Source organism: Notothenia rossii (genome assembly GCF_949606895.1).
Source record: "Notothenia rossii genome assembly, chromosome: 3".
NCBI lineage: Eukaryota > Metazoa > Chordata > Actinopteri > Perciformes > Nototheniidae > Notothenia > Notothenia rossii.
In genome coordinates, this window is record NC_136901.1 from 31,942,495 (window position 1) to 32,014,583 (window position 72,089).

At 43.5% G+C, this 72,089-nt stretch overlaps 2 protein-coding genes and 1 pseudogene across 3 annotated transcripts; 1 reads left to right on the forward strand and 2 right to left on the reverse strand.

Annotated features, from left to right (window-relative positions):
* Window positions 1-17,038: 17,038 nt before the first annotated feature.
* On the forward strand, window positions 17,039-39,151 carry LOC307032869 (uncharacterized protein; the record flags this gene model as incomplete). Its single annotated transcript, XM_079671148.1, has 8 exons — window positions 17,039-17,550; window positions 33,835-36,596; window positions 36,706-36,770; window positions 36,918-37,096; window positions 37,472-37,716; window positions 37,910-37,974; window positions 38,065-38,213; window positions 38,307-39,151. 2 exons carry the CDS (start codon window positions 17,039-17,041, stop codon window positions 35,321-35,323), a joined length of 2,001 nt encoding a protein of 666 aa, XP_079527274.1. The 3' UTR covers window positions 35,324-36,596; window positions 36,706-36,770; window positions 36,918-37,096; window positions 37,472-37,716; window positions 37,910-37,974; window positions 38,065-38,213; window positions 38,307-39,151.
* LOC307034414 (uncharacterized protein) lies at window positions 35,486-36,514 on the reverse strand (the record flags this gene model as incomplete). The annotated part of the gene is made up of 2 exons (XM_079673262.1): window positions 35,486-35,856; window positions 35,920-36,514. 2 exons carry the CDS (start codon window positions 36,512-36,514, stop codon window positions 35,486-35,488), a joined length of 966 nt encoding a protein of 321 aa, XP_079529388.1.
* A 25,356-nt stretch (window positions 39,152-64,507) lies between the features above and the next one.
* On the reverse strand, window positions 64,508-71,386 carry LOC307032870 (claudin domain-containing protein 1-like; annotated as a pseudogene). The gene is made up of 4 exons (XR_013810621.1): window positions 69,490-71,386; window positions 67,992-68,099; window positions 67,657-67,795; window positions 64,508-64,518 (listed from the first exon to the last, which is right to left on the reverse strand). The product of XR_013810621.1 is annotated as a claudin domain-containing protein 1-like (transcript).
* Between the last annotated feature and the right edge of the window lie 703 nt (window positions 71,387-72,089).

Consider the following 72,089-nt stretch of genomic DNA (forward strand, 5'->3'; position numbering starts at 1 on the left):
CCGAGGACGATTGGCACGTCCAGGAGGAGTACTCCGGGGACAAAGCCCTTGATTTCCTGGATCCGAGTGGAGGGCACGAGTCGGACGACTACGTCCCCTCCATTCAGGGATCACCGGGTGATTCCCCCATCATCTCTCCCCTCCGGACGGAGGAGACAGGTATGGGGCCCGGTGCAGGGCCGGTGTACGTCCCAGTGATCCCTATCTCCGGCGCCACGGCGTTGCCATCGATCGGTGGGATCCTCCTAGAACTTCCGGAGATTATATCTAGGGCGGCCGCCTGGAGAAATCTCCCTGTTCCCCTAGCTCAGGAGAGCTCACCGCCGGATGATATGTCCGGGGTGTTCTCCCGGGTGCACAGGGTTAGGACTGACCCGATCTGGCCACGCTTCCCGGCCATAAGGAAGTACCAGGAGGGGGCAGCGAGGGACCCTGGAGCAATGAAAGCTCCGATAGGGACATACGTGCCCCTCACGAGAGTGGAGGGATTCACGGACGTGAATTTCCCGACCGTGCCTCCTCTGGAGCCGAACCTCACGGCATTCTTTGGGGCTAGGCAGGCCAACACGGTTTCCGGACGGCAACCCATGTTGGCTGCCGCCAAAGATCGGTTTGTCGCCCGACAGACTGACCGCATGCATCAGTGTGCGTTCCAGGCGTCGGCGGCGGCAAACAATATAGCGTTGCTGTCAAATTCCATGGTGGAAATGTCAGAGCAGTCTAAAACCATGTCCTCAGTGGAGGCTGAGGAGATAGGTAAGGCGGCTAGTACTGCACTTACCCTGTGCGCAGCAGTCGCAGTCTCGCAGGCGCGGATTGCGACATGGGCGACACAGGTTCAACGGTACCTCTGGCTACAGCAGGGGAATATACCGGAGGGTGCAGGAAAGGAGCTGCTGGAGGCGCCAGTCAGTCCGGACGGACTGTTTGGGCCACAGTTCCACACCATGGTGGAGTCTATGAAATCTGCCGCGGAGCAGGCAGAAGAAATAAGGCGTCACGCTAGCTGGCTTCAGGACAAACGTCCTCAGCAACAGCAGCGACAGCAACGACAGCACCCGCAGCCCCCGCAACAGTCTCAGCGAGGGCAGCGCGGGCAACGGCGAGAACAGCAACGGCGTCAGAATCGCCCTTCGGCAGCTGCAGGGGCTCCGTCCCAGGTCTCCGCTCCTCCGCCACAGAGACAGGATCTGCAGGCGTCAAGTCGGAGGGGAAAAAGGAACCCCCGCTCCTGGTCTGCTCCTCCGAGGGAACCTCCGAGGAAACAGAACCGAAGATGACTCTTTGGGGGGGTTATGTGGGAAGAGAGAATTTTGAATAAAAACGATTCAAATCTCAACAGTGTGTCTGTAGCAACTGTGTCTCACATGTCCCCCACACTAGTCAGGCCGGCTGCCATTAATCTATTGGTTAAAAGGCAGCGGGACTTGTTGCATATTCCATCTGTTTTTTCCTTTTCGGGTAAAAGACAGAAGGACTCGCCGTTTGAGCCAGCTGTTTCTAATCTGTCGGTTAGAAAACAGCAAGGCTCGCTGTATAAGCCTGCGGTATTTAACCAGTCGGTTAAAAGACAACAGGGCTTGACATTTAAACCGGCTACTTCTATCCTTTCGGGTAACAAGCAGCGCAGTTTTTTCTCTGTTCCAGTTTTGCCTACACACAGTCGTATTAAGCCTAGCGCGGCTATTACGCACGAGGTGAATAGCACTGCACACACCTCCACGAGTTGGAGCATAAACCCGCCTCAGGGTCCTGTTGATGAGTCTTCTCCTAAACAGAGACAGGTTGAGAGCCGGTATGTGATGCAGCGTGTGGAGACCCCTTCAAAGCCCTTTAGGGCGGGGCCCCCCTTGGGTTGCTTCACGGGCAACGGCGGCAAGGGCTCTGGCATGGCTTGTCACCATGACTACCACAACACAACAAAAACAGGTACGCCCGCTCTCAGAGCGGTGCTCAGAGTGGAGGCGGCTATGTTTAATGGACGGATGGATGAGCAGGCTGATCAGCAGAGGGTACTCCTCTGCAATTTGCATTACCCCCCCCCGCAGTTCGAGGGGATTCAGGAAACGCTCCTCTCATCCCAAGAACAGTGTCTTGCGCTCCAGTCAGAGCTGCGGAAACTCCTGTAAAAGAAAGCAATTTCCAGGGTTCCTCAGGGGAAAGAAAATCGGGGGTTTTTCTCCCGTTATTTTCTTATCCCGAAAAAGACCGGGGGGATGAGACCCATCCTAGATCTGTCAGCATTCAACAGGGTGATAATGAAAAGACCGTTTCATATGCTGACAATCAAACAGGTAATGGAGTGTGTTCACCAGGGAGATTGGTGCACCTCCATAGACCTGAAGGATGCTTACTTCCACATAACCATCATCCCAAAACACAGGAAATTCCTGCGTTTTTCATTCCAGGGAATAGCGTACCAGAACAAATCGACTGCCGTTCGGATATTCTGTGGCTCCACGCACTTTTTCAAAGTGTGTAGAGACGGCGCTGGAGCCGCTACGCAGAAGAGGGATGAGAGTGTTATTTTATCTGGACGACCTGCTATTGCTGGCCCGCTCCAGAGAGGAAGCTGCTTTACAGACGGTACAACTTGTATCTCACCTGTCAAGCCTGGGTTTCATAATCAATTGGGAGAAGAGCTGTCCTCTTCCCTCCCAGGTTATCATATATCTGGGGGTGGAATTTAACTCAGCCCGCATGAGAGCACGACTCTCACAGCGGAGAGTGGAGGATCTGACAGCTCTCCTCGGGCGCGTCACACCCCGCAGCGTGGTGACAGCCCTCTCCGTGATGCAGCTGTTGGGCATGATGTCAGCTGGTCACGTGGTGATCCCCCTGGGTCTCCTTTACATGAGGAGACTTCAGAGATGGTTTATTCGCCTGCGCATCGACCCCGTGCGTCAGAAGAGACGCATGGTGTACATTCCTCTGTCCGTAGGTTTAGATCTGACCTACTGGAAAAATCCCCACGTCCTGTCAGTGGGGGTTCCCCTCGGCAGAGTGACGTCACACACCTCGGTGTTCACAGACGCATCGCTCTCAGGGTGGGGAGGAACATGCATGTCGCAGGCAGTGGGGGGACAGTGGCCGCCTCACATGTCCCTTCATATAAACGCGCTGGAATTACTCGCCATATGGAAAGTAATCCGGCACTTCGCCCCGTTGCTGTGGAATCATCATGTGTTGATTCGAACGGACAACAAGGCAGCAGCAGCATACATAAACCGTCAGGGAGGTGTACGATCAGCGCAGCTGCTGGACACAGCCAGGAGGCTGTTGTGCTGGGCGCGCACACACGTACTCTCTGTCAGAGCAGTATATATTCCCGGTGAGCTGAACAGAGGGGCAGACCTCATGTCCAGAGGAGGTCCTCGACAAGGGGACTGGAGCCTCCACCCCGAGCTGGTCTCCCAGGTATGGAGCAGGTTCGGAAGAGCGGAGGTAGATCTGTTCGCTGCACGCGGGAACGCGCAATGTGCTCTCTGGTTCTCCCTGAGAAGGCAGGATCACCCCCCTTTGGGGGTAGACGCGTTCGCACACAGACCTTGGCCCAAGGTGTTACTGTACGCTTTCCCACCAGTCCCTCTGATCCCTCGGTTCCTGGACCGAGTGCAGGAGGAGCGGCTGATAGCGGTCTTAATAGCCCCGGAGCGCACGGGAGCGTCCTGGTTCCCCTGCATACAGCGGATGCTGTCAGGGAGACCGTGGGAAATTCCGTGGTGGGGGGATGCTCTCTCCCAGGTGGAGGGAGCGATCCACAGTCACCCAATGTTAGGCCAACGTTTGTGGGCATGGCCCCTGAGCGGGAACATTTAGAGAGGCTTGGCCTCTCTCAAGATGTTGTGAGTACTATTCAGGGGTCTAGGGCCGCGTCCACCAGGGCGTCTTACACAGCCAAATGGACAGCGTTCCAGCGTTGGTGTGTAGGGAAAGGCTTGGACCCCGTTACGTGTCCCCTGCCTCACGTGCTGTCATTCCTCCAGCTGTTGCTGGACAGGAATTTGGCTTATAGCACGATAAAAACATATGCCGCTGCCATTTCTTCATGCCACGTAGGTTTTGAGATCAGCACGGTGTTCAGTCACCCTCTGACAAAACGTTTTCTACGAGGAGTACAGAGACTCAGACCGGTGTCACGCGCTTTAGCACCTCAATGGGATTTGGCTTTAGTGCTGCGCGCACTGGGTAAAGCTCCTTTTGAACCATTAGATCAGGTTCCCCTGAAGTTTTTGTCAGTCAAAGTAGCTCTGCTCTTAGCTCTGACATCAGCTAAAAGGGTGAGTGACTTGTCTGCTCTCTCGGTGGCTCCGTCGTGTCTCCAGATCCAAGGAGATGGCAGCTCAGCTGTATTACGCCCGAACCCGGCGTTTATGCCAAAGGTGATAACAAGCTCTTTTAGATCAAGAGTGATAACCTTGAAGGGCTTCTTTCCCCCTCCTCACATATCGGAGGAAGAAGCCACTTTTCATCTCCTCTGTCCCGTGCGCGCGCTGGCAGGCTATATTGCACGCACGGCTGCTTTACGCAAATCCCAGCGTCTGTTTGTACATTATAGAGAGCGCTCATTAGGGCAGCCTCTATCTACACAGCGCCTGTCACACTGGCTATGTGAGGCGGTGTCACAGGCGTATGTCTCCTCTGGGTTGGATCCCCCGGAGAACATTAAAGCGCACAGCACCAGGGGAGTTTCAACCTCTACGGCGTTGCACGGAGGAATGACAGTGGAAGACATTTGCACGGCTGCATCTTGGTCTTCACCCTGTTCTTTTATTCGTTTTTATTTGAGGGATGTCTCCCATTCCTCTCTGACACATTCAGTGCTGAATAGCCTGTCAGAATGAGTAATGTCGGGGTTGTTTAATTGCGTGCCCTCTCTCCGGCCGGTAGGCACTTAGAGAGCTGCCCTTTTTCCCCCTCTCTTGATCGTTTTATTTAAAGGAGACTCGGTCTCTATCTCTTATAAACGATAGGTAGCATAAGTAAGCCTACCCTCGTTCCCTTATGGAGAATATTCATTTTTTAAATGATATATTCCCTGGGAATGTGATGCTCCATTTTACGCAGGATGAAATGGACATGGGTTATTAACTGAGTAGGTGTGTTTTGTGCTTCTGGTAACGGACGGAACCAGTGGGGCGTAGACTACATCCTGCTTCGCCCTTAACCCAATAGCGATAGCCTTAGAGGGCGAAGCCTTATACGATATAGAACTGGGGTTACGTAATGTAACCCAGCTTCTATGAGTATAGGCGCAGCCCTCTAAGGGTCGGGCCCCACTGGCTCCGCGAATAGCTGAAGAAAAGCTGTTTGTGTGGGAGTAGATAGTAGGGCCTACTTCCTATTTATACGGAAGTGAGCCCGGAGGTGGGGCCCACGTCATAGGTGGGCGTGGATTAAATCTGTCAGTGCTGCACACGTGCAGGAGGGATTACCCAATAGCGATAGCCTTAGAGGGCTGCGCCTATACTCATAGAAGCTGGGTTACATTACGTAACCCCAGTTTCGTTCTTTATTTAGTATATTAGTATCTATTTTCCCTGTATGTCTTTAGACTCCTTTCTTAGAGTCCTCCTTTTGTTTGGTTATTTGTCAACCTGTGCCCTTTTGGCCCTTTTGTTTGTTCCAGGCTGCATGCCTGCCATTTTGTTTACCCAGGTATTTTAAATAAACCCTTTATAATATTACCAATTACATACTGGTGTGTGTTGCATTCCTCTTCCCCTAGTTGGGACGTAACACCGAGGGAGAGGCCTGCCGATGCGGAGCCTGAAGAGGCTTCAACAACGGCCTCAGCCGCCGGAGCCACCTGCACTAGCGAACCTAACGATGCCCATGACCTGCCTTTTAACTGGACACAGAACATGGAGTGAGTGGAATGAAAGGTATCCACGGCTTTTCAAACAAAATAAAAAATATGGATGTGAGATTTGCAAAGAATCAAAAAGTATATTGATCTCCCTGCTGCTCGCAAAAAAATACACCTTTGTGCACCTTTCACAAGAATGGATTCAGGGGAAAGTCAGCTGTGATCAACAGAATAACCTGCGGAAAAAGATTTATGAGCCCCATAGGAGCCAGGCACACGAAAAAGCGATCGAGATTTCGGAGATGAGAAAAAAAGATGTCCTAAGGTAGGCCTACTGGGAATCAATATTGATCTAATGCAGGAAACATAATATTGTTCCTGCATTAGATCAATATTGATTGCCAATAGGCCTTTCAGGTCTGCCTATATGATTGCCAAATAAATAAATAAATAGGGCTCCCCGAAAGCAAATGGGTAATTCGAACACTGGCTATAACTTTAAGGGAAACTTCTGTAGCAATGCAGTGGGAGCCACCGACTCAGGAAGGAGACACGGGTTGAGCAGGAGCTTTGATGTCAAACACTGATGTTTTATTTAGGAGAGTAGTAATATTCATCCCGCTTTCGTCAAATTAGTATGCATAAAAAAGTGACATGTCACACCTCCCCCCATTATGCAAATGAGCTAAGTCCCACCTCCCCTTTGATCGAGGTGTGAGATCTCAAGTAGGTGTGAGATCCGTCGATAGGAGGGGGGTGATGTGTATTCACAGGTGTGAAAAGCCCCCACTGTTGCGCCTTATGGTGTATAATTTACAAAATAAAATAAAAAATTAAATTTAAAATTAAAATTTAAAATTAAAATAAATGCTATTTCAATCACATTAGTATGCATAAAAACTGACAGGTGGGCCCGCCCCCAAGTGTGTGTGTGTGTGTGTGTGTGTGTGTGTGTGTGTGTGTGTGTGTGTGTGTGTGTGTGTGTGTGTGTGTGTGTGTGTGTGTGTGTGTGTGTGTGTGTGAGCCTGGCCCTGCCCCCTCCTCCCCCCTTCCTGCCATCTTATCACTAGACAGAGGGGGGAGGGATTTTAAAAACACTTACCTTACACTTGTATTTGTTCTCTCTAAAACACAGTGTCTGTAAAGGTGGGGGAGACTGTCTCCCCCCTTCCTGCCATCTCTCTCTGTTTCTGCTGATGTGTAAAATATACAAAATAATGTTTTATATACTTACTCTCTTGTTAAAAGGTGATGAAGTTTGCAGCGCTAGCCAGCCATCAGTGTTCTAGTTTTAAGGTTTTGCATACCTCAAAGTGTGTCTAAAAGTATTTTGGCAAGAGAAAAAAGCCCAAATCCGCCTAGGCCATTAAAAAGAAACCGAATTCCACGTTTTACAAATGAACAGACACAAATGCAGACTTCACTACTTGGCAGTTGATTAAAGCAGATTTGTCCTTTTTCATCTCTCAAAGGTTTGGGTCCTGTTCAACACTGGGTACAGAAATCTATTCAATATACAGTCATTTGTACGTAAAGATTGTTTAAGTTGTAAGCACTTAGAAATATACATTTGATTGCATTTAAAGTGGCTGTAGACAACTTATCATAATGAAGTAGTTGATTGCACAAATTTGTAATGGATGTAGAATAAAGACGACATTAGCATTTAAATTGGCTCCCTATAAGACTCGCTTTCTCTATGAAATTATGTCTGGCTCTGAGTAGTGTTCTCCCTTTCATAATAAAAGCCCAAACACAATACTTTCTGAATCACTGCAGGAAGTAATGTGCTAAAATGCAAATACAAATAGCTTACAGTAGCTCCCAATTAGTTGAACAATTGGAAAACCGCAAGGACTGTGGAAACACCTCCTGGCAAAGGATTGTGGATGCAAATTATGCAAAGAGGAAGAAAAAACATTCTATCTAAAGCTATATAACACAATCTGCATATTGACAGTATGAGTACAACAAAAACAGTATGCATGTGGATGCAAACGACGATGTTCAGTAAACGATCAATCAAAATCGAAGGTTCCAATGTATTTTTAAATGGAGCAGAAATAGAACTAGTCTCCCAGTTCAAGTATCTTGAACAGGGATTGTCATATTGGACTCGCACTTGACTTTTAAGAAACATATCCAGAAAGTATCCAATACCATTAAATTCAACTGGCAACATTTTAAACAAATTAGACCTTTTCTTAACTGTCAATGCTGCAAAGTCATACCTCCACTGTATGATTCTATCCCACATTGAATACTGTTTTACAAACTGATCGTTTGCTTGTGCCACACACCTGAAACCCATAGAACAGCTGTTCAAAAGAGCTATCCAGGTGTTTGACAGAAAGCCACAGTCATACCACCACTGTACCAGCCTTGAAAATCACAATTTCTTGAGTTTTTGACCATTTTAAGTCTTTTAAAAGTATGTGTTTTTTTTAAATAATATTTACATGGGCTGGCCCCCCTCCCGTTGGGGGAATTCATCCACAGAAAACACACTGGACGCAGCACTAGGTCAGAAACCAGAGGAGACTGTGAAGTCCACCACAGACGGACCACCTTTGGACAAAATGTCCTCTCCATTAAAGGCAGCTCATTGTGGAATAGCCCCCCAACTGAGATACGGGATTGTCCCACTCTCAATAGTTTTAAAGGTCAACTTAAAGAATGGTTGAGCAACAAACAGACGTGTAATCACCGCTAAATAAATGCACTTTAACACAGGGGTATCTCCTCTTGAACTTTTATGTAGCGCTTTTTATCTTATCTTGCACTTTATATATCATAGCTGCTACATTGTACTGCCATGTGGTAAATGCTTGTATGCTGCTCATGCTCTTTCTGCATATCATGTATTTATTTTTGCTGTATATATATAAATGTCATGTTCTTATATGCTGTATGTGACGGGACTACAGATGGAAATTAGCTCAAAGCTAAAATCCGGCTCATTTACACTTGTAAGCATTATTTTTGTTTTAAAGTGTTCATCAATGTGTACTATGGTGGCCCTGAAGAAAATTAAACATTTAAATATGTTATTGATGTCCCCATTCCCAGTTTGTTTTGGGAATAATTGCGATGTTTACTATGTTTTGGTAGCTCTTAACAAAACATAATTTTTGTAAAAGACTGCAACTCTAAAAGGCAAGTTTGTGATTTTAACACTGTTTCGATGAAACAATGTAGTCTTGATAACTTGACTTGACTCACATTCCTTTTCTAAATATATGTTTTTAGATGCTTTACTTTGATTTATTTCATGTTATTTTAACACAACATTACTTTTTTCATATTTTTCAACATACTGTGATATTCTGTTTTTGTCTTTCTCTCCTTTTTCCATTATATTTTTGAAAAACTACATAGTGGTTTTTAACAAAATACAACATGCAACTAATACATTATACAATATTACGACTTTTTGCGATATATTCAACACAATATACTTGTACCTTTTTTGTGGTTGTAGGGCTTCAATATATTTTGCATGTCATGCATAAACAAGGTGTCATCTTTTCCTTCAAACTGACGTGCTGTCCGTTTTACAAAACAAGTTATTTTTCTGCTTCTTCATCCTCTGAATCTTCCTCCCCCGTCCCTCTTCCTTCAGCCAGCACAACAAGAATCAAGGTGGATCTGTGAAATGAAACACCTCTTCCCAAAGCGGGACTTCCCTATTGAGAGCATGCGTCTAGGACAGTAGGGTCTAAACCAATTGACCAGATATATTAACATGCAGAACGTACGGTATGTTTGAAGACTAACCATTTATCCAGTTCAAGCTGTCTTTAAGATGTGACATTGCGCTCTGACTATTTCCCGTAAAATGGTGACAAACTATTACTTATTCTTAAATTTGACCTCTTGCTGCTTGGTTGAAAATGATAGATGAAAAATAACTTTAAAAAAAAGACTCAAACAGTGAGGGACATTATACTGGTGAAAAAACTCTCAATTCTACAGATGACTCTCCCCATTCAACGCAATAAGTCCCTCCCTCCACTCAGTAAAGCATCTAAAACTAAGGACCCCCACTAAGACGACAGTTTGAAAACTAGCCATGGATCTGAGAAAAACCAAGTCTCCCCCCGTGAGTTGCAGCCAGGAACAAACTCCTGGACTACCATCATCACCACCATTCTGGACACCCGAATCTTGCAGTACTACTGCTGCTTATTTTGCTCCTTGGGCCAAGATGTCTCTGTTTATGGACACAGTGAAATCAGTTTTGGTTGATATTGTGGAGGGGGTGATACATCGGTACAGAGAAGAAATATGCAACGGATGCTGAGTAATTCACCCCGGCCAGAGGCAACACGATTGTCTGAATGACATGCCCGATTTTTTCTTCAGAAACAATTACAACGCGTTAATGAAAAGACTCTGGCACACCGACTTCATTACTGAGATCGACCAGACTCTTATTGATAAAGACATTTTCACGGATGATTGGAGGATCCAAGGCGCTTCGGAGGCTTTTCTTCACAATCTCAAAAATTGTAGACGCCTCAAGGAGAGACTTGAAAAGATCCATGCCGAGTTGGATGGAGAAGAAGAAGACCAATAACCTGCGGTTGATTGAAGCCAGGGATTTTTTCTTTTTCGATACATTGACTTTTTCTTTAAATAAAAATAAAAATGGGGAACTACTATGCAAAACGCACGGTATATATTGATCAGAATGTAGTCAATACCCTTTTAATAAGTGTGGTGATGAGGACGATTGAAAACAGAGTGAATAGTTATCCCTGTGTAAACAGAATGGCTGAAGTTTGTAAACTAGAAGACATTTTGGATATCGTTCGTTCTGGCACTATTCCTGGTCATTGGGAAACGATTGTAAACGAAACATTTAAAGTGGTCCTGGAATCTTCATTTTCCGAAACATTCTGTAACATTACCGAAGAAATGAAACAAACATCAAAAGTGTATCATGTGCTCTCATTGTATGCTCTGTTTGTAGATGTAATGCATCTTTGTGTCAAAAACAGCATACCCATGAATATTTTGACTGAAGTGAAAAAACTCCATCATGATATTTCCAGTAATCTGGGGAATTCTAAGCTGGACACGGTCCTGGGGATGTTACAATCAGTATAACTATTGATTTTGTGTGTGAAAAAATTAAAATGTAAATAGGACATTTTTTTTTTAAATAAAAAAAAGTGTTTTTTACATTTTAAAAACTGTTCTCTTCATTATAGCAAGGGGAGCGTGTCTGATACATGTGTATTACAGTCCTTCACATGCACTGTTGTCTTCATTATAACAAGGGGAGGGTAACAGGGAAGATGTATGATACATGTGTATTGAAACGTGCGTATTATACCCCCACAGAAACATGGAAACACAGAAACACAGAAAACACTGAAACCACTGAAACACTGAAAAAACACAGAAACACTGAAACACCGACACACAGAAACACCGAAACACAGAGACACAGCACCACAGAGACACAGAAACACAGAAACACAAAAACACAGAAAACACAGAAACACAGAAACACAAAAACACAAAAACACTGAAACACCGACACACCGAGACACAGAACCACAGAAACGCAACTGCTGTGCCTACAACTGCATCGCGTACAACGGCTTCACCTATCGTAATAAAACATTCGATACATTTAAGTTGTGCTTTAATTTAGCACAAAGTAATTTGGGGACCGTCTTCTTATTGGGTTGTATACCAAACATTTATACTATATCTACTACTTTGTCTTTAGTATAATGGATGGTTGCACACCTTTGTACAGTTAATGTTATGTTCCAAATGTGCTGAATCCTTGTTATTAACCATAAGATTACTGACTTAAGTCTAAAATATAAAATCTTATGGTAACACTTTATATTAAGGTACACAAATTAACCATCAACTAGTTGTTAATTAACATGCATATTAACAGTATATTGGCTATTTATTAGTCATTATAAAACACTTATTAATGCCTTGTTCTGCATGACCATATCTTCAAGTAATAAGCCATTAGTTGAATGGTTGCACACCTTTGAACAGTTAATGTTATGTTCCAAAATTTGCTGAATTTTTTTGAATCCTTGATATTAACCATAATATTACTGACTTAAGTCTAAAGTATACAATCTTAAAATGCTGTGACTCACAGTTATTTAAAACAAATGTAATAAAAGGGCTTCATTTATAAATGTGGATGAAAAATTATCTGCATGATCTGTTCTTATGTTTATTATTTTATCGTTATTTCACCAGCAGATTCCCATTTAGACTAATAATATATTTAACAAGGGAGAGCTGGACACGACATGCTATAGCAAATGTGAAAACATTGCCACAGATGAAATCGCACTAAAAGAGACTTGTATTTAAATGAACTATAAATCGTACATAAGGAAAAAAAAAAAATATTTTGGAAAGTGTCAGTCAAGTTCAAATCATTGTGTTTCTCAAGTCTTTATGCAAAATATCCAATGTATAGGGTGACTCGTGCGTTCACAATTCCAGATCCTCCCTTTTAGCCATGCCCAGTGTTGAAAGTGTGCCGGTCCTACCCGGTCCTTAGTACCGTTAAGAGATTTCCAGGCGGTCCGGAGGACCAGGAAGAATTGACAGCTCCACCCGTGGAATTTATACTACGAAGGGCAGATATTTTGGTTTGGATTACTGGTCTGGGGGAAGCTCGCGAGTGTGTGTGTGTGTGTGTGTGTGTGTGTGTGTGTGTGTGTGTGTGTGTGTGTGTGTGTGTGTGTGTGTGTGTGTGTGTGTGTGTGTGTGTGTGTGTGTGTGTGTGTGTGTATACGTGTGTGTGTTTGTGTATTTTTGCGTTTGTGCGTATTGTGTTTGTGTCCCGGGGAAAACACTAACGAGAAACACCGGCTGCTGTTATGCCTGCTGTGACCTCAAGTTACTCCGTTCTCCGCTTGTAATTATGCCGTTACAAGCTTCTAAGTTGTATTTATCATCTGAATTTGCCGAAACAAGTTTCATATTCTGAAAGCCAAGACTTTGTTTATTTAAAATCAAACAAAACACCCGAACCCCGAAAAACTATTTTTTTACGCAAATCCACGTTTATTTTTAAATGAGCCGTCGCGACTTCCGACTGATTTCGATAGAGCGGGTCACATATTAGCTTTTCCACACTTGATCAGAACAGCGGGAGGAGAAAAGAATGGAGTGACTGAATGACAGCTAGAAAATTAGGCTACGTGTTAATTAAAGCAAAAATGCAAACGACGACTCTTCAGATGTTTAAGAGAAAGGAGAGAGATGAGGAAACTCAGAATGTGCTTAAAATTTGAAAAACAACGCCCACAGATGACACAGGTTATGATGCTTATTTAGCCCAGAGAATGGACATGAACATGGCCATGATAAATATAATAAGTTAGCTAACTAGCAAACTGTATATCTCTATATGGGGTGCCCAACCAGTCGATCCCCAGTCGATCTCGAGATGTCTAAAAGTAGAACAACAATATTCTGTTTTATCGTTAATGTCCTACAACAGGGGTGGCCCAACTTTGTGGCTCAGGGGCCACAATGATGTATCAATGTGACAGCCGGGACGGGGGGCATTGTTTGGTTCCGTCTTGATTCATGTCGGGCTGAGGGTTGTTTTAATCTCATTCTCCCGGGCACGGGGCGACGTCCACGCGCAGCTGCGACGACCAGGGAGGAAGGGACTTTTCGCGGCGCGCGCGGCGTGTGGACAGTGGGGGATAACATAAATAGAAATTGTATCGTTGTATTTTAGACTTTAAGGCTTTTTAAGATCAGCGCGGGAACCCTGGCTCATTTATACCAATATTGGACGGGCCACATTAAACACATCAACGGGCCGCATGTGGCCCGCGGGCCGTAGTTTGGCCACCTCCAGGCCCGGTTCTATGGGGGTGCATAAGGGTCCCAGTTGAATGTTATGCACCCTCACTTGAAAAAGAGAAGGGAGTTAAAAATATTACATATACAATAACAATAATAATAATAATAATAATAGTAGTAGTAGTAGTAGTAATATGAAGAAGAAGAAGAAGAATATAGTTGAAAATAAAATAAACTGTAATTTTGTTCAAATATTGTGGTCAAATAACTATAGTTAATAACCCCCCCCCGTCAACGATTGCCGCCGTCTTGGTTCAAAAAAGGTTGGGCACCCCTGCTCTATATATTCAATGGCTATCTTACTCAGAACACAACATGTACACAGCATACTATTTTAACATTAAATATTTTGCTTTGATATCTGATAGCCGAAATCTGCATTGAAAACGGAGACGAAACAGGCAAAAAAGACCGAAACTGCTGTCTCCGACATGGCTAGCATAATTAGCCTGCTTGAGTGCACAGAGCTAGCTCAGTGCTAGCACAGAGGGAGCACAGAGCTAGCATTTCAGCTGACTTCAAAGCTGCCTTTGCGGTACTGGAGGCGAAGCTGAACCAAACGCAGACCACAGTAGCAGAACATGGGGAACAAATAGACTCTCTTGAGACCAATGCCAATCTGCAAGATCAGCGACTCCATATACTCGAGGAGAAGTGTGCGGTATTAGCAGATAACAATGCTAAGCTGGCTGCGAAGACCGCAGATCTGGAAGGTCGGAGCCGCAGAAATAACATTAGAATCATTGGACTTCCTGAGTCTATTGAGGGACCCCGGCCTACAACCTTCTTTTCTGAACTTTTGGTCGAGCTGCTAGGCAATGAAACTCTCCAATCCCCTCCCGAGCTGGACCGTGCACACAGAGCGCCGGCTGCTAGGCCGCAGCCAGGGCCGAGACCGCGACCTGTGATATTCCGGCTGCATCGCTACCAAGTGAAGGACCTGATTGTCCGGGAGGCCCGCAAGAGACGAGGCGATCTCCGCTACCGTGGGACACCAGTGCAGATCTACGAATACTTCACACAGGAGGTTCTCGAACAGCGGGCGAAATACCGAGACATCATGTCAAAGCTGTACAACCTAGGCCTCAGACCGGCTCTTCTGTTCCCTGCTCGCCTGCAGATCACACTTGGAAGCGGGGCTAAGAAAAGGTTCCCCTCGCCCCTGGGGGCTGTAGCCTTTGCAGCTGGCTATGAACGCGAGCCGGCTAACTAACCACTGATGTTGTGCTAGGCTAGTGGTGGCTGAGCTAGGCTAGGCTAAACCATGCTAGCGCTGCATTGATGGTGGACTGGGTACGTTACAACCGTTATGTTTGGACACAATTGATTGTATAATCTAACGTTACCTAGCCATGACAGCGCACAATGCGACATGTGGTCTACATTTATTTTTTGTATGATTACATTTTTGTATTTACATAATATACCCGGGGTGTTTTTTTGCAGTTTTTTGAATGTCCTTGTTAACTCGTGCTGTTCACAATTGTTTCTGGGCACTTTACAGCCGTCGTTCTGTTGGGATGTAATTTCTTTTATAACTAACGTTGCTCGGCCATGACAGCACAAGATGTGACATGTTTACATCTATTTTATTTTATTTTATTGTTTTCATTTTTGTATTTACACTCTATACCCGGGATGTTCTTGCACTTTTGCAATGTTCTTGTTAACATTTGCTGTTCACAATTGTTACACTTACTAAGGAGGTTGTATCTGCATGATGTGGGTACTGAGACACCTTGAAGAAGGAGAGATGATTCAGGTAGGGAAGTTATTGCCAATTTCATTGGCAGATGGAGCTCAGGGGTGGGGAGGGAGGGGGCTAGGGCATGGGAGGAGGTGGGAGGGAGTAGAGGATGGGAGGGAGAGGGTGGGGCATTTATTTTGATGGGGCTATAGGTTTCCATTTGTTTGAGGCAGCTGTTTCATTTACATTCTGTTTTATCATCTTTATGTACACTGTTCTCTCCATTTTTTGTTGTGGATGTTCTTGGGCTGTTCTTACACCTTCGATGCTGTACGTGGTGTCATGGCTAATGTAAATGGTACAGGGACTGGTGGTGGACAGGCGGTCAGGATACTCTCTTTGAACACTGGTGGGTTGAATGCTTCGGTGAAACGCACAAAGATTATGACACATCTTAAAAACCTGAAGGCGGATATAATGTTTATAAAAGAGACACATCTATGTAAATCTGATCAGCGGAAGCTGAATAGGCCGTGGATTGGACAAATGTTTCATTCACAATTTAACCTAAAGACAAGGGGCACAGCCATTTTAGTTCGTAAAAAAGTAGATTTCACCCCTACTAATACAATTTTAGATCCAAATGGACGTTATGTCATCATTTCTGGTACACTCTATCAGAAGCCGGTCATCTTAGTTTCTGTGTATGCTCCCAATTGGGATGATCATCATTTTGTGAAGTCGCTATCCTCCACCATCCCCGATTTGAATTTCAACCTATTGATACTGGGAGGAGATATGAATTGTGTTATAGACCCAGCACTAGACAGATCTAGTTCCAGAACTGTGGCGCCCTCTAAAACGGCACAAACTATCTCTGCTTTTATGGACCACTATGGCTACGTTTACACCCCTCGGCTAGGCAATACTCTTTCTTTTCCCATGCACATCGTTCATACTCTCGCATAGATTATTTTATTGTTGATAAAACATTTATTTCGTCGATTGTCTCTGTTCATTACTCACCGATAACTGTATCAGATCATTCAACTGTGATGCTGGACCTTCACTTTGATCACAAGCCTAAGGAATTTAGATTATGGCGTCTTGACCCTCTTTTACTTTCTGATGCAGCCTTTTATGAGTGTAATTCGGAATCAATTGCATTCTTCTGTGAGACCAACCAAAATGAAGAGACCTCTGCGTCCCTACACTGGGAAACCCTTAAAGCTTTTCTTAGGGGTAAGATCATCTCGCATACGTCTCATGTTAATAAACTTCGTAGAGCACGCCAAAGAGAACTGGAAGAATCTATCATTAATCTAGACAACCAACTATTTTCCACTCAATCACCTGATCTATTTAAAGAACGGATGGGGCTCCAAACAGAACTTGACCTTCTCCTAACAAGAGAGGCTGAACGACTACTCCTACTTTCACGAGGGTCTATATATGAACATGGTGATAAAGCTGGCCGTCTCCTGTCCCACCAACTAAAGGCTAGGGTTGCCTCGAACCAAATCACCCAGATTCGGGACGGGTTGGGCTCTCTCACTTCTGACCCGGGAGAGATTAATAAAATCTTTAAAAACTACTCTCGTCTCTACACGTCTGAATCCCCTGATAACGAAGGTCAGCTACATACATTTTTGGATAAATTAGATATGCCCAAGATTTCGACTAATGACCAACAGACACTAGATGCCAAACTGCAGCTCACTGAGATTAAAGAGGCAATACAGTCCATGAACAGTGGCAAATCACCGGGACCTGACGGATACCCGGTAGAATTCTACAAAAAATTCTCAAATCAACTGTCCCCATTATTATTAGATATGTTTAATTCGTCCTACGACCAAGGCTCACTGCCGCCCACCCTTATGCAAGCCTCTATCTCTCTGATCTTTAAGAAGGGCAAGGACCCGTTGAGCTGTGCATCATATCGCCCAATCTCGCTCCTTTCTGTAGATGTGAAAATACTTGGGAAGATTTTTGCTCGCCGGTTGGAATCTATTATACCCTCCATCATTTCGGAAGATCAGACGGGATTCATAAGGGGGAGGCACTCCTTCACAAATGTCCGAAGACTTCTCAGCGTCATCCACAGCCCGCCTTCTCCTGCTGAACCGGAGGTTGTCATATCTCCTGATGCTGAGAAGGCCTTCGACAGGGTTGAGTGGGCCTATCTGTTTTCTGTTCTGTTTTCTGTCCTTCCTGGGCTTTGGTCCAGGCCTCATCTCCTGGGTTAGACTTCTGTACTCTTCTCCTCACTCCTCCGTATGTACGAACACCCAGCGCTCCAAATTCTTCCCTCTTTTCCGTGGGACGCGTCAGGGGTGTCCGCTCTCCCCACTACTATTTGCAATTGCTATCGAGCCATTGTCGATTGCTCTAAAAGCAGAGAGAGGAATTAAGGGGATTCAGAGAAGGGATATCGAACACAGGATCTCATTATATGCTGACGACCTTCTTCTGTATGTGCGCGATCCAATAGCTAGTAATCCACACATACTCTCACTTTTGACCACTTTTGGTTCATTTTCAGGATACAAATTAAACATCCAAAAGAGTGAATATTTCCCTATCAACCAATTGGCTGCAGAATTACCTCCGTTGTCGTTGCCTTTTAGAATATACAACTCAGGGTTTAAGTATCTGGGCATTGCAATCACGCAGTCTTTTAGTGCGCTACGGGAACAAAATCTTACTGTCCTGACGGCAACAGTCAAATCTGACCTACAGAGGTGGGGCCATCTGGCACTCTCTTTAGCAGGAAGAGTTCAGACGATAAAAATGAATGTACTGCCCAGATATCTATACATCTTCCAATGCCTACCTATTTTTTTTTGCCTAAATCTTTTTTCACTGCTATTGATAATATTATTTCCTCATTTATTTGGGCTGGTAAACATGCAAGAGCTAGTAGACCATTACTGCAGAGGGACAGGTTCCTGGGTGGGCTTGGTTTACCTAACCTTATGGGTTACTACTGGGCCACAAACACACACAAGATCATGCTCTGGTTCACTTCACCCCAGAGTGACTGGTGTCTTGTGTAGGCCAACTCATGTCGATCCACGTCACTTCAAGCCCTCGCGTGTAGCACTCTGCCCCTTTTCCCCTCACAATTCACATCTAACCCCGTTGTAATTGGCACTTTAAAGATCTGGGCACAAGTTAGACGTCACTTTGGTTGGCTTACTCTTCCTCAAGCGACTCCTTACTGTGACAACCATCTATTTTTACCAGCCACAATTGACCCCCGATTTTCTCACTTGGAGAGGGAAGGCCTCCGCTGCATAGCGGAGTTACATTGATAGCCTGTTTGCCAGTTTTGACCAACTACGGGTTGCCTTTAATCTAAGAGGATCTGATTTCTTTAGATACTTTCAACTAAGGGATTTTGCTAAGACCCACTCTCCACAATTCCCCCAATCCCTGCCTCCCAGTGGAGTGGATCTTGTACTTAGAGCAAGAACTTTGTCTAGGCGCCATGTCTCTTATTTTTATGAACTTTTTTCTGCGGTTGATGAATCTGCCATTAACAAGATTAGAACTAATTGGGAAAAGGAACTACAGTTCACCTTCTCTGATGACTTTTGGAAGGAGGCCCTGAGAGCCGTTAACTCATCCTCCAGTTGCACTAGACTCAGCCTAATACAGTTTAAAGTTCTCCATAGACTACATTATAGCAAGGCTAAGCTCTCCAAGATTTATCCAGATAGATTAGATGACCGGTGTGATAGATGCTCCCAGGCCCCCTGCGACCTGACTCACATGTTCTGGTCACGCCCTAAATTATCTAGCTTCTGGCTATCTTTCTTCGAGTGTATTTCTGAAATTTTAGGTCTAAAAATCTCTCCATCCCCTCATGTAGCTATTTTCGGTAGGACCCCGGATGAAATCAACATTACAAACACTCAAACCAATGTCATTGCCTTTACCGCCTTGATTGCTCGTAGGAAAATCCTTCTTTTGTGGAAATCTCCTTTACCTCCCTCTTTTAAAATGTGGCTGAATGATACTATGTCTCTTCTAAAGTTGGAAAAAATTAAGTTTACTCTCCGGGGTTCCTCGGATAAGTTTTACGCTCATTGGAGGCCACTGATCAGCTATGTAGACCGTCTTCCCCCTGACATGGTGTCGCTGTAGGGATTCTCCCTTTATTTATCCATCTATAATTCTGATATGATTACTCCCCTGTCCGCCACACATGCAGCTCGTGTAACATCCCTGAATATGTGTTACTATGTGTACATGTATGTATGTATGTATGTATGTATGTATGCAGGTATGTGCATGTATATTATGGTATCTATCATTTTGTATTGTATTGATGTACTGTTGCCTCAGTGCTCCGGGAGAGGGGTGGTTGGGATGGGATGGGATGGGATGGGTTGGGATGGGGCGGGGTTAAGGGAAAGTGAGTAAGGGTTCTTTTGGGCGGGAAAAAATGAAAATGCCTTAATTGCTGTAATGCACTGTTAGACTTTGGTCTTACATGTGAATACAAATATTTTGGGAAAAAAACAAAAAAAGTGATGCCGCATGAAATCATTGCATTTAATAAACTGTGAAAATCAACCAGTATTTTTCTCCAACCTCAATCTCAATGTAAAATACATAATTATTCAAGTTTATACTTGCAGTATATTGTTCTTAGTAAGACAAATACATTGCAAACATATAAAAACCAGGAGAAAAAGACCAAATGTTTTTTTAGTGTATCTTTTTCAGATTATTTCTATCAATATAAATATATAGTCTTTATCGACATACTTATTTAAATGAACCTGACCTGGATAAGCCGGATAAAATGGATGGATTAACAAATTAGAATTATGAATAAGTTCCTTCCGTTTATTTAAGCTTTTGGTTGAATTTACAAGTATCGCCCATTGTGTGTCTACAAGCTTTGTTGCTACTGGGACTAAAAATCATAACAGTGTTTGCTTTAGATCTGATGGTGAGGACAGAAATAGAAGGACTAAGGAATCTGAAGTCTACGAAAAGCTCACAATCCGATACAAAAACATTTGACGTCTATCTTGAGAGTTTTTAAGATGTGCAGTTTTCCACTAACCTTCTGTAACACTAGTGAAACCTCCTTCAACATTCACACGATGGATTGCCAAAGTAACCTGTTCCTCAGACAAAAGAAGAGGAAATACTTTGAATATGATGCAGCAAACTGACAGGTTGACGTCTGAAATTCTCTATCCAGATATTTGGTTGTGTTTGTTGCTGAGGTGTAGCAACATATTTAAAAAATGTATGACCTTTGAGCCACGTCATAAGCCTTTCTTTCATTCCAATATAAAGGCCTTGGTATAGATGAGGACTGTCATTTAAGAGGAGAGGTTTGCAATCTCTCAGACTTGACAAGGACTATATAAAAAAGGCACTGAAATAGTTTGGTACATCGAATTCAGATAGAAAAAGGGATTTTATAACTTTTCATCTTTTATCTCTTAATGATGGGTAAGTACATTTTTTGGTAAATATGCAGGGTTTCATCTGAAATAGTTTTTGTGTGTGAGCGTCTGTGTGTGTTTGTGTGTCTGTGTGTGTGTGGCAGTCCTTCACATATTTAATATCTGTTTTTCATTTCACTAAGTACAATATAACATTTCATTTTGCGGCGTGGAGAAAAATGCACTGTTTCAGATAAAACACATTATTATTTTCTCTTATAAACATGTTTTTTTTAAACATAGGTATACATTATTTCTTTATTTAAAGTGATCAATGTTTGTGTCAAGTAATTTGTCAGTAAGCCACATTAATACAATTGTTGTACAGTATACTGAAACACAGATGACCTTCACAGAAGAAAAAGTTGCATTTTATCAAAGTTGTTTCAATATATGGGATTCAGAACATGAATTATAATGAGGTGGGAACATATTGTTATACATTTGTTGGTATCAAACTGTTTTAAATTGGATGTGTTAGGTACCTATGGCTTTAAAAAATGCAATTACTGCAACACTGAAGACTATCATTTGCAGACTTTGTACTACTAAATTATTATTAGTTTAAAAAAATTGTGTAAAAAAGGCTTTTACCTGCCACTTTTGTGAGAAAATATCTGTTTGATTGATTTTATAGATTCAAAGGAAAAGAGGATGGATGTTGGACGGATCGTATCAATTTCCCTGATTTTAATAGGTAAGCTTTGTGATGATGAACCGATTGCTATGAATGTTTTTTTATATAAAAAGAGTGGAAAAGGTGTAAGAAACGTGACAACATAAAGTTAAGGTGGAGTTCTAGCAACTGATAAGATATGTCAAAATCATTTCTTACTCACCTTGAACCTTTCACCTTCACCTTGTTTCACCATGGGAAATGTTACTGTCTTTAAGAGGCTATAGCGGGCTCTTGGTAGATTATTAGGGCTGTGGTTAAATAACGTTGAATAAAAAGGGTAAACTTTGGCAACGAAGAAAATGGCTTTTGTCATATTCACAGGGGTCTCTTGATCTCTCAGCTCCAAATATCGAAATAAAAATGGATTCTAAGAGACACTATGAGTATTATCTTAACAGGCATGTCAACCTAGTGCTTATCTCATGCAGTTTTGGGGAGTAATTCGCTTTTTTGCATACAATATACATTTTGAAAGATTGCCTATTCAAAAAATGATTTAGTTGAACATGTCTGAAAATTGAGGTCCCTAATCAGTATACATTAAATGGTTTTTACTAAGAAGCATAAAGTGTAGAGCGTTTCAAAATAAGTTTAACCGATGGAACATTTAAAGAAATGTGGCACTCAGTTCTGAGATTTACATTAAAGTAATGATTAGGTTCCTAACTCTCAGATAATGTGTCCCAACTCCATGAGCCATAGAATATTGACCCAAAAGATATTTGTCAAGTTTTTTTTACAGTTTTTGCATCTTCAACAACTACAACTGCTGCACCCACGACTGCAGCACCTACGATTATTGCAACAACAACAACCGCAGCACCTACGATTATTGCAACAACAACAACAACTGCAGCCCCTACTACTGTTGCAACAACAACAGCAGCACCTACAACGACAGCTGCTCCGACAACAGCAGCACCTACTACTGTTGCACCAACAACAGCAGCACCTACAACTACTGGTGCTCAGACGACGGTGCAACCTACAACTACTGCTGCACCTACAACAGCAGCACCTACAACTGTTGCACCTACAACAGCAGCACCTACAACTACTGCTGCACCTACGACAGCAGCACCTACTACTGTTGTAGCAACAACAGCAGCACCTACAACTACTGATGCTCCGACAACGGTGCAACCTACAACTACTGCTTCACCTACTACTGTTGCAACAACAACTGCAGCCCCTACTACTACTGCTGCTCTGACAACAGTGCCACCTACAACTACTGCTGCACCTACGACAGCAGCACCTACTACTGTTGCAACAACAACAGCAGCACCTACAACTACTGCTTCACCTACAACTGCAGCCCCTACTACTGTTGCAACAACAACAGCAGCACCTACTACTGTTGCAACAACAACAGCAGCACCTACAACTACTTTTGCACCTACGACAGCAGCACCTACTACTGTTGTAACAACAACAGCAGCACCTACAACTAATGCTGCACCTACGACAACAGCACCTACTACTGTTGCACCAACAACAGCAGCACCTACAACTTCTGCTGTACCTACGACAACAGCACCTACTACTGTTGCAACAACAACAGCAGCACCTACAACTACTGCTGCACCTACGACAACAGCACCTACTACTGTTGCAACAACAACAGCAGCACCTACAACTACTGCTTCACCTACAACTGCAGCACCTACTACTGTTGCAACAACAACAGCAGCACCTACAACTACTGCTTCACCTACAACTGCAGCCCCTACTACTGTTGCAACAACAACAGCAGCACCTACAACTACTGCTGCACCTACGACAACAGCACCTACTACTGTTGCAACAACAACAGCAGCACCTACAACTACTGCTTCACCTACGACAGCAGCACCTACTACTGTTGCAACAACAACAGCAGCACCTACAACTACTGCTGCACCTACGACAACAGCACCTACTACTGTTGCAACAACAACAGTGCCACCTACAACAACTGCTTCACCTACAACTGCAGCCCCTACTACTGTTGCAACAACAACAGCAGCACCTACAACTACTGCTGCACCTACGACAACAGCACCTACTACTGTTGCAACAACAACAGTGCCACCTACAACTACTGCTGCACCTACGACAGCAGCACCTACTACTGTTGCAACAACAACAGCAGCACCTACAACTACTGCTTCACCTACGACAGCAGCACCTACTACTGTTGTAACAACCACAGCAGCACCTACAACTACTGCTGCACCTACGACAGCAGCACCTACTACTGTTGCAACAACAACAGCAGCACCTTCAACTACTGCTTCACCTACAACTGCAGCCCCTACTACTGTTGCAACAACAACAACAGTGCCACCTACAACTACTGCTGAACCTACGACAGCAGCACCTACTACTGTTGCAACAACAACAGCAGCACCTACTACTGTTGCAACAACAACAGCAGCACCTACAACTACTGCTGCACCTACGACAGCAGCACCTACTACTGTTGTAACAACAACTGCAGCACCTACAACTATTGCTTCACCTACGACAGCAGCACCTACTACTGTTGTAACAACAACAGCAGCACCTACTACTGTTGCAACAACAACTGCAGCCCCTACTACTGTTGCAACAACAACTGCAGCACCTACAACTACTGCTTCACCTACGACAGCAGCACCTACTACTGTTGCAACAACAACAGCAGCACCTACAACTACTGCTGCACCTACGACAACAGCACCTACTACTGTTGCAACAACAACAGTGCCACCTGAAACTACTGCTTCACCTACAACTGCAGCCCCTACTACTGTTGCAACAACAACAGCAGCACCTACAACTACTGCTGCACCTACGACAGCAGCACCTACTACTGTTGTAACAACAACAGCAGCACCTACTACTGTTGCAACAACAACAGCAGCACCTACAACTACTGCTACTCCGACAACGGTGCCACCTACAACCACTGCTGCCTCTACGACAGCAGCACCTACTACTGTTGCAACAACAACAGCAGCACCTACAACTACTGCTGCACCTACGACAACAGCACCTACTACTGTTGCAACAACAACAACAGCACCTACAACTACTGCTGCACCTACGACAACAGCACCTACTACTGTTGCAACAACAACAGCAGCACCTACAACTACTGCTTCACCTACGACAGCAGCACCTACTACTGTTGCAACAACAACAGCAGCACCTACAACTACTGCTGCACCTACGACAACAGCAACTACTACTGTTGCAACAACAACAGTGCCACCTACAACTACTGCTGCACCTACGACAACAGCACCTACTACTGTTGCAACAACAACAGTGCCACCTGAAACTACTGCTTCACCTACAACTGCAGCCCCTACTACTGTTGCAACAACAACAGCAGCACCTACAACTACTGCTGCACCTACGACAGCAGCACCTACTACTGTTGTAACAACAACAGCAGCACCTACTACTGTTGCAACAACAACAGCAGCACCTACAACTACTGCTGCTCCGACAACGGTGCCACCTACAACCACTGCTGCCTCTACGACAGCAGCACCTACTACTGTTGCAACAACAACAGCAGCACCTACAACTACTGCTGCACCTACGACAACAGCACCTACTACTGTTGCAACAACAACAACAGCACCTACAACTACTGCTGCACCTACGACAACAGCACCTACTACTGTTGCAACAACAACAGCAGCACCTACAACTACTGCTTCACCTACGACAGCAGCACCTACTACTGTTGCAACAACAACAGCAGCACCTACAACTACTGCTGCACCTACGACAACAGCAACTACTACTGTTGCAACAACAACAGTGCCACCTACAACTACTGCTTCACCTACAACTGCAGCCCCTATTACTGTTGCAACAACAACAGTGCCACCTACAACTACTGCTGAACCTACAACAGCAGCACCTACTACTGTTGCTACAACAACAGCAGCACCTACTACTGTTGCAACAACGACAGCAGCACCTACAACTACTGCTGCACCTACGACACCAGCACCTACTACTGTTGTAACAACAACTGCAGCACCTACAACTACTGATTCACCTACGACAGCAGCACCTACTACTGTTGTAACAACATCAGCAGCACCTACTACTGTTGCAACAACTGTGCCACCTACAACTACTGCTGCACCTACGACAGCAGCACCTACTACTGTTGCAACAACAACAGCAGCACCTACAACTACTGCTGCACCTACGACAGCAGCACCTACTACTGCTGTAACAACAACTGCAGCACCTACAACTACTGCTTCACCTACGACAGCAGCACCTACTACTGTTGTAACAACAACAGCAGCACCTACTACTGTTGCAACCATAACAGCAACACCTACTACTGTTGCAACAACAACAGCAGCACCTACAACTACTGCTGCACCTACGACAGCAGCACCTACTACTGTTGTAACAACAACAGCAGCACCTACTACTGTTGCAACTACAACAGCAGCACCTACAACTACTGCTGCTCCGACAACGGTGCCACCTACAACCACTGCTGCCTCTACAACAGCAGCACCTACTACTGTTGCAACAACAACAGCAGCACCTACAACTACTGCTGCACCTACGACAGCAGCACCTACTACTGTTGCAACAACAACAGCAGCACCTACAACTACTGCTGCACCTACGACAACAGCACCTACTACTGTTGCAACAACAACAGCAGCACCTACAACTACTGCTGCACCTACGACAGCAGCACCTACTACTGTTGTAACAACAACAGCAGCACCTACTACTGTTGCAACTACAACAGCAGCACCTACAACTACTGCTGCTCCGACAACAGTGCCACCTACAACCACTGCTGCCTCTACAACAGCAGCACCTACTACTGTTGCAACAACAACAGCAGCACCTACAACTACTGCTTCACCTACCACAGCACCTACTACTGTTGCAACAACAACAGCAGCACCAACAACTACTGCTGCACCTACGACAGCAGCACCTACTACTGTTGCAACAACAACAGCAGCACCTACAACTACTGCTTCACCTACAACTGCAGCCCCTACTACTGTTGCAACAACAACAGTGCCACCTACAACTACTGCTGAACCTACGACAGCAGCACCTACTACTGTTGCAACAACAACAGCAGCACCTACTACTGTTGCAACAACAACAGCAGCACCTACAACTACTGCTGCACCTACGACAACAGCACCTACTACTGTTGTAACAACAACTGCAGCACCTACAACTACTGCTTCACCTACGACAGCAGCACCTACTACTGTTGTAACAACAACAGCAGCACCTACTACTGTTGCAACAACAACTGCAGCCCCTACTACTGTTGCAACAACAACAGCAGCACCTACAACTACTGCTTCACCTACGACAGCAGCACCTACTACTGTTGCAACAACAACAGCAGCACCTACAACTACTGCTGCACCTACGACAACAGCACCTACTACTGTTGCAACAACAACAGTGCCACCTACAACTACTGCTTCACCTACAACTGCAGCCCCTACTACTGTTGCAACAACAACAGCAGCACCTACAACTACTGCTGCACCTACGACAGCAGCACCTACTACTGTTGTAACAACAACAGCAGCACCTACTACTGTTGCAACAACAACAGCAGCACCTACAACTACTGCTGCTCCGACAACGGTGCCACCTACAACCACTGCTGCCTCTACGACAGCAGCACCTACTACTGTTGCAACAACAACAGCAGCACCTACAACTACTGCTGCACCTACGACAACAGCACCTACTACTGTTGCAACAACAACAGCAGCACCTACAACTACTGCTGCACCTACGACAACAGCACCTACTACTGTTGCAACAACAACAGCAGCACCTACAACTACTGCTTCACCTACGACAGCAGCACCTACTACTGTTGCAACAACAACAGCAGCACCTACAACTACTGCTGCACCTACGACAACAGCAACTACTACTGTTGCAACAACAACAGTGCCACCTACAACTACTGCTTCACCTACAACTGCAGCCCCTATTACTGTTGCAACAACAACAGTGCCACCTACAACTACTGCTGAACCTACAACAGCAGCACCTACTACTGTTGCAACAACAACAGCAGCACCTACTACTGTTGCAACAACGACAGCAGCACCTACAACTACTGCTGCACCTACGACACCAGCACCTACTACTGTTGTAACAACAACTGCAGCACCTACAACTACTGATTCACCTACGACAGCAGCACCTACTACTGTTGTAACAACAACAGCAGCACCTACTACTGTTGCAACAACAACAGCAGCACCTACTACTGTTGCAACAACTGTGCCACCTACAACTACTGCTGCACCTACGACAGCAGCACCTACTACTGTTGCAACAACAACAGCAGCACCTACTACTGTTGCAACAACAACAGCAGCACCTACAACTACTGCTGCACCTACGACAGCAGCACCTACTACTGCTGTAACAACAACTGCAGCACCTACAACTACTGCTTCACCTACGACAGCAGCACCTACTACTGTTGTAACAACAACAGCAGCACCTACTACTGTTGCAACCATAACAGCAGCACCTACTACTTTTGCAACAACAACAGCAGCACCTACAACTACTGCTGCACCTACGACAGCAGCACCTACTACTGTTGTAACAACAACAGCAGCACCTACTACTGTTGCAACTACAACAGCAGCACCTACAACTACTGCTGCTCCGACAACGGTGCCACCTACAACCACTGCTGCCTCTACAACAGCAGCACCTACTACTGTTGCAACAACAACAGCAGCACCTACAACTACTGCTGCACCTACGACAGCAGCACCTACTACTGTTGCAACAACAACAGCAGCACCTACAACTACTGCTGCACCTACGACAACAGCACCTACTACTGTTGCAACAACAACAGCAGCACCTACAACTACTGCTGCACCTACGACAACAGCACCTACTACTGTTGCAACAACAACAGCAGCACCTACAACTACTGCTTCACCTACGACAGCACCTACTACTGTTGCAACAACAACAGCAGCACCTACAACTACTGCTGCACCTACGACAACAGCACCTACTACTGTTGCAACAACAACAGTGCCACCTACAACTACTGCTTCACCTACAACTGCAGCCCCTACTACTGTTGCAACAACAACAGTGCCACCTACAACTACTGCTGAACCTACGACAGCAGCACCTACTACTGTTGTAACAACAACTGCAGCACCTACAACTACTGCTTCACCTACGACAGCAGCACCTACTACTGTTGTAACAACAACAGCAGCACCTACTACTGTTGCAACAACAACTGCAGCCCCTACTACTGTTGCAACAACAACAGCAGCACCTACAACTACTGCTTCACCTACGACAGCAGCACCTACTACTGTTGCAACAACAACAGCAGCACCTACAACTACTGCTATACCTACGACAACAGCACCTACTACTGTTGCAACAACAACAGCAGCACCTACAACTAATGCTGCACCTACGACAACAGCACCTACTACTGTTGTAACAACAACAGTGCCACCTACAACTACTGCTGCACCTACGACAGCAGCAACTACTACTGTTGCAACAACAACAGCAGCACCTACAACTACTGCTGCACCTACGACAGCAGCACCTACTACTGTTTTAACAACAACTGCAGCACCTACAACTACTGCTTCACCTACGACAGCAGCACCTACTACTGTTGTAACAACAACAGCAGCACCTACTACTGTTGCAACAACAACAGCAGCACCTACTCCTGTTGCAACAACAGCAGCAGCACCTACAACTACTGCTGCACCTACGACAGCAGAACATACTACTGTTGAAACAACAACAGCAGCACCTACAACTACTGCTGCACCTACGACAGCAGCACCTACTTCTGTTGTAACAACAACTGCAGCACCTACAACTACTGCTACACCTACGACAGCAGCACCTACTACTGTTGTAACAACAACAGCAGCACCTACAACTACTGCTACACCTACGACAGCAGCACCTACTACTGTTGTAACAACAACTGCAGCCCCTACTACTGTTGCAACAACAACAGCAGCACCTACTACTGTTGCAACAACAACAGCAGCACCTACAACTACTGCTACACCTACGACAGCAGCACCTACTACTGTTGTAACAACAACAGCAGCACCTACTACTGTTGCAACTACAACAGCAGCACCTACAACTACTGCTGCTCCGACAACGTTGCCACCTACAACCACTGCTGCCTCTAACACAGCAGCACCTACTACTGTTGCAACAACAACAGCAGCACCTACAACTACTGCTGCACCTACGACAGCAGCACCTACTACTGTTGCAACAACAACAGCAGCACCTACAACTACTGCTGCACCTACGACAACAGCACCTACTACTGTTGCAACAACAACAGCAGCACCTACAACTACTGCTGCACCTACGACAACAGCACCTACTACTGTTGCAACAACAACAGCAGCACCTACAACTACTGCTTCACCTACGACAGCAGCACCTACTACTGTTGCAACAACAACTGCAGCCCCTACTACTGTTGCAACAACAACAGCAGCACCTACAACTACTGCTTCACCTACGACAGCAGCACCTACTACTGTTGCAACAACAACAGCAGCACCTACAACTACTGCTGCACCTACGACAACAGCACCTACTACTGTTGCAACAACAACGGCAGCACCTACAACTACTGCTTCACCTACGACAGCAGCACTTACTACTGTTGCAACAACAACAGCAGCACCTACAACTACTGCTGCACCTACGACAACAGCAACTACTACTGTTGCAACAACAACAGTGCCACCTACAACTACTGCTTCACCTACAACTGCAGCTCCTACTACTGTTGCAACAACAACAGCAGCACCTACAACTACTGCTGCACCTACGACAACAGCACCTACTACTGTTGCAACAACAACAGTGCCACCTACAACTACTGCTGCACCTACGACAGCAGCACCTACTACTGTTGCAACAACAACAGCAGCAACTACTACTGTTGCAACAACAACAGCAGCACCTACAACTACTGCTGCACCTACGACAGCAGCACCTACTACTCTTTTAACAACAACTGCAGCACCTACATCTACTGCTTCACCTACGACAGCAGCACCTACTACTGTTGCAACAACAACAGCAGTGCCTACTACTGTTGCAACAACAACAGCAGCACCTACAACTACTGCTGCACCTACGACAGCAGCACCTACTACTGTTGTAACAACAACTGCAGCACCTACAACTACTGCTTCACCTACGACAGCATCACCTACTACTGTTGTAACAACAACAGCAGCACCTACTACTGTTGCAACCATAACAGCAGCACCTACTACTGTTGTAACAACAACAGCAGCACCTACTACTGTTGCAACAACAACAGCAGCACCTACAACTACTGCTGCTCCGACAACGGTGCCACCTACAACCACTGCTGCCTCTACGACAGCAGCACCTACTACTGTTGCAACAACAACAGCAGCACCTACAACTACTGCTGCACCTACGACAGCAGCACCTACTACTGTTGCAACAACAACAGCAGCACCTACAACTACTGCTGCACCTACGACAACAGCACCTACTACTGTTGCAACAACAACAGCAGCACCTACAACTACTGCTGCACCTACGACAGCAGCACCTACTACTGTTGCAACAACAACAGCAGCACCTACAACTACTGCTGCACCTACGACAACAGCACCTACTACTGTTGCAACAACAACAGTGCCACCTACAACTACTGCTTCACCTACAACTGCAGCACTTACTACTGTTGCAACAACAACATCAGCACCTACAACTACTGATTCACCTACGACAGCAGCACCTACTACTGTTGCAACAACAACAGCAGCAGCACCTACAACTACTGCTTCACCTACAACTGCAGCCCCTACTACTGTCGCAACAACAACAGCAGCACCTACAACTACTGCTTCACCTACAACTGCAGCCCCTACTACTGTTGCAACAACAACAGCAGGACCTACTACTGTTGTAACAACAACTGCAGCACCTACAACTACTGCTTCACCTACAACTGCAGCCCCTACTACTGTTGCAACAACAACAGCAGCACCTACAACTACTGCTTCACCTACAACTGCAGCCCCTACTACTGTTGAAACAACAACAGCAGCACCTACTACTGTTGTAACAACAACTGCAGCACCTACAACTACTGCTTCACCTACAACTGCAGCCCCTACTACTGTTGCAACAACAACAGCAGCACCTACAACTACTGCTTCACCTACAACTGCAGCCCGTACTACTGTTGCAACAACAACAGTAGCACCTACTACTGTTGTAACAACAACTGCAGCACCTACAACTACTGCTTCACCTACAACTGCAGCCCCTACTACTGTTGCAACAACAACAGTGCCACCTACAACTACTGCTGCACCTACGACAGCAGCACCTACTACTGTTGCAACAACAACAGCAGGTCCTACAACTACTGCTGCACCTACGACAACAGCACCTACTACTGTTGCAACAACAACTGCAGCAACTACTGTTGCAACAACAACAGCAGCACCTACAACTACTGCTTCACCTACGACAGCAGTACCTACTACTGTTGCAACAACAACTGCAGCCCCTACTACTGTTGCAACAACAACAGCAGCACCTACAACTACTGCTTCACCTACGACAGCAGCACCTACTACTGTTGCAACAACAACAGCAGCACCTACAACTACTGCTGCACCTACGACAACAGCACCTACTACTGTTGCAACAACAACAGTGCCACCTACAACTACTGCTTCACCTACAACTGCAGCTCCTACTACTGTTGCAACAACAACAGCAGCACCTACAACTACTGCTGCACCTACGACAACAGCACCTACTACTGTTGCAACAACAACAGTGCCACCTACAACTACTGCTGCACCTACGACAGCAGCACCTACTACTGTTGCAACAACAACAGCAGCACCTACTACTGTTGCAACAACAACAGCAGCACCTACAACTACTGCTGCACCTACGACAGCATCACCTACTACTGTTTTAACAACAACTGCAGCACCTACAACTACTGCTTCACCTACGACAGCAGCACCTACTACTGTTGCAACAACAACAGCAGCACCTACTACTGTTGCAACAACAACAGCAGCACCTACAACTACTGCTGCACCTACGACAGCAGCACCTACTACTGTTGTAACAACAACTGCAGCACCTACCACTACTGCTTCACCTACGACAGCATCACCTACTACTGTTGTAACAACAACAGCAGCACCTACTACTGTTGCAACCATAACAGCAGCACCTACTACTGTTGCAACAACAACAGCAGCACCTACAACTACTGCTGCACCTACGACAGCAGCACCTACTACTGTTGTAACAACAACAGCAGCACCTACTACTGTTGCAACAACAACAGCAGCACCTACAACTACTGCTGCTCCGACAACGGTGCCACCTACAACCACTGCTGCCTCTACGACAGCAGCACCTACTACTGTTGCAACAACAACAGCAGCACCTACAACTACTGCTGCACCTACGACAGCAGCACCTACTACTGTTGCAACAACAACATCAGCACCTACAACTACTGCTTCACCTACGACAGCAGCACCTACTACTGTTGCAACAACAACAGTAGCAGCACCTACAACTACTGCTTCACCTACAACTGCAGCCCCTACTACTGTCGCAACAACAACAGCAGCACCTACAACTACTGCTTCACCTACAACTGCAGCCCCTACTACTGTTGCAACAACAACAGCAGGACCTACTACTGTTGTAACAACAACTGCAGCACCTACAACTACTGCTTCACCTACAACTGCAGCCCCTACTACTGTTGCAACAACAACAGCAGCACCTACAACTACTGCTTCACCTACAACTGCAGCCCCTACTACTGTTGAAACAACAACAGCAGCACCTACTACTGTTGTAACAACAACTGCAGCACCTACAACTACTGCTTCACCTACAACTGCAGCCCCTACTACTGTTGCAACAACAACAGCAGCACCTACAACTACTGCTTCACCTACAACTGCAGCCCGTACTACTGTTGCAACAACAACAGTAGCACCTACTACTGTTGTAACAACAACTGCAGCACCTACAACTACTGCTTCACCTACAACTGCAGCCCCTACTACTGTTGCAACAACAACAGTGCCACCTACAACTACTGCTGCACCTACGACAGCAGCACCTACTACTGTTGCAACAACAACAGCAGGTCCTACAACTACTGCTGCACCTACGACAACAGCACCTACTACTGTTGCAACAACAACTGCAGCAACTACTGTTGCAACAACAACAGCAGCACCTACAACTACTGCTTCACCTACGACAGCAGCACCTACTACTGTTGCAACAACAACAGCAGCACCTACAACTACTGCTGCACCTACGACAACAGCACCTACTACTGTTGCAACAACAACAGTGCCACCTACAACTACTGCTTCACCTACAACTGCAGCTCCTACTACTGTTGCAACAACAACAGCAGCACCTACAACTACTGCTGCACCTACGACAACAGCACCTACTACTGTTGCAACAACAACAGTGCCACCTACAACTACTGCTGCACCTACGACAGCAGCACCTACTACTGTTGCAACAACAACAGCAGCACCTACTACTGTTGCAACAACAACAGCAGCACCTACAACTACTGCTGCACCTACGACAGCATCACCTACTACTGTTTTAACAACAACTGCAGCACCTACAACTACTGCTTCACCTACGACAGCAGCACCTACTACTGTTGCAACAACAACAGCAGCACCTACTACTGTTGCAACAACAACAGCAGCACCTACAACTACTGCTGCACCTACGACAGCAGCACCTACTACTGTTGTAACAACAACTGCAGCACCTACCACTACTGCTTCACCTACGACAGCATCACCTACTACTGTTGTAACAACAACAGCAGCACCTACTACTGTTGCAACCATAACAGCAGCACCTACTACTGTTGCAACAACAACAGCAGCACCTACAACTACTGCTGCACCTACGACAGCAGCACCTACTACTGTTGTAACAACAACAGCAGCACCTACTACTGTTGCAACAACAACAGCAGCACCTACAACTACTGCTGCTCCGACAACGGTGCCACCTACAACCACTGCTGCCTCTACGACAGCAGCACCTACTACTGTTGCAACAACAACAGCAGCACCTACAACTACTGCTGCACCTACGACAGCAGCACCTACTACTGTTGCAACAACAACAGCAGCACCTACAACTACTGCTGCTCCGACAACAGTGCCACCTACAACTACTGTTGCACCTATGACAACAGCACCTACTACTGTTGCAACAACAACAGCAGCACCTACAACTACTGCTGCACCGACGACATCAGCACCTACTACTGTTGCAACAACAACAGCAGCACCTACAACTACTGCTGCACCTACGACAACAGCACCTACTACTGTTGCAACAACAACAGCAGCACCTACAACTACTGCTGCACCGACGACATCAGCACCTTCTACTGTTGCAACAACAACAGCAGCACCTACAACTACTGCTGCACCTACGACAACAGCACCTACTACTGTTGCAACAACAACAGCAGCAACTACAACTACTGCTGCTCCGACAACGGTGCAACCTACAACTACTGTTGCACCTACGACAACAGCACCTACTACTGTTGCAACAACAACAGCAGCACCTACAACTACTGCTGCACCTACGACATCAGCACCTACTACTGTTGCAACAACAACAGCAACACCTACAACTACTGATGCTCCGACAACAGTGCAAACTACAACTACTGCTGCACCTACGACAGCAGCACCTACTACTGTTGCAACAACAACACTAGCACCTACAACTACTGCTGCACCTACGACATTAGCACCTACTACTGTTGCAACAACAACAGCAACACCTACAACTACTGATGCTCAGACAACGGTGCAAACTACAACTACTGCTGCACCCACGACAAAAGCACCTACAACTACTGCTGCTCCGACAACGGTGCCACCTACAACTACTGCTTCACCTACAACTGCACCCCCTACTACTGTTGCAAAAACAACAGCAGCACCTACAACTACTGCTGCACCTACAACATCAGTACCTACTACTGTTGCAACAACAACAGCAACACCTACAACTACTGATGCTCCGACAACGGTGCAAACTACAACTACTGCTGAACCTACGACATCAACACCTACTACTACTGCTGCTCTGACGACAGTGCAAACTACAACTACTGCTGCACCTACGACAACAGTACCTACTACTGTTGCAACAACAACAGCAGCACCTACAACTACAGCTACACCTACAACTGCAGCCCCTACTACTGTTGCAACAACAACAGCACAACCTACTACTAATGCTGCTCCGACAACGGTGCAACTAACAACTACTGCTACACCTACGACAACAGCAGCACCTACAACTCCTGCTTCACCTACGACAGCAGCACCTACTACTGTTGCAACAACGACAGCAGCGCCTACTACTGCTGAACCTACAACTGCAGCACCTACGACTGCTGCACCCACAACTGCTTCAACTACAACTAGTGCACCCACAACTGCAGCACATACAACTGCTGCAACCACAACTGCAACACCTACGACTGCTGCAGCCACAACTGCTTCACCTACAACTGCTACACCTACAACTGCTTCACCATCAACTGCAGCCCCCAAAACTGCTTCACCTACAACTGCAGCACTTACAACTGCTGTACCTACAACTGCTGCACCCACAAATGTTGCACCGTCAACTGCTTCACCCGCAACTGCAGCAACTACAACTGCTACACCCACAACTGCTTCACCCACAACTGCTGCACCTACAACTGCTGCACTCACAACTGCAACACCTACGACTGCTGCACCCACAACTGCTTCATCTACAACTGCAGCACCTACGGCTGCTGCTGCTCCAACATACGTCATCACAGCAGCCATGGAGGGCGAACCATTTATTGATGCTTATAATGACAACACAAGCCAGGAATACATAGAGTTAGAAAAACGACTTCTATCAACGGTGAATGTTGTTTTGTTATATCACCTCGATTTGAGTATCTCTGAATTTGTATTTTAAGTATATTGTGACAAAAGTGACTAAAAGTCTTTCAATGTTGCTTTTTTTGCAGTGTTCTAAGATATACAAACCCGAATTTGGAAACAGATTTTCCCACTGCAAGCTGAAAAAGCTCAGGTAAAAAAGGTTTCACTTCAATTGGGTCTCAAAAAGACAAATGCTTTAGTGTTGATAGTGACACATGTAAATCAGACGACACAAGGCAACAGACAGAGTCTTTCATATCATAATTGTTCTTTTTTTTCATTTGATGTTATAAAACAGCGCTTTAGCAGCAAGGGTGACCGGAACTGAAGCAGAAATGGGAGTTGTTTTCAACAGCACTACTCCTCTTGCAGATCTCCCACAGAATAGTGAAGTGGTTCAAACCTTAGTAGAAGCTGTGAATAATACCAACAGTACCTTCGATGTGAACATAAGTCCTGATTCAGTCAAAGTTGAATGTAAGTAAACACAACACAATGTTTCTCTCCAATACGTTTCTAAACCATTTTGAATAACATTTACTGTGCATGCTTGGTTTATAAATAATTTACTAACAAAAGTATGTAGGTTAAGAAAAAATTAATGAACACTACTTTAATGATTTTCAGTTTGGAGTTGTGTATTGTTTAATGTCACAACTTGTAAATAAATTGTTATTTGTTGCAAGAATACTTTTTCCTAAGAAACTTCAGAACAAATATAATTTTGTCAGCCCTTCATCATTGATCTTATTTCTGTAAAAATGGCATCAGGGTTTTACCTAAAATACATAAATCCTCTTGGTTTGGGCATTGATAAATATTAACATAATGTTTATATGTCTGTTTTTACAGCAGGTCCAGTCCCAGTTACAACTACAGCACCTACAACTGCTAAACCTAAAACTGCAGCACCTACAACTGCTAAACCTAAAACTGCTGCACCTACAACGGCTAGACCTGCGACTGCAGCACCTACTACTATAGCCCTTATAACAAAAAGGGTGACTTTCAGATCTGTTCAAGACACATTTACGAGTGACTTGCTGAATCCATCTTCTGCTGCTTATAAAGCTCGGGCTACAATGATAAAGAATCAGGTAAGTTTACCCCTATAAATAAAATCTGCTGGTATATCTACAGCAATATTTTAGCGCCCATTCAAAATATGAGAAGCCTACTCCACAGTTACCACAATATAATTATGAATTCTTAATTGATGAAAGACCGATAAAGATCAAGTCAAATAAATTCCAAGGTTTATGTGAAAAATATATGTTTGTGTTTCTACAGCTTACACCTGTTTTCCAAAAGGCATTCCCTTCGTCCTTCAAATCACTAGGTGTTGTTGCATTCAGGTAATTTTTTTAAATCATTAAGGTGTTATAATAAAAAGTAGGATTCTATATCTGATGTTTTAAATAATATCTTGTTTTCTCTTTCTGCAGTAACGGATCAATCATCAACTTCATTGATGTCTCGTTTGGAAGCACATCTGCTCCTAATAGCACTCAGATTGCGAACACTTTGATCAACGCAGCTTCAACAGTCGATGGATTCGACATTGAAGGCAGCTCCATTGGCGTAAATGGCATATGTAAGTAAATACTGATTGCTACTTAATACAACAAAAAGAAAATTCTACTTTTTGTTGATTTAATGTTTTGTTTCTTTTTGTTCTCATTTACAGCTTCCGGTGGAGTAATACACAAGATCAGTCTTGTCACCGCATCCTGCCTCTGTCTGTTGTCATGGATACTATCAAACCAGCAATAGCATTAGGGCTGTTCTTAAAATTTGAATTGTAATCACAACATGACTTCCATCACTGGAATGAAAAATGATTTATTCATGGTGAAATACTCTGTTGGTGAGAAAGGATTCATGATTTCTTCAGTCTTGTTCAGCTTCAGATGAACTTGATATAAAATGTAACTTTGAGTAACGCGTCCATTCAATCATCATTAGACCAATAGGCCAGACATGTAACATTAGCGCAGGAATGTACAAATAATTGCACTAATAATGTACAAATTAATCTTCACTGATCAATTTGCTATAGGAATATTTAATTTTGTGACAGTAACTAATGCTATCTTGTTTAAGTTTAGAAAAAATGTCATAGAATAAAATGAAGAAACACATCATCCAATCGTCTTATCCATTTAAATGTATAAATGATGTATAATAATGTACAAATACAGCCTAATATCACAAATCAGCTTCAGGGGGCTTTACAATCTGTGCAGCCTATATGAAACCCTCTGTTCGTATTACCCTAAAAAAAACTGACCCAAACTCAACAAACGAAGGAAAAGTAGAAGAAACCTCAGGAAAAGGCTATGGAGGGATCCCTCTCCAAGAACAGAAAAAAACAACCCTGAAACCAATGAAGAGCTTTATAATAATTGTACACAAATACATGTCTAAACAATTAAATGTCAATCTTTTTATTTATGAAATTTATTTTTGTAAAATGTCTTGTTTGTATATATTCTGTCCGAAGATTTACAGAATAAAAAATCTCTAAAAGAAGTGTATTTGTCTTTTGTGTGTTATGTATCAATTATCATAGGTTTTGTATCAGTGTATGATATCAGGTTTAATCAACCCTAAATAAAGCACCAGTGATGTTTAGGAACAATCAATGTGATTTTCTATAATTACATTTCACCAAAGCACCTTACAATATGCCTTCTCAGCCTTTGTAGTGCCAGTGAATCAGAACCTGTTAAGCCCGGTGCCCCCGCGGGCCGGCAACACCTTGCAAGAAACAGCGTCTGAGGGCTTCTTAACATTTAACAAACTATGAATGTGTCATACCCACTTAACGGGAAGAGACTCAAGAGAGTACTAGTAGTGCATAGTTCATTTTGAATATTTAATGAGTATTTATTAAAACACTTTCCAGACAGACATTTTTAGAAATACATCATTCCTTGAGCAACCTATTATAGCCCATAGTCAGAGTAACCACCAGCATCAACCATTGTCAGAGTACATTTTCGGTATTGCCTTTTTTTCAAAAAATATATCATTTTATAGGCAGTTATCTTGCCAAAGATTTAAAGCATTTACCCAATTTTTGCAAAGCTCTCCACCTAAAATCATCTCAGAAGCTTGAACTGACTTTAAGGGAGCAAAGAAAAACTAATAAAACCACAACTTCCGACTGACTAGCACATGAAGCTAAATCCAGGCCAGCAGCACACAGTAAGCAACAGCACCACATCATAAACTACAAAGATGGCTAACAGGCAGTACAGTAAACAGTAGCGTCACACAGAGAGAAGGGGGTGTGCATTTCATACTCACCCTGTCTGTAGAGCAAGGCCATTCTCCTGTCTTGCATAGTGGCGAAGTGGTCAATTACCATCTCGTAGGACTTGCCACCAGCTTCAGGTCGTCCATAACATCAGTCAATGGATATGTTGGCTAACAAACTAGCTCCCGAAGCATTGTAAGTCATTGTAATGACTTAGCTATCTCATTATAATGACTTTCTATCTCATTATAATGACTTAGCTATTTCATTATAATGACTTAGTTATCTCATTATATTGACTTAGTTATCTCATTGTATTGACTTAGTTATCTCATTATATTGACTTAGTTATCTCATTGTATTGACTTAGTTATCTCATTATATTGACTTAATATCTCATTATATTGACTTAGCTATCTCATTATATTGACTTAGCTATCTCATTATATTGACTTAAAGAGCCTGTGACACGAACCCAACAACTGTTGTGCAATGAAATAGTGGGCTACTAGTAATCTCGAACCGTCAGTTTAAAAAAGAAAAAGCGATACCGTTCCGATAAATATCAATAATTTCGAACATCGCGGGAAAATTCCTTCGACTCATTTTGAGGTTTTGGGGGAAGCCGGAAGTGACGTCAATGCGGGAACGCTTCACTGTGCGGCGAGAGAGCCAAACACGGACAAAGTGTGTTGTCATGCGTAGAAATGGTGAATGACTGAGTTTAGGCACGTTAATAACGTTGTAATGAAGTTGACTACAGTATATTCATATTTGTCAGTGCTTTCATGTCAATTCGGCGAACATAAACATAAATGATCGTGGTGAAGATGATGATTAAATTAGGATTAAAAATCGGTAGTGAGAGCTGCTGAATTTCCTCCCGTCGGATGTGATATAAAAACAAATCGATTATTTTTGTAAACTCAAGTGGATGAAACTACATTTATTAGTGCTTTCATGTCAATTCGGCGAACATATGATACATTAAATGATTGTGAGGATGATGATTTAAAAATCTTTTGTTTGAGCCGGTCTGCATTTCCTGATGAGAAAACAAACCTTAGCTTTTTATAGTTGCAGTCAGTGGTGTAGTGGGCGTTGGACGCGGGGGTACGCCGTACCCCACTTATTTGAAGCATGATTTCTTTTTTTAATAGTCTAATACATCTAAAATCATTGCCAGTGTTATCAGTTGCAAGTGTGTGTTTGTTGTAATAATGACGAAAACATAATAGGCAGATTTCACAGTAATTATAATAAAAACGTAGCTCAAGCATTTATGCAACTTTATTTGAAGCGTGTGTGTGTGTGAGGGGCAGAACTGTGTGTGTAGGGTGACCAGATGTCCCGCACTATGCTGGACTGCACACGCAGCATTTTTATTATTTGTCCCGCGTCCCACACATTGAGACTATGTCCCGCATTTGAGTGATAGTCGCGCAGAAAGGCCGGATCGGTTCGCTGACAGCCGGCATCGCCCTTTATTATTATATTGTCTAAACGGCATCATGTAAGTTGCGCTGACAGGCGACACAGAGGTCCCCAAACCCCCCCCCCACCCCCCCGTTGACAGTTCACGAGCGCGTCCATAGTGTCTCCCGTCCACCCACCACCCCGTCCACCAAGTTAAACATCCCCACTACACCACTGGTTGTAGTAGTACACCAACATGGATTAAACGTGTGTTTTTTTTTACCACAATGTTGGGGAAATTAATGGATAAAATGCACGGATTATTATTATTATTATTATTATTATTATTATTATTATTATTATTCCCACTCCGATCGGGACACTAGGTCCACCGTTTCCCCGCAGCGAAACTCCCCCCGTTGACAGTTTACGTGGGTGCAGTGGCGGATTGGCCATCGGGACGAATCCCGATGGGCCGGTACCGAAGTGGGCCGGGCGGATAAGTCACTAGCACATCCCCCACTCCCCCCGTTGACAATTTACTACCGAAGTGGGCCGGTCGAGAGTCCCGGGCTGATTTTTAGTCCCAGTCCACCACTGGCTACATGACCGTATGATCGCCCATATTGACGCACCTAATTCCTAAACTTCTAACAGATACAAAATAAACCGATCCTTCAGCCTCATATGAGCTCTCAGACACGTTCAAAATTAAACTGTCATCGCTGTCTGAGCTTGCTGCTGTGTGCGCCATCGTGCGTTTACATGCAGATGCTGGGATCCTGAACGGTGCAGCTGGAGCGCTGTGCCCGCATTGACGTCACCCATAATTTGGCGGGACTTGAAGAATCCCCGAGAAGATCCAGGAAATGGTCAACATTGAAGGGCAGATTAATGTTTATCAAAGTACAAATATCCAAAATCAGTTCAGTAATGGTTTTCAAGGGGACAATATTTACTCAAATTGATGGGTTTGGATGATGGGGGAAAATCGTGTCACAGGCTCTTTAATATCTCATTTTATTACATGGCTTAGTTGAATACTCGATTCTGATTGGTCAATTCAGAACACGTGACACGTTGTTAATACCGAACAGACAGACCGCTGTCAAGCACTTATTGACCGTTGTTAAGGACGCTCACATACACAAACAAGTCCGTTCGATTTAACTTAATACAGTTTGGCCGTTTCTAACTGACAAGACAAGAGCGACATGAAAACAGCGGAGAAGTAACGGGCAGAAATCCTCCTTTTTACGCAACGGTCCAGACATAGACATGAAACGGCGACACATATTCAGTTGCCAGTTACTTTGGCAGGGCAGGGATATCTAGATACTTTCCAAGGTTTGACATAATGAATTGTTCTACTTTTAAAGCAAGCAGCAATGTTTTCAAATCTGTAATCAAAAAGCTCCTCAAAAACGCTATCGAAGCAGTTCCTGCCGTTGCTCCGTTAGTTCAAACAGTAACAACGGACTATTTTTCTTAGCGGATGCATGTCAATTTAAATCAATACATACAACTATTTTTTAAATCAATAAAATCATTTTCTAAATCCACAAAAGCATTTCAATTAATATTGGGAGTCATAACGTTACTTTGTTGAGAATGTGGCCATGTAATAAGCGGGATAATGTGCAGCGACTTGGTCATTATGGGGAAAAGAACACCTTCATGCCGATCTAGATCCCTTCGCTTCGCGTCGGGCTCCTGATCAGCCTGTCTGTGTTCTTTTCCCCATAATGACCGCGCCGCAGCACATTATCCCTTACATATTGACTTAGTTATCTCATTATATTGACTTAATATCTCATTATATTGACTTAATATCTCATTATATTGACTTAGCTATCTCATTATATTGACTTAGCTATCTCATTATATTGACTTAGCTATCTCATTAATGACTTAGTTATCTCATTATATTAACTTAGTTATCTCATTATATTGACTTAGTTATCTCATTATATTGACTTAATATCTCATTATATTGACTTAATATCTCATTATATTGACTTAGCTATCTCATTATATTGACTTAATATCTCATTATATTGACTTACTATCTCATTATATTGACTTAGTTATCTCATTAACATTAACATAACAACTAGCTACATTTAAAAAGATAGTTTTTTGTTGCTAAAGGTACAATTCAAGCCATTTAAGAATGTGTCCTTTATTACATTTAACCTGTTTTGAAAAAAAACATGAAACAGGATAAATATCGCTGTGACATTGTCACACCGGGACATTAACCTTAACATTTCTCAGAAAATCTGGAGTGACATATATGCACAATTAGAAATATTATGATCTGCTCAGTTCATTTAGCTGATTCAATTATATTTAGTTAATATATTCTTTATTCTTCAATTCAAAGAATGTTACAACTAAAATAATCCTCATTAATTAATTTATAAATAAGAGTTACTTTACCATTAACGCCCAATGGGACATATTTGTCACATTTCAGATCTTTGACACTAGGGGGGTTACTTGTCGGAAATGTGTTCTGCATGGTCTTTTTATTTTAAATTATGTTCCCCATACTTTTGCCAAAAGTAATCCGGGTTCTTATGGGTTAATTTTTTGTTAAAATATGCCATCATTATTATTTTATTTTAATGCAATAGTTTGTTCTGACAAATTGTCATGCAAGTTGACCTCATTCACATAGATGAAATGCAATAGATGCTGCAGGCCAAAATAACAGGGTGCGCCCTTAAACTGTGACAATAATTGACGCCTGACAATTTTCTTATAACTTCTTTTTACAAGATGGCCTAAAATAAATAATAGTTGCCGGTTACTATTTAACTGATATCCATTTGTTTCTTTTAAATGATCACTGCACCCACATACAAATCCTTCATATACAACACTAATAATTTAGATTGGGCCAATATGTAGGTAGCTGGGAAATATTTTGTTATCATTTGACACCAATTCAATCTTGGTTACCAGACTCTTCTTGTGTATATTAATAATACAACTATAATAATTATAGTTTCCCAGGATAGAAAGCGGTTTGTCTGTTTTATTTGTCATACAACACACTTATTCAGTGTTCTATAAATCTTTTGACCCTTGCACGTAAACTTTAACGTGCTATATAAACAAAACTATAGTTATAGCTGTGCCGATACACCCTATAATTAACCTTGGTTAGATGTCAATCATCGCATATTAAAGGAAGGCTCCACTCATTAGATATTTAATCAAAACTTCAGTATTTAGTGAAACATTATGTTTAAACCATACCCTGAAGAAATCAGCGATATTCCCCGTTAAATAATGATTTTATAGTTATTTTTTATCAAAACCTGTATATTCCGTCAGGCAGCTGCCATTTTGAACATTTTCAGTAGTCACGTGATCCGAAAAACTAGGTCGTGACGTCATCTATGCGTTCAATTTGTAAACACACCCTTTATATACAGTCTATGAAACACAAGAACAGCTCATTCGACGAAAACATGGCGGAGTATATGAGTTCGGACTCGTAGGCCGAGGAAGAAGTTTTGAGCAATGTGGAGAGATTGGATGGGGGAATTCAGCCATACAGGTTCGAGCCAAGTGGCCAGAACCGTCAGGAATCCAGGGACAGTGACGATGAGGATGAACAGCACAGTGATCTTGCTGGAGGCGATCCCTTTACTCGTGCAATTGATTTCGGGTAGGGAGACCTGTACATGAATGATGTACTTGCGATCAGTGAGTAGCCATGGACAATCCTCTGATGAACATATGTTGTCATGAGCTTGAAGAGCTTGAAAATAAACTGTTCACAGACGACTTGGATTGCACAAAGGGGAATCCCCCTCTCTCTCCCTCTCCTGACAGCCTGTCAGTATCTCACGCAGCTCACTGATCCAGTAATGAGTGACCTGACAGTGAATAATAAATATATTTATAACTAGTTTAGCTTGTTCCAGAGGTAGATAAAATAGCGAAGTGTAGGTCTAACTCTTGTGTGTTTCGCTCCGCTCACCGAAGCACACGTTGCATTACGCTATTTTACTGTCTTTTTCGGACACCTTAAAATAATGCCACTGCATCCCCATTAAGTAATGGTTGATTAATAAATCCCATTTTATGTTTCATCATACTCTCAGAGTAGTCGTCCGGAAACTTGAAATGTTCGCTGCATACATGCGCCTGTGGATCTTTCGGTTCGGGCCGAGCACATTTCGCTAGCCACTGCCTCCGAACGTACTTCCCCGTTGGCAATAGATGGAACCGAGCCTTCCGTGGATTGTTCCTATCCGAATTGTGGCAATGTTTCGCGATACAATGAGGTGTAGTGCCGTGAAAAGGGAGTCGGAGGCGGTGTATTAAGAATGGACTTCCACACTTTATTATCCATTAAACACTCGGAGGTTAATACATGAACTGCTCTCATTGACAAGCTAGCAGGAATGACTAGCTAACGCTACCGGTGTTTCCCATAAAGGGTCCCTGTAGCAACAACACAAACAAGGTGAATTATGGTCCCCAATATGGTGTCACCACAGAGGCATATTTAAATATAATTGTGAGAGTAACTACAGTAAACAACATGAACAAAGCACATACGTCAATTTGTCCTCGACACCAAACGCATAGTTAACGTCACGTCCGGTAAAATAAGTCATATGACTCGTCAAAATGGCGCTGCCCACAGGGTTGATGTTATTTTGGTAATTAATCAGCTTAAAATCACTGAAAACGTCATCGGATTAAAAAAAAAAAAAAAGACCGGCAGAGACTGGTCTGTTTTATCGGATGATATTTTCTTTTTAAATGCGTGTCATGAGGATTCCCTCCCTTTAAGAATATAATGGATTGGCACATGAATGTATTAATAATCTTTTTTCAATGTTGGTTACCAGACTCTTATTGTGTATATTAATAGCGTTGATGCAATTTGATTGGTCGAAAGCGAGAGGCCGGCTGGCTTCCCATGGCATGACCCTGACCTATCACAGGGTTATCACTTATTCTAACAATGTACTTAACCCCAAATAAAAGAAGTTAAATAAAAAGAGTTGTTAAATAAAAAGAGTTGTTAAATAATAGTGAAGTCACATTGTAATAACAATAACTCATCTCTCTCAAGTTTTCTTTTTGAGCTTTGCCAAAAGCCACTGTGTCAAGTGTCCTACTTGGGTTGCCGTCCGGAGTTGTCCAATATGGCGGACCATCTCGCACATGCGCACTGCAGATTAGTGATGGGATTTATGGCTCTTTGAAGGGAGCCGGATCTTATGGCTCCGTTCCTTTCAAAGAGCCGTTCAAAAGAGCCGTTCAAAAGAGCCGTTTTTTTGGCTGGGTTACTTGGTTTGTCTGTGAAATAATCACCAGGATAAGGATTGACTGTATTGCCAGACCTAATGTCAATAATCTGCTTTGTAAACACGACACAAGGTGGCGCCATATCCATGTCATTCATGTCCGTGAATGTACTACTTTGAATTTACCCTCCGTATGTGTTAAGTAAATAAAGTTGCCTTGCCTTGAATGAAATTCACGCAACTCTTAATATAGATACTGTGTTTTTAAGTGGCGATGGAGATAATTTGTTGGCCCTGCTTGAAATGATATTTTGCCTTTACAAATGGTGCGCTTTTTTTCGGTTGAAGTGCATCAAAATGCTGCTGCGTTTTCGCGTTTGGCTCATTTTCCATCCGAAAAACACGTCGTCTACCTGTCCTGTAGCCTACCACTTGTTATGACTTCTCTCTCTCGCGTATTCCGTTAAGACCCACCCCATCTCACTCCTCCTGCTGAAACCTACTAATCAGAGTAGGGGCGGGTCTTCACAGAATACGTTTGGGGAACAAAATCAAGCTTTTTAACAGGCGAGTGGATTTTGGCAGGCAGTGAGTGCGGACTAACAATTGAACGATAACAAGAACGGCTCTCACCAAGTACGACTCGGTTCCCCTCGTTCATACCAAAGAGCCGTTCAAAAGAATCGGCTCGTTCGCGACCGACACATCACTACTGCAGATCGGGCAGGGCTGCAGATCGGGTAGTGACAATGTCCATCGCTTACCCATGCTGTTTCGTCCTGTGTCCGCTCCAGTGTGTTTGGCCAAAAGATCCTCGGGGGAAACAAATACTGACTAAAGAAGGTTCCGGGATTAAACAAGTAACAGATGGGCTTAAGGGTTTGTTTTAGTTGGGAATGTATTTATATGTATATTCTGGTCAGTTATAATGTTGTTCTTGGGTGAAATTAACAGATGGCTAATAAACCACTAATCATGCCTGCACATAATAATATAAAGTAAAGCTCATAGTGATGATGGACAAGAAAGACTGACAATTATGGGAAAGTTAAAGCAGCAATTTTGTCAAAGTATGAAATCACACCGGATACTTACAGAAGACGATTTCGGTCACTGAAGATCGAGTCTGGCGAGACTCCACAAGAGTTGTATGTTCGTCTGAAAGATCTCTTCGTCAAATGGGTCAAGCCAGAAAAATCGACGTTGGAAGAAATGACCGGGGCCATTATCCTAGAGCAGTTCCTGAGGATGCTCCATCCGGAGCGAGACATTTGGAAAGGAGAGCATGACCCCAAGATAGCAGCGGAGGTAGCACGCCTGGCAGAGGTCTACACATCAGCCAGAAAAGGGAGCTGGGATGCCACCTGCAGTTGGGAGAACAACCAGACCCATTTGAGTAGTTCCATTGGGGGTGACCGAGGGTTTGGTCAGTCACCAGGTAGATATTTCTCGAGTGATAGACAGTTCATAACCCAATCCCCAGACCAAGCTCAAAAACCTTTGAATAAGAAATGAGGTGCTATCAATGCAATGCTCTGGGTCACACCAAGCAATATTGCCCAGATTTAGGTCACACCAAGCCATCTCTCCTGTGTGCAGTTTCTAGGCCAGACAGGGTTGAGTGATTAGGTGAGAAAGACAGGAAAGTACAAGTCTTGATCGATGGGCAGCAAGTAGAAGCTTTGCTTGATAGGCTACAGCATATTTTCAGTCAGTTGTTTTGTCAAGTTTGGTCCGTAGGGAAAAGTGGAGTCAGGGTACTTCAACCATGAGCTGCATTCATGGTGATCAACATGTTTACCCCACAGCAGAGGTCTATCTGACTGTAGGAGGCCAAACCTTTCTTTTGGCTGTAGCATTAGCCCCAACATTGCCATACCCAGTTATTCTTGGTAATGATCTTCCCACACTTTATTACTAGTGCACCAGCCAGGTTGCAAGTCTGACAGGAAAATATGTGAGGTTGAGAGACCTGAGGCAAAGGTAAGGGAGCCACTTTTACCTCATTCACACCAACAGTGTTTCAGAGACGGTTCGGAGCTGGAGCTTGAAAAGCACCGGGTTTTCCTGTTCACAACGCAGCAGAGCAGCCTCACAGCAGCACCTACAACTACTGCTGCTCCGACAACGTTGCAACCTACAACAACTGCTGCGCCTACAACTACTGCTGCTCCGACAATGGTGTAACCTAAAACTACTGCTCAACCTACAACCGCAGCAACTACTACCGGTATAACAACAACAGCAGCACCTACAACTACTGCTTCTCAGACAAAAGTGCGACCTACAACTACTGCTTCACCTACAACAGCCGCACCTAATAATGTTGCAACAACAACAGCAGCACCTACAACTACTGCTGCTCCGACAACGGTTCAACCTAAAACTACTGCTAAACATAAAACCGCAGCAACTAGTACTGGTATAACAACAACACCAGCACCTAAAACTAATGCTGCTCCGACAACGGTGCAACCTACAACTACTCCTGCACCTAAAACTTCAGCCCCTACTGCGGTTAACACAGTGCCTTGTATTATTATCCAGAAACTTTTCTTATTTCTATCTTTTTATATATTCATAAATAACTTATGTGTATCCTGCGAGCTTACCTGTATTTTTGAAAAAAACAAGGTCTTCTTGATGATCGGAACACAACATATATTGTATGTTATGTTACGTTTTTAGCATCCGAAAATAAAAACACGGTGTCTCTCAGTAAGTTGAAAATGCTTCCATTAAAAGGCACTGAAGATAAGTACAAACAATGAAACGCTGTCTTATTGTTTCTAAAAACCTTTTTTTCCAATCTGTTATTCTCAATATGGTTATATATAAGTTTTATATATAAGTTATTCAGGATTCTCCAGAAATAAAATGGCTGCATGTCGATTCACAATGGCCCTGGTTTAAATGAATAAATAAATAGTCTCAGCTGTCAGCTTGATGTGTGCATTAACTAAAGTGACAATCATTTTGGAAAGACAAGTTGTTTATGTGCAGGCTTAAGGCAAAAATGTCAAATGAATAGATAAACTGACAGGGAATGGATCATTGCTTTAATGTATTATTATTATTATTATTATTATTATTATTAACCATGACCATATTTTATTATACAGATATATATATATAGATATATATATATCTATATATATATATATATATATATATATCCATATTTATTTTGATTATATATTATATTTTTATAATCTAAAATGGTGGGCCACAGTCATTTTACCAAACTTCTCTGTGATGCCAATAAAGGGGTTTTATTTATGAAAATTAATTATATTTGTTAAAGGAAACACTTGAATCATTATAATCACTATATAAATCACTTATCTATTTATTTTCGTAGGGATAATCAGATGATGGCTTTGTTGGATCATTTGTAGGTGTCATTGAAGCTACAGATACACAACAGTTGTAGGTATTCAGACACGTCTTAGATACCACTGCCAAACAGGTTGGCTAAAATTGGATTAAATGCTCACAATGCTTATTTCTATGTTGTTGATCGAAAAAGACAAAACATAGTCGAATTGCCTTTGTATTGTAGTACTCAAGAAGACAGCAAAAATAATCACAGGAGGATTGTGACCAAACACACTCAAATTCAATCATTGCTGGTTTTGTTCCTTCATAAAGTTGGACTGTAAAGTATTTTCCAAATATAAGACTATATTCAACTAGTCCCTTTTCAAATTACATTTATTGGGCTACATTTACATTTATTTTGATATGATTCATTAATTTGACTTAACCAACTGGCACACTTAAACTAACTATAATCTGCAGTAGTAGATTGTGAAAGCGTCATGCAGCAGCAGACCAAAAAAGGGAGAATAAAATGACAGTGTTAAGAGATGATTAATAGATATCTTTCTGACTTGTCATTGTTGTTGGGCCATATAGATGCATATATATCTCAATAAGGTGTCATATCTGATTCATGTCATTACTCACAAAGAACTCCATTAAGGGGGGCTTTAGAGTGTGTACCGTATACTCATGTGATGACCACAGCCACACAGGGTAAAACCATTACACTGCACCCTCACCTCCAGTAGACTTGCTTCATTTAATTTGCAGTAAAACATGCCAACAATTGACACCACACATTTGATTTAAATGTTAAACTCTTTATTTTGTAACCTGACTTCATTTAGTTTATTCTCACATATTCTAAGAAGTTTTTGTTTGTGTTAATGACTTTCATTGTCTTACCGTGGTCGTTGGGGAAGGTTACTTCCTGGTTCTGCAAAGGCGTGGCTGAGGACGGATAAATACTGCAAGAAGCCAATCGGGTTTTGTGAGACTGACCATTGAGCGGCCCGACCAAGCAAGGAGGCAGAGGCAGAACGTCCAAAAATATAACTCGACATGGGCATTTATTAAAATAATGTGCACAAAGTTCACAGCCTCAATCCTGCTGTTCTCCGTGAACAGACCCTGCGCAGCCACAAAGATCTCACACCCACTATCAGCCTCTCCCACAGACAGGGAAAACAGAGCCTAAATACCTATACACTAATTAGCACTACAAGACACAGGTGGGGGGGAGCAATTAGACACAAGTGAGGGGGGAGGAGACAACACAGGGCACCAGGTGCACACAATCAGCAACAACATACATGGGGAACAGGGAAGTTGTCGTCAATATACCCCACACAGTACAATAATTATATCCACATGTCCATGTGAGCTCCAGTAACGGCGTCTCGTCGTTACAGGTTTTTTCCTTTTAGGAGTTCAGTTTGTTGCGTTAACACCTGTTAAGTTGCTGTTATATTCATAAGATGTATTTTCGGGTTGACTTCTTTTATAGGCCTAGATTAAAATAACAGATTAAATAACTCCTGTGTCCTGTTGCCTTACAGCCCATACACATGACGGCGTGCGTTGAAGCTTGCCGGCGGGCATGTCTGACGCTCGACCAACAGCCAATCACATGAATCTCCCGCCCCAGACACACAAGCAGCGGTCTGATTGGCTAGAGCTTGTACTGGCATATGATTCGATTGGCTGACGCTTCCGTCGAAGCTTCAAAAGTAGAACATTGTTCTAATTTTGAAGCTACGCTTTGCTCCCACAATGCAGTTTGGCGAAGCGTGACGTCACCCCATTCAAAGTGAATTGGCATAAGCGTTGAAGCTTCAACGCACGCCGCCGTATGTAGGGGCCGTTACTGCTTGGTCCCTGACAACGCACAAGGAATTAACACTCTCCAGCATATTTTGGCAAAGAAAAAGAGTTTGTAAACCAGTCTGCATCGATCAAATTCCAAAAAGTCCTCCAACTCATAAGACCAAATACGTTGTTTGTTGAAGCGCTTAATACCACCTATAATCACGTTTTAAAGTTTTCGACCTCTAGTGCTCCCGTTGATTGCAAACGTTACAGAGGGTCGTTTATTCACAAATAACCCTCTCTGTAAAATCCTAAATTGTAGGATAGTTTGGCCATTAAAATGCTTTTTGATTAGATTTCTAGCGATAAATGTTTATTGTACTTTTAGAATCCACGTCCAATCGATTTGTAGGATCCATAGTTTGATAGATATTCCGAAAATTATTTGAGGTTTCGCCAGGAGAACGTGTATATGCGGCAGCTTCCATGTAAAGTTAGCCAACCCTCACTGGGTGAAGACAGTTTTTCCGGTCTGTTGTGCACCGACAGAAATGTTGAGTCTAGTCATGTTTTGTTTAACCATTTTCTGTCTTGTCTCCCACTTCCTATCCTGGTGTGTGTCTCCCGCCCTGATCAGCGTCAGCCCCGCCCCTGATTGTTTTCACCTGTGTCTTGTTGTCATTTGTTTAAATTCCCCTGTCTCCCAGTGTTCAGTGTCAGTTTGTCTTGTCTCTTGCCATGGTCAGGTCTATGCTCTCTTTGTGCTCTTGTAAAGTGTTGATCCTCACTACGTGAGCGCTTTCATTTTGTTCTCAATTTTTGTCATCTCAACTAGAGATTCGATAGTGACTATTTTGTGTTCATCTTGCTGTTTTTTGGAAAAAATAAAGTATCTTACCAATACTTTACCTCTGTCTCCCGGGTCGTGCAATTGGGTCCTACATCCTAAGTGTCTGAGTTCTTAACAGAACGAACTGACCATTATGGACCCAGCCGACCCAAGAACGCTTCATTCCGCCCTGTTAGCACGAGGCGAGAAGATTTATCGCCACGGGTAACAGCTGGGCACAGCCGCCCAGGAAATAAAAGAGCTGGTAGGACGCCAGGACATCTCCACATAGATGCAACAACTGGCTGCACAGATGAATCATTTGTTCACTCACCTACGGACTGCTCCAGTACCGGCCACAGCAACCATGGTTCCGGCTTCACTACCGGCCCCAGTAGCCATGGTCCCGACTCCAGTTTCGGCTCCAGTACTGGCTCTTCGGCCGATGCCAGCTTCCTGTGTCCTGTCGGCTTACCAACCGTCTCAAGTCACCTCTGAAGTCTCCTCTCGAGTTCCCTCTCAAGTCACCTCTCAAGTCACCTCTCAAGTCTCCTCTCGAGTTCCTTCTCAGGTCCCCTCACGAGTCTCTTCTCGGATCCCCTCTCAAGCCACCTCTCAGTTTTTCCCTCGAGTCCCCGCTCAAGTTCCCTCTCGAGTCCCCTCTCAAGTCACCTCTCGAGTTCCCTTTCAAGTCTCCTCTCGAGTCCCTTCTCAAGTTCCTTCTCAGGTCCCCTCTTGAGTCTCCTCTCAAGTTCCCTCTCAAGTTCCCTCTGGAGTCCTTTTTCAAGTCATCTCTCAAGTCACCTCTCAAGTGACCTCTCAAGTCTCCTCTCAGGTTCCCTCTCAAGTCACCTCTCAGGTCCCCTCTCGAGTCTCCTCTCCAGTCCCCTCTCCAGTCCCCTCTCAAGTCCCCTCTCAAGTCTCCTCTCGAGTCCCCTCTCAAGTCACCTCTTGAGTTCCCTTTCAAGTCTCCTCTCGAGTTCCTTCTCAGGTCCCCTCTTGAGTCTCCTCTCGAGTTCCCTCTCAAGTTCCCTCTTGAGTCCTTTTTCAAGTCATCTCTCAAGTCACCTCTCAAGTGACCTCTCAAGTCTCCTCTCAGGTTCCCTCTCAAGTCACCTCTCAGGTCTCCTCTCCAGTCCCCTCTCCAGTCCCCTCTCCAGTCCCCTCTCCAGTCCCCTCTCCAGTCCCCTCTCTCCAGTCCCCTCTCAAGTCACCTCTTAAGTCTCCTCTCGAGTTCCCTCTCAAGTCTCCTCTTGAGTTCCCTCTCAAGTCACTTCTCGAGTTCCCTCTCAAGTTCCTTCTCAGGTCCCCTCTCAAGTCTCCTCTCGAGTCTCTTCTCGAGTCCCCTGTCAAGTTCCTTCTCAGGTCCCCTCTCGAGTCTCCTCTCGAGTTGACTCTCAATTTCCCTCTGGAGTCCTTTTTCAAGTCATCTCTCGAGTACCCTCTCAAGTCACCTCTTGAGTCTCCTCTCGAGTTCCCTCTCAAGTCACCTCTCAAGTCCCCTCTCGAGTTTCCTCTCGAGTCTCCTCTCGAGTTCCCTCTCAAGTCCCTACCCAATGTCGTGGTCCGTTGGAGTTTCCGCTGGGGGTCCTGCCAACTCCATGTCCTGTCCCGTTGGGGGTCCCGCCGACTACTCTTCTATCGGGGGTCCTGTCAACCCTGTGTCCTGTCCCGTTGGGGGTCCCGCCGACTGCTCTTCTGCCGGGGGTCCTGCCAACCCTGTGTCCTGTCCCGTTGGGAGTCCCGCTGACTGCTCTTCTGCCGGGGGTCCTGCCAACCCCGTGTCCTGTGCCGTTGGAGGCCCCGCCGACTACTCTTCTGCCGGGGGTCCTGCCAACACCATGTCCTGTGCTGTTTCGTGTCCCATCGATACCAGCCCTTGCTCCGTTGTGGGTCCCACTGACACCAGCCCAGGTTCCGTCCAGGGTCTCGTCTACGCCTGACCCGACAGGGGTTCCACCAGCTCCTGCCCGTCCTTTTGCCCGGCCTCCTGAGTTCCCAGCGGCTTTCACCCTCGAGCCCGGTCTCCTGAGTTCCCTGCCCGAGGGCTCCACGATGAACTCTGCCTTGCGCCCGGGCCGTCCGCCCGAGGACTCCACCATGAACTCTGCCTTGCACCCGGGCCGTCCACCCGAGAACTCCATCATGGACTCTGCCTTGCCCCTGGGCCGTCCGCCCGAGACACCCATCATGGACTGTGCTTTGCCTCTGGGTTGTCGTCCCGGACCCGTCCTCCGGATCCCCTCCACTGCTCCAGTTCTTTGAGGATGGTGAGGTTTACAAGGTCTGTAAGCTGCTGGAGGTTCGTAATATGGGGAGGGGTAAGCAATTTCTGGTAGACTGGAGGGGTTACGGTCCTGAGGCTAGAAGCTGGGTAGCTGCTTCATTTATTGTAGACAAGACTCTGATCCGAGATTTCTACAATCAGTCTGGGCCCATCAGGAGTCGGCCCTAGAGGGGGGGGTACTGTTGTGCACCGACAGAAATGTTGAGTCTAGTCATGTTTTGTTTAACCATTTTCTGTCTTTTCTCCCACTTCCTATCCTGGTGTGTGTCTCCCGCCCTCATCAGCGTCAGCCCCGCCCCTGATTGTTTTCACCTGTGTCTTGTTGTCATGTGTTTAAATTCCCCTGTCTCCCAGTGTTCAGTGTCAGTTTGTCTTGCCTTTTGCTATATCCAGTCTCTGATAGTGTTACGTTATTATGAGAGTGCTCTGTTTGATTCTGAAATTGTATATATTTATATAAATATATACATATATATATGTGTGTGTATGTGTGCGTGTGTGTGTCCGCATCTGTATTGTCGCATTATACCGCACTGTGAATGAATTAAAAGTAAATATATAAGTCGTCATGAAAACATCTGTCCATCAGACAGAGAGCTGCTGTGTCTCCTGTCATCATTAATGGACGTCTCTTTAAAATGACCGCTAAGAGGAGAGGAGTTCTCATTTCTCTAACCGCCTGCTGCTTCCCCTCCTCTCTCCTCGGCTCCCCTCCCCTCGGCTCCTCCGCTCCATAGACTGTATATATAAATGGACGTAGGGTCCGTGATGTCACCCATAGGATTCTGCGGAGTTGCCAAGAAGCCCTTAGTAGGCGGAGTCGGCCACTAACGGCTCAACAGTGACGTCAGAGTTCAACTCCCGCCTTCTCCAGCCTGCTCCAAATAAGGGCAAAGAGGCGGAGCCGAGGCGGGACCTGCTGCCACCGTGCTGAAAGTTTCAGAGCTAGCTGAAGCTACCAAGCTAAGCTAACATGCTCCCCATCTGCACACTGCCGTGGCATTTTAAGTTTCTAAGGTAAGCGGACATTAAACTATTCAGCAAATATAAAAATAATAATCTAAGTTATTGATTTTTTAGCATAATACTTCAGAATCTTAAAATCCCTTAACGTTTGTATGCAATTGTGCTAAATTCAACACTGGAATCAAGCAAATATTAATATGTTAGCATGCCATTAGTTATTTATATTTTGATATCACTTAATTATACGTTTAATACATTGATGGTAGCTAGTTAGTGCTCTTACCTGTGAGGCCTCCTCCAAACAGCATAATAACCAGACTGTATCATTAAAACTAAGTACCAGTTCTAGATCCTTGACTTTAGACAAACAATTCAAAAGACAACATGTATTTAAAGATCAATCTTTATTTGAATGTGCCTCTTACCCTGATATATTAGTTATACAGTAATAGTATTGACAATCTAAAGAAATTGAGCAACTCAACAGTCAACTTTATGTTTCTTATTGTCTAAAGAAGGGGTTTTCAAAGTGTGGGTAGGTGAGCCTCCCCTCAGAGAACATAAGAACAGCCGCGCCCCCCCTCCCAATTATTATTGCTGTTATTATTATTATTATTATTATTATTATTATTGTTGCTACAATGCAGGGGTATTCGATTGCATTTCAAAGAGGTCCAGTAAGAGAAAATGTAATTAGATGCTCTGTTTTCGCTGTCTACCTTCCGCCATTTGAAATTACTCCGACTGTTTCTCTCCTCTTGTCTCGTCTCTGTGTGTGTGTGTTTGAATCTATCGTGCTGACTGCACTGATTTGATTGGCTGAGTAGTGTCACCTCCTTAAAACATTAAACAATAACCTTTTAAAAAAATTAATTGTTATGTTTTAAACATATTGTATACAACTCCCCCACTACTTGGACTATTCCTTGCACCCCTCTAGAATAAGCCCGAATGGTCTCAACCATATTGCATCAGTAACGTGCACTTTATTATAACAAGATCGCAAGGACACTGGTAGCGATCAAAAAATTGAGTGTTGTTCAGTTTGTGTGTTGTGGAACATGCGTGTCCGTGCATGAAAATATACCACACACCCAATTACAATTGCAAGTTCAATTCACTACCCTGGAAGTTAATACAGTTGTTAAAGTTGGAACAGCCTGTGGACAGCCGTTCTTCCTTGCATGTCAGTCGCCGACACCTTCTTACAGAGGACAGGCACATCTAGCTGCAGCACGACCCGTATATTTCCGCACGCCGTGTTCTCAAGACATATTTTTTTTAACATTTTCAACCTGGTGGATAAATCCTTATATGCGCCCGGTAACACACTGAACGTCAACTTTGCCTCCTTATTACACTCACCCCTACTTTAGTGGGAACAATGAGTCTGCGTCTTTGATGCACACAGGAATAAACGCAGATCATAATCTGGCTGCAGCCTTTACCGGTACTTGCTTTTGATCAAAGTCAATGCGGAAAACCTGCACTCACACAGGTAGGTGGAGGTGAAGGGAATGAGCACTTTTACAGCCTTTTTAGCGAGGTGGGGGAACTCGGTCTCCACAGACAGCCACAAGTGCTTCAAGTATCGCTGGTGTTATTTAGTTTTATTCAATTCTCTTGGGTTCTCTAGCCCCTTATGCTATAATCATGTGTATTTTCTGCATTCCTGTTCATGTGTCTTCTCGCAATTATCACTGGCCCCGTGTTTCTCCTAATCGATTTCACCGTCCTGCTCTCGTCTATCCCACATGCTCCACTGAGATCCAACATCTCGTTTCAGGGGGCCTGTGGAACTGCCAGTCAGCTGTCCCTAAGGCTGACTTCATCTCTGGCTACGCTTCCCTGCAGTCTCTGGATTTCCTTGCTCTCACGGAGACCTGGATCACTCCATCCAACACATCCACCCCAGCAGCTCTCTCCACAGCATATTCCTTCTCCCATACACCCAGACCCTCTGGCAGAGGAGGTGGCACTGGTCTCCTGCTCTCTCCCAAATGGAGCTTTTCCCTCTTCAAGCTACCTAATTTCACTCCTTCTACCTTTGAATTCCATGCCGTCACAGTAACCCATCCTATACAATTAACCATTGTTGTTCTCTACCGTCCACCAGGCGCCTTGGGGGACTTCTTGGAGGAGTTAGATAATCTCCTCTCACACATCCCTGAAACTGGCCCTCCCGCTGTACTTCTCGGAGATTTCAACCTCCAGACAGGGAAGATATCTGAACTAACATCTCTGTTAACCACCTTTGCTTTCTCACTGTCTCCATCCCCACCAACTCATAAAGCTGGCAATGTCCTTGATCTCATATTCTCAAGGAACTGCTCTACTTCTAACCTCTCTGTAAACCCGCTCCACACATCCGATCACTTCTTCATTTCATTCTCTCTACCCCTTTCCAAACATAACAACCTAATCTCTTCTAACTCTGCTCCTGTCCGCCGAAACCTCCGTTCCCTCTCCCCCTCTACCTTTGCCTCATCGGTGCTCTCAGCCCTCCCTTCCTCTGACTCGTTCCAACTCCTGCCTCCAAACGCTGCTGCAAAAACTCTCCTCTCTACTCTCTCATCCTCTCTGGACTCTCTCTGTCCTCTCACATCGCGGCCGGCTCGTCAGTCCCCTCCTGCTCCCTGGCTAAATGACGCACTGCGTGCTAATAGAACCATCCTTCGGGCAGCAGAGCGGAAATGGTGGAAATCCAAACACCATGACGACCTCCTAACCTATCAGGCTCTCCTCTCCTCTTTCTCTGCTTCCATCTCTCAGGCAAAAAGCACTTTCTTTCAAGATAAGATCCAATCTTCCTATTCCAATCCCAAAAAACTATTTTCTATCTTCTCCACCCTCTTGGACCCTCCCAAAGCACCTCCCCCCTCCTCCCTTCTGTCAAGCGACTTTGTTAACCACTTTGAAAAAAAGGTTGATGATATTCGCTCTTCCTTTTCTGACTCACCTTTACTCACCGCTGGGTCACCAGACCCTCCCTTCACCCACACACTGACCTCCTTCTCCCCTCTCTCTCCAAGTGAGGTTCTTACCCTCGTTACCTCTGCCCGTCCTACCACCTGTTCTCTGGACCCTATCCCCTCAAACCTCCTTCAGACTATCGCTCCTGATATTCTACCATTTCTCACCCATTTCATCAACACTTCTCTAACTTCTGGTCACTTTCCAAACAGTCTCAAGGAGGCAAGAGTAAACCCTCTCCTTAAGAAACCCACTCTCAATCCGTCTGATGTTATTAACTACAGGCCCGTCTCTCTCCTCCCGTTCCTGTCTAAAACACTTGAACGCGCTGTCTTTAAACAACTCTCCTGTTATCTCCATCAGAACAACCTTCTGGATCCGCACCAGTCTGGTTTCAAGGCAGGTCACTCAACAGAAACTGCTCTCCTTGCTGTCTCTGATGAACTGCACACTGCTAAAGCAGCCTCCCTCTCCTCTGTCATCATCCTTCTGGACCTGTCTGCTGCATTCGACACAGTGAACCATCGGATCCTCCTTCGCACTCTCCAAGAACTTGGAGTTTCAGGCACTGCACTTTCCCTCCTCACCTCATACCTCAACGACCGCACCTACAGGGTTACTTGGAGAGGGTCCGAGTCCGACCCTTGTCAATTAACTACAGGGGTCCCTCAGGGCTCGGTTCTTGGTCCCCTCCTCTTCTCCCTGTACACAAACTCGCTCGGGTCTGTCATTAGCCCGCATGGTTTTTCATACCACTGCTACGCTGACGACACCCAACTAATTCTGTCCTTTCCCCGCTCAGAGACCCAGGTCGTCGCACGCATCTCTGCTTGCCTAGCAGACATCTCTCGGTGGATGTCTGCTCATCACCTCAAGCTCAACCTTGACAAGACTGAACTGCTCTTCCTTCCGGGAAAAGATTGTCCCACTCTTGACCTAACAATCAACATCGGCACCTCTGTTGTTTCCCCGACTCAGACTGCAAGGAATCTGGGTGTGGTCCTAGATAACAAATTGTCCTTCACTGCAAACATCGCTGCTACAACCCGCTGCTGCAGATACACGCTTTACAACATCAGGAGGATATGTCCCCAGCTGACCCCGACATCAGCGCAGATTCTGGTCCAGGCTCTCGTCATCTCACGCCTAGACTACTGCAACTCCCTCCTGGCTGGTCTACCTGCATGTGCCATCCGACCTCTGCAGCTCATCCAGAATGCAGCGGCTCGTCTGGTCTTCAACCTTCCCAAATTCTCCCACACCACACCGCTCCTCCGCTCCCTTCACTGGCTTCCAGTAACTGCTAGAATCCACTTCAAGACACTGGTACTTGCGTACCATGCTGTGAATGGATCTGGCCCTTCCTACATCCAGGACATGGTTAAACCGTACACCCCAGCACGTGCACTCCGCTCTGCATCAGCCAAACAGCTCGCTGCACCCGCACTGCGAGGGGGACCCAAGTTCCCGTCAGCAAAAACACGTGGGTTTGCTATCCTGGCTCCAAAATGGTGGAATGAGCTCCCCATTGAAATCAGGACAGCAGATAGCTTACACATCTTCCGACGCAAACTGAAAACTCATCTCTTTAGACTCCACTTCGAGCGATAGAATTACTAACAAAGCACTTATATACTAATAAAGGGCTGGCTTTCTAAATGCCAGTTGAGTAGCACTTGAAATGTTTGGCTCTATGAAACCTGATGTACTTATATGATTCTGTTTTCTTAAAGGTTGTATCTTCCTGGTCGAATGCACTTATTGTAAGTCGCTTTGGATAAAAGCGTCAGCTAAATGCAATGTAATGTAATGTAATGGCAAGTGTCACTTTACTCGTCTTTTTCTCGTTCTTTTGTGTCTCACGCTGCGCCTCCCCTGAAGCTCTCTGGCGCCCCCCAGTGGAGGCGCGCCTCACACTTTGAAAACCGCTGGTCTAAAGCATTTGTTATTTTCATTTTCCCCCTCTCATATTCAGTGTGGACGGATTGAGACAGCGTGGTGTCCAGAAAACTGCAGAGACTTCAGGGAGAAACCTCCGTGTGATGGACACCTGTCTGTTGGTTTGGAGAGGACTGAGGGTCTTTCCTCTGCGAGGAGGACCAGGCCTGATGGAGGAGCCCATGCTGGGCAAAGCTGATACCAACTGCACAGGCCTAGTCTGTCACTTTATTTGACTAAATGTGTTTACTTATACATTTAATAGGTTTACACCTTCTGTCCATATGTGCTTTTTATTTAAAACATGTTTGATTAAGTTTTGGTTCACATTTCAATAAATTGTATTTGTATTTGCACTCCTTTTGTCCATTATTCTTACTGAAAATGTTAGATTACACATTCACATCTGACTGAAGATTGGCCCCATTTATTTGTGACATTGCAAACTCTGTGGTACAAGGCACAAGTGATGTGAAGCTCATAAAGCGAGGCAAATACAAATAATCAGCTGATGGAGTGTCGATGTGGAAATAGGTGCATTCGATCAGCTGACTGTTTTTAAAATAAAAGTAGTTTCTTAGTGTACTGGTCTTAAAATATCATAATATCAGCTTTTAATGATTCTCTTGGATGTTCTTCTTGACCCTCAGAGAAGGAGAAAATGTTGTGTCTTTCAGGCATGTCCTTTCCTAACAAAAATTACAGGAAACATAAAACATGTTATTGCAGAACAAGTGTGTTATTTATGAAAGCGGTGTGTTTGTGTGTTTAGGGGCTGTAGATATAATTATTTTGTAATTGTAATGTTTTTTTTTTATTTCAACAGTGAGCTACAAAGACAATCAGATTATGAATGAAAAGTATGAAGTTCATCAACATTGAAATATATGTTATTATCAAAATAATATTTAACTGTTATCAAAACGTAGTGCAACTGTAGAAGCTTGCTCTGTTGTCTCACTGAAAGAATAACTTTTACCACGTTTTTTACAGACAATATTGAGAGATAAATAGTAGCAGTTCTCACTATGTGTTAAATATCTTTGCCTTCAATACATTACATTAGAAAGCTGACAAAATCACATTGCTTGTTAACATCTAAATGTAACTTTTTGCATGGAAAGAACCCTCAACTTCACTGATGTGTAGGTGATCTAGTATTGTTTAATGGAATGTATATCAGTGTATTCAAGTCAATACTTCATTTACTTAAACCAATATCTTTCTTGATTCTTCGTACAGTATGAAAAAAAGAGTCTTTATACCTGTGCTGAAGTTCACTGCTGTGAGGAGTCCAGTTCTGTCTCTCACTCTCTGGTCCAGCCTGTCTGCATCACCTGGACACCTTAAACAAACAGATATATGTAAAGTACCATGTGTACAAACAATATAACTGATTATCTTCTGTTGAACATGTTGGATTGTGTATTGTCCGAGTCAGGGTCCTTTTTATTCTACTGTAACTTTGGAAGTTGTGTTACCAATGCTTACTGTTTATTTGATACCAATTTGGTAATGCAATTCATAAAAACAACAAGGTTTGGGTTTGTTATTCAGATGACTGTGATGTTAATGTGTAAGCTCAATAATTAACTCCAGCTCAACCAACCATATTGTAATATCTAAGTAATCATCTTGAAATATGACATTAATAATTGTAATATACACACATCTTATTGTGAGGTTGATTTCACATACACTACTTCGACATTAGCTTGTCTACATACTTGAACATAGCCAATTTAAATTAACCTTAGCAATGCATACAGCTCCTACCTACATAATAATAATCTCTCTAAGTTACAATGATGATCTTATTTTATCAACCTCAAACAGAAGCCGTTTGTTGTACAGTATTATCCCACTTAACACTTGTCTATTTCGTTTTAACCTTTATAAATATAGTCTATGATTTTAACTTGGAGGCTACTATTAGCATCGTTAGCACCGATGTAGCTACCACTCGCTTACACGCTAACCCAAGCCTTAAGATTCAGTACGTAGCTGATTAAAATCATTAACACATAAATAAGTACTCAAATTTCACTAACCGCAAAACCGCATTCATGCACCGTCTGTTTCAACCGCAGAGCGAGTCACAATAGTCAGATATATAAGCATGAAGAACAAACAAACACGGCCGGGGGCAAGTTGTGTTCCCTGGATGAGCTGAACAGGCAGAGTGCCTGTAGCTAGCTTCAAGGAGCAGGTAGCAGAGAGACAAGAAGCTAACAGCAGCAGTCTTTTCACAGAGCCGTCACTCAATGTGACGACGACCTAATTTATGCAAAAACGTTAAGACCTAATATAAATAAAAGGGTCGTGTTAGAAAACAATTCACTCACAGATCCATAATCATGAAGGTGGAATCTAACTATATTCATAATAATATTTATTGCATCCATGGGTAGAAACATGTTTTTTTCTGCTGTAAAGTTGGGCATTTTAACATGGGGGTCTATGGAAATTGCTCCTTTCTGCAGTCAGTCCCTATCGGCTAATATATGAACTGCAGTGTGTGCAACTTCCGTATTGGCTCCCCGGCTCTTCCACAGAGTTTGCCGCTTGGCCTCTACGAACTGGTCGAGCTGGCCTTTTATGGTAAAAGTGCATTTTCAATAATCATCATATACAGTACAGTATTTGTATGCATCAAACTCAAATAAAACACAAACTCAAATACATGTGTTTCTTTTATGGAAAATTAGCAATATATACAACCAGATATATTCATAAAAGATAGGGAAAAAAGTTTCCAAAAAATAATTCAGAATCAGAATACCTTTATTAGTCCTACAGAGGGGAAATTTGCAGCGTTACAGCAGGAAAGAGCCACAGACAGCTAAGTGTTGCATATCTGAAATGCGTTAAAAAAGTACTAAGTTACAATATAATAAACAAACAACACAACAATATGCTAAAAAAGTACTGAGTTATAATATAATAAACAATATGCTAAAAAAAGTACTAACTTATTATATAATAAACAATATGCAAAAAAAAAAGATAAAAACTAAAAAAGTTACATAATTTTCAAAAATACAGATCAAAAACAAATCAAATCCTGTAGCAGTTCTTAGGATTTAGCAGCCCGGCTGAAGGGCTTTCTGTTCGAACCACAGTGACATCTAGAGGTTGTTTTGTGCATAACATGTCAACCAAAGGGTAAAGCTGGCTGAATCAGTTAAACTTTTTTATTTATTTTTCAACAAGATATCAAGAAACAAAATGTGCTCTACTGTACAAATGGTGGTGCTGGCACTTAAAGGGTTAGTGATAATAAATATATATAATGAATACAAGAAAACCCACAGAGTGCAAGTGGAGTAAAAATAGCTATCTAGCTAGATGGTAAAGCATATGCCATCTGCCAGCTTCTATCATACTATATGTCAGCTGCTATCGTTGGCTAACAGCACATGTCTATATCGTTAGCTAACGATAGCTAGCTAGCTTTAAAACTTTGCTTGAAACATTTCAATATTGTTAAACACAACAGTCATGAGACATACTCGGTTTTCCTCCCCCTTTTTCTCCAAAATAGATAGCGTTAATAATAATATCAGTATTAAAGGTAAGGTAAAGCTAGTTAGCTACCTATCTAGCTATGACGACAGGTAGTTAGCAGCTCACACCTGTTTTCCTTGTGTTTAGCTGTCTGGCTAGATTTAAACATTTGCTTGAGAAATGCCAATAAACACAAAACAGTCATCAGACATACCTCTGTTTTCCTGGTGTGTTTCCTCCTGCCTCTTTCTTCGCCTTTTCCAATGCGCCCCAGAAGGCTTTTTGTTGGGGTTGCCCCTCAGGGTGCATCTGAGATTACAGGGGGTGCAGCAGTAGTAGGTTTACATGAGCAATAGTGGCCGGCAAAAGCAATGAAAAATAGCATTGATGGTCCCCAATGAACAGATTATGGCATTTGTTATGTTTTGAAACCAAGCAAGGGAGAACATTTCAAGTGAGTTAAAAGTGCAATCCTGAAATATTTCATATAGTTCAAAGTGGACTATGGCAAAGAAAAGCACAAAAGCTTCAAACCTGTACTGATAAAATAAATGAGAACATATTGTAAATCAAGGCAAATATTATTTGAATGCAGAATATGGCACTATTTTCACATGAATATTCTAGCCATTGTCTATTTTTATGCCACGAGCTGCAAAATGACCGCCTTACCCCATTGTACTGGCGGGTACTCGTTTAGATATACCTGGGCAGGCTCTGTTTTGCCGTGGTATCCTGGCACCTGCGGGCCGCAGAGAGGCGGCGTAGTTTCGGGCGACAAAGACTGCTGCTCCGGAGGCGAGGGTGGCGAGTCAGGCGGGAGTAAGCTAGTGTCCACAACGGAGGGTAACCTGATGTCCTCATCTGACCTGTTGCTACTGTCTGCAGCAGATGCAGTGTTGCTGGTGTTTAGTGATGGTTGCTTTAACCATTTTCGTATTAATGATTATCCACAGATGTGTGTCACTGCTGTGGAAGCACTTTGTAAATGATGCACGCGCAGCGGAGCAGGTCACGAGCACCTGACACAATTTTTCTTTGTATTTTTCGCTCCGTTCTCTTTTTTTAATAGAGGGTGCATAACATTCAACTGGGGGTGCATTTTGACATGTGACATCTCTTTCTAACCGTTCAGAGCCAATGGAATCGAGGGGAACTCCCACATAGTCCTTATTTGGTCATGTGTGTGTATTATACTGCCGCATAGCCAAGACCGGAAGCAGCAGCCACTCTGGTGGCTACCATTAGCAGCTAACTTTTGCTCTGCGATTTTTACATAAAAATGGAATTATGGATTATAAATCATTCCAATTATTGCCCAAGAACTTTATCAACCTATGGATTAACCGATTCAGCCGCGTTTTTTCTCGTTTTAATGCCATTGAACACGTCTTTTGATCAGATTAACAGCTACGGTGAGACGATCTCCCTAGAAGCTACGTAAAGGTACGTGTTGTGATGTCTGTCTTTGCTTCCCCTGTCGCAAGTTCGGATCACTCAGTGATGATACTATATACCTAAATAATCTGTGGAACCTCAGCTTTAATCGGAGATCTTGTATGTGCAGCTACGATAAGTAATAAGGGTACTTTTATCTTGAGTTCTGTGCCAATGTCCGTTAGCATTTTTCGCTAAGGGGTCATTTAGATGCTTCTTATGAGACTTGTGTTTTGTTTTGGTAAAAATTGTTTATATCGTCAGTTAGCTGAGATTATTTCCGTTAATCTGGTATAACACATTAATAGGTTCTTAAATATTAAGATACCCTGAGACACAGTGTCCTGAAAAAAAAAACCAGGGTCCCCGCCGGCGGGGACCTTGGGGCTTAACTTAAAGCAAGCAGCGATGTTTTCAAATCTGTAATCAAAAAGCTCCTCAAAAACGCTATCGAAGCAGTTCCTGCCGTTGCTACGTTAGTTCAAACAGTAACAACGGACTATTTTTCTTAGCGGATGCATGTCAATTTAAATCAATACAACAATTTTTTAAATCAATAAAATCATTTTCCAAATCCACAAAGGCATTTCAATTAATATTGGGAGTCATATCGTTACTTTGTTGAGAATGTGGCCATGTAATAAGCGGGATAATGTGCACTGACTTGGTCATTATGGGGAAAAGAACACCTTCATGCCGATCTAGATCCCTCCGCTTCGCATCGGGCTCCTGATCAGCCTGTCTGTGTTCTTTTCCCCATAATGACCGCGTCGCTGCACATTATCCCTTACGCACGGCGTTGCTAGTTAATTTTCAAAATAAATAAACAAACAATACCAGTGGGCCAAGCACGAGCCTGTTCATATTGTAGCGTTCACCGCTATTCAAGATCACAGATCACGAGCCTTCAATGTCGAAAACGTTCTCTTAATTTTCTGGTATTGACGGCAACAGCCACGCCTTACAGAACCAATCAATAGTAGGCTATAACACTCATTATGACTTTTCCCCACACTCTAACACAACTCCTACCGTCTCGTACTCCCTCCACACACACCGGAAAACACACACACACACACACACACCTGGAAGGGGCGGTCTCTCCCTAACTCCCACCAACAATATTGCCTAAATAACTTTACAAATGTACTAAACTGTGCATATCTGATAACTGAAATAACTATTAACTTGGACACGCTAAAATATCATCATTAATATTTACATTAAAACATTCTTTTGACACTTATAACATTACTTTGCAAGGTAAGCACAACCTAAATACGTTTGTAAAAGCAGAATTTGAACACTGTTTCTGTGCTCCTACAATATTTTTGTATAATACCATTACACCCTGAGCGTACAAGTACATCACCACACCGCAAACAGACAGATAGACACACACACACACACACACACACACACACACACACACACACACACACACACACACACACACACACACACACACACAGGGTTGTCCGGCTGGATCGCGGTCGTTTACGCTGACTTGTGAGAAATCTTTCCATGTTCGATCTGTGTTCACATACTGAGAATTCTAACAACATTAGCCAAGTAGCAGTTTGCGCTTTAACTGACAACGACCCCTGATAGATCTCGCGAGAATGCATATAAATATATATAGATACATTTTCATAACAAAACAATGGGGTTGCTAAGCCGTTGCTAGGCCAATTGTTGGAGTTGCTATAGCAACTCCAAGCTACCCCCTTGCGCCGCCCCTGGTTACACCCAACACTGCTGGTTAGTTAGACTCAAACCAAATCAGTTTTGAGCCAATCTTTTTTCGGAAGGGACTAGGATTCAAACTGGGGCCTCTGTGACTCCTCAAAACCAAAATATTGGACATCAGTTCAATCTCAAATTACAGTCACATAATAACAACTCTCAAATTCCAGATGTAGTTCCGCACACATTAACCAATTGGGTGATTCATATGGTAAAAGCTAGCATTTACTAATGAGTGGTTTGGTATCTTTGAATGGGTATTACCAGCCAGCAGGTGAAGTACTCCTATGCCAAGGATGGGGGTGAGGCTTCGGCAGAGGCAGGCACAGAACCCAGTCAGGCCCGCCAACACCACCAGACCCAAGGACACCAGTGGCAGCAGAAACTGGCATCTCCACAAAATCTACACATAGACACAAAAATATATGAGTCATAATTCACTCAGCTTCTAGAAAAAACAGCCCTGATTGGAGAAACTGTATTATTAAACATGCCCAATGGGTCCGAATAAACGCACTACTCGAGAATGAATGTGATTCTAGTTTTTACAGCTTCAGGCGACCTAAACATTTAGATGAACATGCCAAGAATGAACTCACAGGTGCGCAGCATGTCCTCTCCTCTGTTGTGGTTGCCTGGTTCTTTATACTTGGGAGTGAACTGCTGAGGTAGGCTGAAGCTTCAACACTCCAGCATCATCTTGGCATCTGAAAGAGGTTTTGACGCAAAGAGCAAGTATGAGCATGTATTATAAAGTGTAATACAAGTCATAAACATTCAGATCTGACAGCATCTGGGTGGATTACAACATACACAGAGCTTTTTTACCGAAACTCCAAGTATACTCAATCACATACGAGATGTGGGAGGCCTGTATTGAGAAAATCTGTGGTAATTAGATCAATGCAAGACATTATTTGATACAATTCGAGGGTCATACACAGAGTTCACTTTCATTCTTCCAGACTACACAAAATCTTCGCCTTTATTATTAAATGTTCCAAGTATAAGGAACCATTGCCTAATCAATCTTGCTATATGATCAATTATGATCAGTGGCGGTTCTGGTCAAATTTAAGTCAATGACTTAGATTCAATTTTAGTTGAGTTACCCTTTTTTTGTTACTTTTGCCCAAGATACAGAACATTGAAAGGTGTTTGGGGTAATACATTCCTTATTTATAAAGCCAAAATGTGTTTTGATTGTATTTCTTAATGTTTCTTGGTATTGTATTAGTCACAAACTTGTTTCAGTAACTTAGTTTAAAGTTATTAAATTACATTACTGAAAGAAACCCCATCCCAGTTCACTTTGGCCCAGGTAACAGCCCAGTTTTTGCTGGAACACTTACATAAAATAAATACATTGCATTATCATAGATGTATCTTCTTGGAGGGAAGCCACAGAGAAGTCCAAGCTTGGTGTTACAGGGGCACTGGCCCCTGTTGGCCCCCGCTTAGAACCGCCCATGACAATTATTATTCAGGGGTTTCTTTCTTTTTCACTGGCTTTCAAAAAGAAATGTAATCCAGTTTAATTTACAGTTTGTGACAGTGGAACCAGGAAGTGTGAAGACTTCTTCCATTCAACATTGTTAGCTAGAAAGCTTCTGAGGTCCCAACTTTAGTAATGTTGTTAAGGGAGCAAGGGAACATTTGAAAATTGGGAAGATTTTGTCAAATAGATGAGGACATATTTCATTAATTTAATTTAGCAACTTTAATTAAGTAACTTATTTTTGTTCTGTAGGCTGTCACAAACCTGTCTGGGTATCGGTATCAACATGAAAACCATAAAAAGAGAATCCCCTAATATAAATAAACTCCCTAAAACCTTCAAAGATTTCTCAAAGACAGACAATTTGTATTTTGTTTAAAGCTTAATTATGTGACACAAGGTGATGGTAGGCTACACAACGTTACTTATGTAATCAAAATTCCAAATGTGCTACAGCTCCGACCTGTTTGGGAATGAGCAACACAAGTGGCATCTACCTGAAACAAGGTGAGGCTTCAAGTCAAAGAGTATCTTTGTTTGTGAAACTCCACAGAGATACTACCAGGACGACTCATCTGACTTGAGAGATGAGGACATACCTTGCTCCTTGTTCCAGTGAGCAGAGACGATCACACACCGCCACCAGAGGCCCACAGTCCCATTGAGGCGGAACAGGGTGTCGCTGTAGGTTTTCTCATCAAACTCCCGACCCATGAACTCCTCATACAGCCTGTTTGATCAGTAATAACTAAGAAGAGCAACACTATTAGAATATAATATTGACTGAATTCTCAAAATGAATAGTTGATGTCGACCTCAGTTGTTATAAAAGCTGCCCACCACAGGGCAGCAAGAAGAGATTATGTTCGGTCGACTAATGGATTGATATATATCAAATAAAAAATAAAATATTCTGTCACACAATCTGTGACATGACACCTTTGCCACGTGGGATATGAGTTTCTATTTTTCCCATGTTTTTTTTCTTCTAAAGGCTGTATTGTCAGTGAAAGGAACAGTTGCATTGGACAGTTAACACAGACTTTGAGATGTAGTACTCACAGAGGTAGGAAGTAACTAAGTACATTTACTCAAGCACTGTACTCATGTACAATTTTGAGATACTTGTATTTTACTTGACTATTTCCATTGTATGCTACTTTGTGCTTTTACTCCACTTCAGTGGTGAATAGTGTACTTTTTCTCCACTACATTTATTTAATACCTAGTTACTTTGCAGATTTGGATTACAGTTTTTCTCGATTGCTAACACACTAAAATTATACATAAAGCACAATTATTTTAACTGACACTCAAAGAGCAAAACATCGGCTCAAATCTCCAAAACTCTAAACACGTTTTCAGCTTTTCACACAATGTGCAAATCAGCATGGCACTTTTTGCAAACCACTGCACACGTTTCTCCACGTAAGACACAGGAATCTGACATAAAGTCACGTGTTAGCGGGTTTAAAACACTGATATGCAAAATGCCTCACACATGGACCAATAATCAAGAAACACGTTCCACCTGACCAAACACCTGATAGCATAATTGTTGGCTCATCAATCAGGATTTTAGCACTTTAAAAAGACCAGAGGTGAGTACTTTCTTTCAGCAACAATGAAAGCCAACATGGAAGCAAGAGCAAGAGGAAGAGGAAGAGCTGGGCTGAGAGTGAGAGGAGGAGGAAGAGTACTCTCTAATGAAATGAAATGTTATCAACCATGGTTTGACGATGAGAGAGGCTGGACAGAGAGTTCAGCCTAATCTAAGCCGATCTGCTGTTGCCTCTGTAATCCGGACACTTAGACTTGAAAACAGGTTGGTTACCAGTTTTTAGCTCTGCATAATTCATGATATATCAGGGCTTATATCTGTTGTGTGAAACATATTCATTACTGTAATTTAATTGTTGGCAAGTTGCATACTATAACTGTACAACAATCCTGCACAATTGACTGTGGTAAACTTACTTTTATGCAACGCAGAGACTGACCAACCACTATATCTTTGTTGTTTATCTGAAGGACTGAGAAAAGAAGAGGTGTAGGTGGAAGGCCAAGGATTTTCAATGAGGCACAGGAAGCAGCAGCTACAAACTGGGTTTTGGCAAACAATGCCATCACACTTAAAGTAGAGAGATCCAAAGCATAGTAACTACAGTATGTGCTGAGATGCATGTTGCACAATGTTATTTTTGAATAAAATATGAGTTTTTTTCAACAAGTAATTTGTATTTCTTCATTTACTGTATTTCTGTATACTCAAGCAATCTTTCTCTGCAGAAACCTCTACATACAGAGCATAGCACATAAAATATGAAAGTGCTTTAGATTATGCTCAGCAGTGTGTACAGTAGTTGGGTGGTCAAACCATCCAGTATTATGAATGAAGTGTGTTATATTTGGTGCAAAAGTTTGCATTTGGTAAGTGTTTATGTCGTTTTGAGTGCAGTTCTTCACTTAGCAGGAGAAATTAGGTGTTTTGCACTTTGGGTGTGTGGTTTTGTGAATTGTGTTTAGTGTTCTGAGAAACTGAGCATTTAAAAAAAAAAACGTGTGTCAGCAATCGAGAAAAACTGTAATGATGTGAAATATAATCAAGTCTTAAATTAGACTTTAGTCACACCTGGAGTAAATTCACAAGCTACCCTGCAGTATACAAACTCATTAAAACTGCATCTTTACCAGCTTTGATAACACTTAATGCATCAATAATTATAATCAAAACATATCATATACAGGACTGTCTCAGAAAATTAGAATATTGTGATAAAGTTCTTTATTTTCTGTAATGCAATTAAAAAAACAAAAATGTCATACATTCTGGATTCATTACAAATCAACTGAAATATTGCAAGCCTTTTATTATTTTAATATTGCTGATTATGGCATACAGCTTAAGAAAACTCAAATATCCTATCTCTAAATATTAGAATATCATGAAAAAGTATACTAGTAGGGTGTTCAACGAATCACTTGAATCGTCTAATTAACTCGAAACACCTGCAAGGGTTTCCTGAGCCTTGAAAAACACTCAGCTTGGTTCAGTAAACTAAATCACAAGTATGGGGAAGACTGCTGATCTGACTGCTGTCCAGAGGACCGTCATTGACACCCTCCATCAGGAGGGTAAGACACAAAAATAAATTTCTCAAAGAGCAAGCTGTTCACAGAGTGCAGTTTCAAAGCACAT